At 40.1% G+C, this 72089-nt stretch overlaps 2 long non-coding RNA genes across 3 annotated transcripts; one reads left to right on the top strand and one right to left on the bottom strand.

Annotated features, from left to right (window-relative positions):
• Positions 1 to 42114: 42114 nt before the first annotated feature.
• Positions 42115 to 50881, bottom strand: LOC134669443 (uncharacterized). Of its 2 annotated transcripts, XR_010098898.1 has the most exons (3): positions 50429 to 50881; positions 49978 to 50034; positions 42115 to 42895 (listed from the first exon to the last, which is right to left on the bottom strand). It is a non-coding gene; the product is annotated as an uncharacterized LOC134669443 (long non-coding RNA). The 2 variants fall into 2 exon arrangements; XR_010098899.1 differs by lacking the exons at positions 49978 to 50034; positions 50429 to 50881 and adding an exon at positions 43235 to 43440.
• LOC134669442 (uncharacterized) lies at positions 42788 to 43533 on the top strand. Its single transcript, XR_010098897.1, has 2 exons — positions 42788 to 42907; positions 43440 to 43533. It is a non-coding gene; the product is annotated as an uncharacterized LOC134669442 (long non-coding RNA).
• Positions 50882 to 72089: the final 21208 nt, after the last annotated feature.

Below are 72089 nucleotides of genomic sequence, written 5' to 3'. Positions count from 1 at the left end.
GCTGGGCGATTACGCCTCTGGGCCACGTTCCTCGTCACTACGTCACCTTCATGCAGTTTCTTTACGTTCAGTACTTTTAATGCGGTTTTTACGCTGCCCACGAGCCGTTCCCAGGCACCGCCAGCGGAGGGGTTGCCGGGTGGAATTTTCTTCGATTGTATGGCTCGCTCGGTCAAAATGGGCTTGAGACTGTCGGGCAGCGTCTCTTTGGCCTCTGCTAGTTCTCGTTCCGCGCCGTGGTAGTTAGTGGCGTTGTCGGAATAGAGAACTGTAGGCGTGCCGCGTCGCGCTATCGTTCGGCGTAGCGACAAAAACGTGTAGGATGCCGAAAGTAAGGCGGCAAACTCGTTGATGGCGGTTGGGTGGTTGCCGTGATCGAAGAGTGCATGAAAATGGTGTACTAATAACTTGACGAAATCTTCGTTCTCATGCCAGGCAGGTATGTGCATGTCTTTTTCAAGTTGTACAGCCATTTTTTGTAGCGGAGATTTCTTCAGGAGTGGCCGCCCAGTTTCCAGAAGCTTTATTTCCTCCGGAAATGCAGCATGTTGACTCCGTCGGATTAGCAACATCTCGGCTAAATCTACATGCCCCTTGTTAATCTCTGTGTCTGTTTTCTTAGCGAACAATGCGGCTTTGAAAACCTCGGCGGCAACTAGAATACTAGCGGTGGCGCGAACTAATCGTACGTTATTAATGAACGATCGCCACGCGGGTGCGAGTGAGACGGATATAGGCCTGTCCCAATCGATCCCTGTCCGCCAAACGAAACGTAACGTATCGCGATCTTGCTCTATTATTTCGATCTGTAAAAACATCCGTTTGACGTCGGCTAACACCGCGATTTTACTTTCGCGGAAGCGCATTAATACGCCAAAAAGTGACTTTAACAGGTCGGGGCCAGCCAACAGCGCGCTGTTAAGCGAACGTTCGCAAGCTGTGGCGGCCGTGTCCCAAACTAATCGCATTTTGCCGCGTTGCGGGTGAAAAGTTGGGAAATGCGCTAGAGGCCACGTCCGGGGTGCCTCGGGGGGCGGTGACGAGTCTATTTTCTCCGCGTAACCTTTGTCAAGCAACATACACTTTGCATATTCGGCTTTAAGTTTCGCATCGTGGTCTAGCTTTCGTTCTAGATTGTACGGCCGTTGCAATGCTTGCGCTTGGTTATTGGGGAGTTTCTCGTCATTTGACCGCCAAAGTAAGCCCGAGCGATACCTTTGCTCCCCCGGTATCTTTTCGCAGGTGGCTTCTAGTAAATCTAGCGCACGTTGGTGGGGGTCGGCCCTAGGTAACTTCTGCGAAACGCCTAATGATTCTACCTCAGAATGCCGTTTCACAAGTTGTAAGGCCTCGTCGTCCGCGGTATTAGGCTTTGCGTGCCCAACCAATTATACCGCGGGCGCGATTCTGTCCGCAGTTTCGTGTAGCGTCAAAGTCATTGTCGCGCCTTCGTCAAGTGGCGCGAGGGTTTGGACGGTACCTAACGGTTCCGACACCTCTACAGGCATGACTTTGTGACACGTCTGCGGCAGTCTAACATTGAGTACTGCAGGTGCTGCCGGGACTCTATTACCGCTCGCGGACGCGGCCGCGTTTCGACCGTGTAATAGTTTATTATGTCCGGCTTCGCACTGATTCATGCCACACGCGACATATTGGCACCCATAAGGCTTAGGGTGACTCGCGCCTAAACATCTACAGCACAATTTAGCACCCTTTGCCAAGTCCCATCGCTTAGATATAGTCGCGGCTAGAAATTTCAAACACTCACTAACTTTGTGTTCTTTGCCGTTCTTACATATGGCGCACGCATCGCGCGAGACAGAGACAGACGATGTCTGCTGCCTAGGCTGAGCTCTGGGTGACGCTGGCTTTTTCTTTAAATTACCATCGCGGTGCTTTACTTGAGCTATAGTCGATTTATTAGAACGCGATCTATTTCTCGTATCACGTGTGTATGATTCGCGGGAATCTGACTCCGAATCCGAACTATAGTCGCGAAAGGACGCGGGGGCGCGGGACCCAGTGAGAGCGCTGCTCGATCGACTGGGCCCGCGCACAGAGGAAACCGCGCTTCGTTCACTTCGCGATCCACTAGACGTATCACGGTAGAATGCGGGGGCGCGAGACCCAGAGAGAGCTTGGCTCGATCTTCTAGGTTCGCGCACAGAGGAAACCGCACTCCCTGAATTCCGTGATTCATCAGACGTGTCACGGTAGAACGCGGGGGCGCGAGACCCAGAGAGAGCTTGGCTCGATCTTCTCGGTTCGCGCACAGAGGAAACCGCGTTCACTGCATTCCGTGACCTGTTAGACGGCTTATGTCGGTTTATGCGCTTGGCCGCAGTGCTAATTTCGTTAAGAAACTCGGAAATCGCAACTAACCCGGGTGATTCTAATACGTTAGACTGCCTGTATTTGGCCCATCCATAGCGCACTATCAGATTCAATTTATCCACGATTTTATTCACGAGCTCAGGCGCGTGCAAGTATTTCTCTTGACGCAAGGATCTAATGGTGGCGACGGCATTCGCTACATGCGCGGCGAATGAGGTTATATTAGAATTTTCTTCGGATAAACGCGGCATGCGTTCAACGTTATGAATTTCCGTAAGAACAATCTCCTCAGGGTCGCCGAACTGCCGTTCCAGCGCTTCCATTATCTCGTACGGATCCTGAACCGTGTACATTATAGATTTTACGGCCGTCCGAGCTTCGCCCTTAAGTGCGCGCCTAATCCGACTGACGTTATTGACGGCACTAAACATGGGCGACGTATCTTCGAACTCTGCCCTAAATGATATCCACTCGGTGATATCTCCGCCGAATGTAGGCAATTCCGGCGGTTTATGGTACATTGGCGCGTAGGTACCGTGCGGTACCTCTACAATGCGCGGGGGTGGTCTGCTAGCCCGATCGACGGCTGCACGCGGCGGCGGTTGCGTTTGCGCGGTCTCTTTCGGCGGCGGGATTTTAACGTTTTCCTTTGCGATCTCGTGCTGTAACCTAGCTTGTCGTTCTACCCAACTTCTAGTCCGTTCTTCGACGGTCGCGTCACTGCTGCCGACAGACTGCGCCTTCAGTTGCGCAACCTGCAGCCGTAAATTTGCAGTGTCGGACTTTGTCTTAGTAGCTTCGACGGTCGCGTCACTGCTGCCGACAGACTGCGCCTTCAATTGCGCAATCTGCAGCCGTACATTTGCAGTGTCGGACTCTGTCTTAGCAATGGCTAGACGGGCTTTACGAACCTCGAGCTCGGCCATTAGCACGGCCAATTTATTATCGCGTTCCCTAACCGATTTGCAACTCCTATGTGAATCGCGATTAGACGGCGCCCGCGACGGCGACGGCGGCGCATCGGCGTCTTTATTCACTAGCGTACCTGACCTACTACGATTTACTACCGTGGCATTTAACGTTTCCGAGTGTACCGACTCGTTTCCACCGGTAGTATTCGGGTTGCCACTGGTGCCCTTGCTCCACGTATTTGTCTCGCCGGACGTAGTCTTACCGGACGAGGGGGTAGGGGTGTCCATGTTGGCTGCGGGCGCAGGCGGGCCCTTGGTGCGTGGTCGTAGGCTCCTTGCTTCCTTTTCGGACATCTTTCTGGCTGGAACCACTTCACTTCACTTAACACACGCGGGGGTCCCTAACTTGACCTGCCTATATCTATGACTGACCGTTACTGAGCGCAACGTCAGTGCCCTAAGCGTAGCGTGGATCCCTCGTGGCACTGAATCTCCCGCAATGGCAAAGTGCTATGCCTAGAACGTTCGAAAGCAGTGTGTGGGTATCAACCATGTGACACATGCAACGAAAGTTGCCAGGACACGTGAGCGGAGGACGACCTACGACGCTGCACGGTCCGACCGGCAAGCCGGTAAATGGGTTACGGAAAGGTATTGGGGTTGGGTCTAAGCCGAAGCGAACCTCTAGGCCCAGCGCGTTCTTTATTCTGTCTTGCCGTCTGAGTCAAGCAACGTTCGCTTAAAACTCAGCGCGTACTTGTTTCTTTCTTGCCGTCTGAGTTAAGCAATGTCGCTTCAAACTCAGCGCGTACGTGTTTCTTTCTTGATGTCTGAGTTAAGCTATGTCGCTTGAAACTCAGCGCGTACGTTTTTCTATCTTCATTCGGCTTCAGAAGGACCAAACTGTGGAGTGCAGACTGTAACTTTTAGTGATGAGGGGTTCGTTGGGTGAAGCGTAGAAACTCGCCGCTGGAACGCGCTGGCCGCTGTGCTGTCTCAAAGTCCGCTATACCTCCATTTACCGGTATATGTGTTGTGTGAAATAAAAACACATATGTCTGAGTTTATTTACTGGAGAGTGTTCAGGCAAGTGATAGAGTTAAGCTCTCTGAGTTCTCTGAATATGCTACAAATGGCTCGGGTTTATATAGGAATGGCCGGGCGATATGTATCTCTGAACTAGTGGATATTATATGCAGAGTGAGTTTTATTTATTTCTGCCAATCTCGTTAATTATAAGCACGTATGAAAGGAGCACGAATCCTAGACTTATAAATAGATACAATATTAAGCACGTATGAAAGGAGCATGAATCCTAGACTTATAACTAGATATAAAACATTCCACGCAATTCATTTAACATAATATATGAGCACAAAGTAAAACATGATATACAAAAGTAAAAATAGCAACCTAAACGTAAAGACTAATTTAACACATGCATGAACCCTAATAGCTATTTACGACACTATTTAAAGATGTATTTTAACTGCCTATGATCCCCCCATCGACCAACATAGACAGATGGCTAAAAGTGGTTAAGGAAGATCTCTACGGGTAGCAAGATATCAGTCGTACCTTAATCACGCTCACACGCTCGAGTAACTCCAAAAACCGCACCAGCTCTGTTTGATGTACCTGGAAGATGGGACGGCGCAAGGGTGTCCACGCATGTGGCATCCCAAACTAAAGGCCGTCCAATCTTCCAGAGGACGAGGGTCATGCCGTCCGGTCTTTTCCCATATATCGCGGGCTAAAACAGACTTTTTCTTATAGTTAGGGAGGCGAGGTAGCTAAATGGCGTAATTCAACGGCGCCGTCGAGACCTATCAAAATCGAAAGATAAAATCATTTCGAAAAGAAAAGCTCGTATGGCAAAAACCATTTTAGCGGTGGGTTTGGCGTGTACGGTTTTTAAAAAATGTTAAAAAAAACAGTTACTTGGGCATTCTCGAGCGCGTCAGATATTCATACTACGTATGCCCCGAGTGCCTCTGATAACAGCGGTATACTAATCTGCCGGTTTGCGTGGTGGGGGTAGGCATATAAAGTAGTCAAAAATGCAAAAAAAATAAATTTACTCGAGCGCGTCAGATTTTCGGAAGGGGTGTTAAGTAGGCCCCAAGGAAGCTTCCTTTAAAAAAACTGACGATTTCGGCGTGACGATAAGTTACGATGAATTTTTGAAAATGCAAAAAAATAAAGTTTTTTTGAAATACTCGAGCGCGTCAGATTTTCATAGGGGAGGTTTATCTCGGTATCCTGAAAGCATATTTTTTTAATCTGACAAAAATGTTGGTGGGTTCTCTTAATCTGACCGAAAAAGGTTTTTTGGTTTCTTTTTTTCCTTTCTTTCTCCTCGATAAAATGGGGAATTTAAGAATGACAATAAAGCGATAGATACAACCAACGTAAATGTAGATGAAATGTAGTACACACATTCAGCCCATTCGAGAAATATAATGTCGGGTCTTTTCTCTCTCTTCAATCGGCGTCATACTGAGGGCACATAGGTCTACGTTAGGGGACCATAAACATATATATATATATATATATATATATATTAGGGTGTACCGAAAATTAATTCCCTTCTACCGCTTCTTTCCCCACCATCAATGTTGCGAAATAAAGGAAAAATACTGGTAGGACGGCATATTTCCGCGAAGCGCTCAGTCTGTATTACATGTTTATGGCAAATTCCTCTTTTTTGCTTCAATTCTTCACTTCGTTTTGCTTACGGTACGTCCAAAAAACAATTTGAGGATCAACAGGCTATTGAATAATATACATACATGAAACTGTACATGTTAATAATACTTTTGTATACAGATACGCGTAACTTTTTCCGAGTCCACGAAAATTGTCGAGAAGCTTTAGAAAAAAAAAATTTTTGAGATATAATAAAAGTCACATAATTTAATCATCGTTATTTCATATCAATTTTTTTAACACCCTCAGTTTTCGAGATATACTCAAAAAACCGGGAGTTTGAGTTTTTATGATGCTTCAAGTCAAAAAGTTTTAACTTTGGACAAAAATGTAAAGAGACCTTTTTTGTGTAAAATAAAATTACCTTTTTTGTTTATTTAAACTTTTTTTTGTAAAATGTATCGTTCGCGACTTATATGCCGCAACGCGTTCTTAGGAAGACGAAATGGCTCCTCCACACTTCCGGTCATGCGGAAACCGGCAGATTTTGTATTTTTAGTAAGTTTTAGATTATATTCTTCAAAATAAAAAAAATAAAAATCGCGCTCGAGAATGCCGGATTAACGTTTTTTTTTACAAGTTCGCGACCCTATAACTCGGCGGCGTCAAGGACTTATCGTCAGATTAGTTAAATTTAGTCTTTAAACACTAAAATCAACCCCCAATATCTTAATCTGACGCGCTCGAGTATTTCAGACTATCCATTTTTTTTTACTAATCTGATCGTCTATCCTAGGCGCGCGTCACTACATATAGAGCTAAATACTTTACAAGGTTGTTCTATTAGGTCTAAGGTATCTCTCATATCTTAAACTGCCACGCTCGAGTATTGCAGAAAATTCCCCTATTCGCCTCCCTAACCATTATTCTTATACTGTCCGCAAACCAGACTGATGACCGTCGACCGCGCTCTCGTTCACGCTTTGCGGCAAGAGTGTGAGAGATAGTGTTATGACCTCGGTCCTCTATTAAGTGAGCTTTCTATATATGTATAAGAAACTACTTACGATTTTTTTTACAATACCTATATATAACTAATTAGCTTATCTTTATGGCTCTTTAAGGATGACTCACGTTATACCGGGCCGGAGCTTCCGGCGCATACTTTTTTATGACATGACAGTCCATCACGTGATGCTTTTCAAAGAAATCGATGCGCCGGAAGCTCCAGCCCGGACACGGCCCAGTCTAACGTGAGTCATCCTTTACTATTAAGCCCCGATGCATTATGTTTTCATCTAGTCAGACCATTTTTTGAGGTTCTCGTGTTTGTATTAAAAATAATGTTTTACTTTAAAAATCACTAATATTTAATGCTTCTACTAATGTAGTTTGAGCCCTATGTTCAGCAGTGGACGTCTTATGGCTGAGATGATGATGAATGTAGTTTAATTTAACAGATATGGTAATTTCTACAATAACTAAATCCAAATACAAGAAATTTTGTACTTCAAGAAAAAAAAATAAAGATTTTGTTTTTATTTGACGGGTAGTGTCCGTACTTCTGTATGTGTTTTTAACCGACTTCCAAATCTCAAAGAAGGAGGTTATCAATTCGGTTGTATGTTTTTTTATGTTTGTTTATCCATATCTCCGTCATTCATTACTGGACAGATTTAGAAAATTCTTTTTTTGATTGTATGTATATGCATACAGATTGGTCCCGTTTTTGTCAAAACCCAGTTCTGATGATGGGATCCATGAGGAATCGAGGAAACTCCTCAAATCTTAAAGGCATACATAAAGTGATTTTTGTGTTTTTATTTATTTTATTTGCTGTAAATGTAGTACAAAGTAGTCTTTTAAATTGTAGTAACACTTTTGGGTCAGGTAGGCGTACAATTTGTTTTTAAATCTATTAAGGGGTAGTTCTTTAATGTCCTCAGGCAGCTTATTGAATATTTTAATGCACATCGCGTAACAGCAACTATTTTTGATTTTTGTGTTTGTTTTTGGTAGGACTAATCTGTTGGGGTATCTTGTATTGAAGTGGGTTATTTCCCCCTTTTTTACAAAGACACAGACTTCATATATATACAGTAAATGTATTCTTAACAACTTTAATTCGACAAATAAGTTTTTGCAAGATGTCCGCTGCGAGGTGTTACACATTGCCCTGATACACTTTTTTGGGCTATAAAGGTACGATCTATATGCGGAGAATTGCCATAAAGCAATATTCCGTATCTTAAATTGGATACCACGAATCCATGATATGCTTTAAGGACAGTGTTTTTATCACATATTCTTGATAAGCGCAATGAAACGTATGAAAATTTATTAATGCTGGTACAGACTTTATCAACATGCATGCTCCATGTGCAACGGTCGTCTAGAACAATACCTAGAAACTTGGTGCTATCACATTCTGTTAAAGTTTGATCATTATAAGTCTGTGTAGAACTGTGATCCTCGCAAAAACGAACTGATGCCACAAAAGTGGGTTAGGTTAGGTTAGAACTGCGACCATTGTAAAAACGAAACTAAATAGGGAAATCAAAATTAGGGCATATAGACCGGGAGATAGTGACACATTTTACTGGGTCATTTGTACCAGTATGGCGGTTCGTCAGGGGTCTAAGCGTAATGAAGGAAAGAAAAATGATGGTCATAGCGCTGGTACCGGCGGCCCAATCGCGTGGGCGTTAGTCGAACGTGTCGGATAAAATACGAGTGTCGAACGATTTGTTCTACAAAAATCCTCGTATTTTCCGATAGTCCATAAAAAAGAAGTAGGCGGTAACGTAATGCCATACTTCTCCGGTGTGACTTACAGCCCGCCATACTGAGGCAAACACATTAATTTAAAAAAAAACAATTCAACCATTTTGTGCCAAGCTAATTTTTGCACAGGTGATCATCGTCGAGCAGCCATTCATGGACATCACCATGCCATACTTTTCGGATGGTTCCAAATGGCCGCCATACCGCCGCAAGGGAGTTAATTTTTAGTGTTCCGTACAAAACTTTGTTTACGGAACACTTATGGGATCACTTCGGTCTTGCAAATCAGTTAAATACGTTTTTCTCAGAGACCGTTTGACATAGATACCTAAAATTTGGAACAGTTATAGCAATTACCACCACTCATATTGTAAATAAGTCAAAACTGCTTATTTCTTATTAAAGGGGGAAATTTAGGGGGTTGAGAGGGGTAGGCTGAAATTTTTTTCATTTGTAAGAATCGTGTGGGGTACCATTAGAAAGCTTGCAAAAAATTGAGTCGATGGACTGATTTTGACTTCATTTTAGACTGCAATAGTTTCGTCAAAAAATGCATTTAAAGTTGCAAGTTTTCATACAAAAATTTTCACCTCTGTCCTGGCGATTTTCGCGAAAACTATAGCTAACAGGCATCTGACCAGTCAATACCCAACTTAAAGAAGCATGGAGACGGCGGGAAAATTATCAGCTTAACTTTATCTTTATTAGTATTTCAACTGCAGCTTGACCTTTGGTTGCTTAGGGCTAGCTAACTGATGCTTACACTGGTCATTTCATATTAGGCAGTAATTTTACCGAAAAACATCCTTAGTTAAAACTTTGGCATTGAAATTTATGACTTATGTCTTTGACACAAAGTTTAATTCTGCTTGCTTATTTTTGTGGGATATTTAATTTTATCTCAATAGCCTACTATAAGTATGAGAGAGATCTACAAAATACGACCTTATTATATTGCAAATAAGTTTAAATTTCGAACGGGCTTTCCAACCAATGGACTAGGCATCTCAAATATCTGAAAAATTCAAATTAAGAATTCCGTTCTTGACTGTCGTTGTGTTTTTTTTTCCACAATAGGACACATAGAGTTAGAAAGGCGTATAGAGATAATAAAGTCATTTAATATTTATGAACAGCTTTGGCCTCATGTATAGATTTTATTGAGAGTATCTGATTCGTCGAAACAATATACACAATATTCCTTTTCATTAAGTACCATTACATTTCTGTATTAATTGTATAATTATAATATCTATTAATTATATTCAGTACTTATGTATATTTTTGAACGGATCGGTGAGCAACAAGATTCAGGGCTATAACCGCGAAAATAGACGTTCGCAAATTGCGAGCATTTTTCTCTGTCACTCTAATTACGCCTTCATTGGAGTAAAAGAGAAAGATCCCCGCAAATTGCGAATTTCGGTTTTCGCGGTAGTTCCTCAGTCCTGTTACGAGAAAATAATTTTGGAAGACATTAATAGTATATGACAGTTAAATATCACATTTTTTAGAAACAAAGGTAAAATTGACGAAATATTTAAAATAAGCCGATCTTGTTTTTTAGCAGTTCTAAATAATATTAAAGTCTATATATATGGCATAGAACTAGAAACAAAATCAAATAAAAAATAATAATGAGTTCTAAATTTAAATTGAAGGAGTATACATTTAAGGTATTATAGGCCAAGCGCGCACCACGATTTTAATTTTTGTGACACGATTTTAGAATCGCGCTGTAATATATCGCAGAAAATTCACTGCGCGCACTGCGATGAAAAAGTCGACGATTTGTTCATTCTCAACATGGATTTCGTACCACTCGCTTGTCATGAAACGTGTCTTTAATATGCGATTGCTGTATGACTTTGAGCATTTATAACACAAAGGTGATCCCCGTCTATTTCCATAATTAAATGGTCAACATCTAGCGTCTCATTTTGAGACTCCATTGGAGATGCTGGTGCCGAGATGTTGGGGTTTGGAGAGCGAAATGTCGACTGAGGTCCGGCCGGGGTGCGATTTTATTATCATAGTGCTCGCGGGGCCATACAACTCCGCATGCTGCAATTCACTTTGCGACAATCGCGTCGCGAACAATCGCGGAAAAATGTGACAAGTCACAATTTTAAAATCGCTGCGATTTTTTTGTCGCATATGCGCGCACTAACATATATACGTTGCATTTCTGCGACAAAATTATCGCAGGACAAAAAATCGTGGTGCGCGCTTGGCCTTACTCTAAATTATTATAATACATCAAGCATTCGCGAGATGCTCGACTTCGGTATTCAAACACAAAGCAATAGTACAAGAATCTAACTAAATGCAAAGGCCGAAGGAGCGATTCGAAGATCCGAAGCGTCCGACAGACGCGCGCCTCCCGTAACTTTTCCAAGTTCATATTTTTAAGTACAAGTGTCTAAGTCGCAAGATCCAAAGGCTGAAGTCGCATTGGGCCGAAAGCCCGAAGCATCCAGGAGGTCAGTTCTAAACACAGGTAATTAATACAAGTGTCTAAATGCGAAGGCTGGAGGCCGAGCTCCGCGTAGGGCCGAAGGCCCGAAGCCTGCAAGATGTCAGTGGTTAAACACAGAACTGACAGCCTGGACGCTTCGGGCCTTCGGCCCTACGCGGAGCTCGGGCTTCGGCCTTCGCATTTAGATACTTATACTATTGTTCTGTGTTTAAGTACTAACATCCTGGACGCTTCCGGCCTTCGGCCCTACGTGGAGCTCGGCCTTCGGCTTTCGCATTTAGACACTTGTACTATTGCTCTGTGCTAAAGCGATGACATTTTGCTAAAGCTCGGCCTTCGGCCTTCGCACTTAGACACTTTGTACTATTGTTCTGTGTGTGTAGTTGAATACGGTATCCTAAAAACAGGCAAACAACCTCTGTAAAATGTAACGATGCGAGCGGTACGGCTACCATCAGTTTGGCCTTGACATAAACGCTACCGTGGGCGTGAACGTAATTTACTTTCTATGCTTCTCGCTCGTACTGACATATTAGTGCGAAAGAGATATACCTATAGGAAGTAAATTACGTTCACGATATCGTTTATGTCAATGCCAAACTGATGGTAGCCGTACGGAACACTAAATGCCTCGAGCTATCTCGGGCTTGGCCAAATTATTTTTTAAACAAGTTATACTTTTCGGTCTTCTGTATAACTTGCCGCAGCGTATGGATGTGGTCTATGATCCTATAGCCTTTTCGGAAACCGGCTTGTTCGGTAGGCTGGAAGTCATCAAGTCTGTGTTCGAGACGGTTCGTGATGACCCTTGAAAACAGCTTATAGACATGGCTCAGAAGCGTGATGGGTCTATAGTTCTTCAATAGGTTGTTATCACCTGTTTTGAAGAACAACACCACCTCGCCTCTATTCCATGTTTCAGGCGTTATGCCCTCGGACAAGACGGAATTAAAGAGCTTCTGGACAGTGAACGCATATATTTAGTATGGAAACCGCCTTTAGGAACATTACCGTTCAAATTCTCGGGCCAAATTACCACACATACAAAATTACGCCTACATTTAAATAAGACGACGAGTTTACAGAGCCTGTAATCAAAGCTGGTAAACAAAATAATAGTCATCTTTATTACACTAATGGTACATAGCTAAGTGTAGATGAAATGCATATAATGTCAATAACTACCAATCAGCGACATTAATCCGCTAATAACCTTCTTGCTGTACGTACTGGCCGCTGAGAGTTTGCGGTTCATATTTGATTAGAATATGACTTGGACAGGGATAGGTTTATGCCATACATTGAAGAACCAGTCAAATAATTCACGTATAATAATTTAATGCAGATTAAAAGATAACTAGTTAAAATGTTGTTATGAAATGACAGACTAACTCAATATAAGTAAATATATCATTGTTGTATAAATGTATTCCGCTATAATAAGTATTTTGTATATTTTATTATCAATTTGTATGGCAGTGCGAAGTCACGTTCAGGTATAGTCTGTCCGTTTTTCTAAGATCAAGTACGCCATTGTAAATGTATGGTAAACTTGATCTTAGAATTCGGACTGGCTATACACGAATCGGGTCAAAATATTTGAATAGGCGGAGTCACAATAAATCCCCACTTTCAGTTCCAATGGAATTATGTTATATGTATATAGCCGGTTAAGCAAGTTTGTCAGTAAAAAAAGGTGCAAAATTAAAATTTTGTATGGGACCACACCCGTTCGCGCGCTTACATTTTCTAAATTTGCTGCTCTTTTCTACTGACGGAAATGGCTTGAGAGAACCTACATATATGTGACGGTAGAGGGTGGATTCGAATGATCAACATTTTCAGATAATGTCTGTATTTGTTAAATTAATTCAGTGGAAGTAAGTGTATCTACATATAGGAGACCGGGTATATGATTATCTCACGAGTTATATCTCATGAATAGAACATATTCTAGATATCTTTCCAGGCATCCACTTCATTTCTTGTCTCTCTAATTGGACAGCTTTTTTCCATAGTTCTCTGCGAATAGCATCTTGTAGGAATCTGAATGGAAAGTAATGTAAAATGATAATATCAAATTTGATTATTAATTTGAAATAATTAGGTAGTTTTTTTACAGCTCCATCTCATGAAATAAAAAGGAAAATAGAAATCTGTAAGAACGAATTCATTACTACATTTATAATTATATAGAAAATACCTAAACCAAGCACAAGTTAATAAAATAGTCTACTTCATTTGGCATAACACCATCCCTATTATCCTCGCAATTTAAAAAGTCGTATGTTGTTATGAAAGTCGTATGCAGTTGTTACGTTTTAGCTTAGCATGGTAGTATTGAAAACAAATCGTCATGTTTATTCCAAATTTTACTGAAGTTATCTGTTTACTACAAGTGAAAAGTGATTCCACTATCCTTGGTATGAACTAAAATAACTTCTGCACCACTTCACGACACATGAAGACATTATTAATTACAAAAAAACGTTGTTTTTATAAATCAATTTAGCCATCCGTCACTGACTGTCATCTCGGACGAACTGAAGTTGCGAATCGAATAGTTTGTAAGCACCGCCTACAATCGAATAGTTTACGTTGGGTCATAACTGAGCGGACAGAATACTTCCATGTATAACAGTTCGCTGCTTCTGGAGGACTTTAAGTACCGGTGTTCCACCCGCTCTCAGAAGCTCTGAAGTGATTCCGTCTTTGCCCGGCGCCTTGTCTTTCTTAAGCTGCTTCAGGGCCATCCTAATCTCGTACTGACTGATGTCCGGGATATCTTCGGTATAATGTCGGGACAGCTTGGCTCTTGGATCTCCTACCAAGCTGTCAACGGACTTTGCGATCGAAGTGTATAACTGTCCATAGAACCTCTTGATCTAGCCTAAAACCTCCGCATTGCTTAACGCTATGCTGCCATCTTCCCATTTCAGCTTTGTCAGCTGGCTTTGCCCAATAGACTTGTCCTTTGCGAACACTTTGGAGCCTTGGTTTCGCTCAATAGTCTCTTTAATACGGTTAGTATTAAAGAGACGCAGATCATGTTGCAAGGACTTAGATATACGTCTATTGAGCTGCCAATATGACTTCACGTCATCGGGAGACTGCAACTGTAGCGAGCGACGTTCATCCATGAGGTTTAAGGTTAGCTCGGTCAATTTCTGAGGTCTATCTTTACGGCGGAGTCTAAAAAACTTAGACCCTACTGTGTGGACAGTTTCCACTAGCCCGTCGTTGATTTCGTCCACTGAAGCCAAGTTCTCTAGGCAAGCAAAGCGGTCAGAGAGCTCGAGTTGAAAGCTTTCGGGGTTTTGAACATGGGCTCGAGTAGGTCGGAGCGTAGACTTCATCAGGCTGGACCTTTCAAGTTTAACATTGATATTTAGTGAGCCTCTTACGATTCGGTGATCACTAACCGGTCTTTACCCTGTTGATCACAGATACATCACTGAATATCCGTTTCTTGTCGGTCATGATGAAGTCTATCTCGTTTCTCGAGTAAAGTGTCTTAAAGGGCCTCTGCGCTGTTGGCTTCGGCTCCACGTACACCTCCCTAAGGTCCGGGACCTTATGGTTCCGAGATATGGAAAAGACAAAGAAATTATAATAATAATAATTTAGCCTATATACGTCCCACTGCTGGGCACAGGCCTTCTCTCAAGCACGAGAGGGTTTGGGCTATAGTCCCCACGCTAGCCCAATGCGGATTGGGGACGTGCATACACCTTTGAATTTCTTCGCAGATGTATGCAGGTTTCCATCACCGAAAAGCTAGTGGTAAATATCAAATGATATTTCGTACATAAGTTCCGAAAAACTCATTGGTACGAGCCAGGCGCGATATAAAATTAAATTTAAGTCAAAAAATAAGTTGTGTCCCCATACAAAAAACTTGTAATACGCGCTAAACAACCGGCTAACACGCAAGAAAAAACATTAAATCTCAATACCTGCCTAGTTTTCTTTACAAAAAGTAATGATATCCCACCAAAAACATAAATGTAAAAAACCGGGCAAGTGCGAGTCGGACTCGCGCACGAAGGGTTCCGCACCACAATGCAAAAAAAAACAAAAAAAAGCAAAAAAAAAACGGTCACCCATCCAAGTACTGACCCCGCCCGACGTTGCTTAACTTTAGTCAAAAATCACGTTTGTTGCATGGGAGCCCCATTTAAATCTTTATTTTATTCTGTTTTTAGTATTCGTTGTTATAGCGGCAACAGAAATACATAATCTGTGAAAATATCAACTGTCTAGCTATCACAGTTCGTGAGATACAGCCTGGTGACAGACGGACGGACGGACGGACGGACGGACGGACGGACGGACAGCGAAGTCTTAGTAATAGGGTCCCGTTTTACCCTTTGGGTACGGAACCCTAAAAAGCTTACTACTACTTGCTTAGGTGATTCTGTCAGCGAAAATAAAAGCTTCAAATTTCTTGGTATAGATTTGGATGAACATTTAACCTTTAATGAGCATGTTGATGGTGTTTGTAGTAAAATAAATAAATTTATATTCCCTTTGAGGAAAGTCAGACAAACAGTATCTCGAGAATCAGCATTACTGGCATATCACAGCTACATTATGTCTACACTCAGATATGGTATAATAGTATGGGGTAACTCATTTGATGTGCAAAGGGCGTTCATAATGCAAAAAAGATGTATAAGAGCCATCTTCAAAATGAAACAAATGGAATCCTGTAAGCCAGTAATGCAAAAGAATAAATTGTTATCACTACCATCCTTGTACATATATGAAATGGCTCTTTTTGTTCGCCTCAATGAAACTCATATTAAAAATAACTGTGATATGATAAGTTACAATGACCGTATATCTAGACAGCGCAATCTACTATTTTTGCCAAAAACCTGCCTCAAACAAACAGCTAGAAGTTCATTTTATATGTGTATAAAAATATTTAATAGGTTGCCAGCTGACATAAAAGACCTTCCAATCAACAAGTTTAAAAAGAAATTATTTTTATGGCTTAATGACATGTGTTTTTATTCCATACATGAATACTTTGATTATGAAATGGAATAGAAATAGGAATTTGAAATTGTAAATAATGAATTGCATGACTTTTCTAATGTTAATAATTAATCTGACATGTTATTTCTAATATTTTTTATGTTATAATTTTATGTTAGTGCGACTATACTTTAAATTTTGCATGCTACACCAAGCAGGGTATGGTTGAACTAATTAATATGTTATTGTACACCTTTGTAAACCCATATTCAGCAAATAAATAAATACAAATACAAGGAGAGCCAAGTTCAATACAAAAATTATGCTTGGCTGTGGGTGGGTGTGTGCTTCGCCGCAAAAAGAATGGAGATGTAAATGAGTGCCAAGTTCTATGCAAAATCTAATGTGGTATCATACGTATTTTTAGGAGTAGTATCTTTATTTTTTACCGTTTTCAGGATCTCAAACAGACTACAGGTTTGAACTGCGATCCTCACAGAACCGAACAAAAGTGGGTTAGGTTAGGTTAGAACTGCGAGCCTTACAGAAACAAAATGCTACTATAAAAGTGGGTGGTTTCATCTCCTTTTCTACATAGCGCACCATCTACAATAATCTTTCACCAGGCCCCAGAGAAGTCGGGATTTTTTTTTCTTAAAAATTATTTAGGATTATTTTGCAAGAAGATAATTTTGTTTCCAAATTACCCGCTAGATGTCGTTGTACCATGTGTTAAATTACCTAGTTCACATTATTAAGATTTTTCTGCGCAACGTGACGTCTGGCTGTGCCCTACAGGGTGTCATGTTGTACACAATTCTATGTAATAGGTTAAGATACAATGTGATATGCAATAAAGATTATGAGTATGAGTATGAGTATGAATATTTACATTGTCAAGCTTTTAGAACAGTTATACCTCTAACGAATTTAATAAATTATTGTACAGTCATTAGAGTGTTATTCTTTTGGGCCCTTTTTACAAGTAGGAATATAACAGATGTGAAAATGGCTGTTACTAGGGAAAGCGTGGGGAAAGCAACACGGCTCTGCCAATGTACTGACAATTTTGTTTCGAGCCCGCATGCAATGCATGGGCTCGAAGCAGTGCTGTAGGAGAGGACTATATTATTTTGGATTACGTTTTTGAAAAGTACCTACATTTTTATCAGCAATAAAAGTCGCATGCATTTTTATTATACGATCAAACTAAACGAGATTATACATTGCTACTACATATTATGGTATTTATGGTTCCCAATACTGGCCCAATTTATAGAATTTAATATACCTAATAAACAACATTCTTGTGTGGAACTAAAGGAACTAATTTGCATCGGGGCTTGTAAACCGCCGGACAAGCTAGATACATCCGTGATAAAAAGTACCGTCAAAACTTACAAATCTGGATCTCTCAAAAACGCACAGCTCTGGACAAGTCTGTCTCCCGCAATCATCCAACATCGCGATATAATGTTTTTTTAAAAATTCACTATCCTGAAAATAACCGAGAAATAATTAGCAAAAGGGAATTAAGGATGACTCACGTAAGACCGGGTCGTGTCCGGGCCGGAGCTTCCGGAGCTTACTTTTCTATGACATGACAGGTGATCACGTGATGCTTTCTATAGAAAACAATGAGCCCGGACACGGCCCGGTCTAACGTGAGTCATCCTGTAGGCGGGGAAAGAAAACAAATTCCTTGCATCAATTCCTACGGTTCCGTAAGGTTTTTCTAATAAATATTTAGGGTTTGCAGATGCCTACGATACGATAAACCCCAGGGTCAATATTTTTATTTGCTTTGCTAGGGTTGCCATTCCTATGATTTTGAAATTCTTGACCGGCCGGTTTATATGCGTTTACATAACGGACATGTTTTTAAAAGCTGCATCCCCTAAATATTTGTAAATAAGTATCATCACGACTTGTATGAAAATCTTGGATTCCAAAACGGACACCATTTTTGAAATTTCACCCCCAAAAAATCGCATGAGTACCATGATGACTTTTACGAATAAGTGCACGCCTGCCATCTTAGTTCTAAAACGAATATTGTTTCTTAATTCTGCATTCCCAAAAAAATTGGAATCGCATATCATCACGACTTATAAGAAAAATTGCATGACCGCCATCTTAGATTCCAAAACGGACATCATTTTTGAAATCTTCGTCCCCAACAATATCGGAAACGAATATCATGACATTTTTTACGAAAAAGTGCGTATCCGCAACCCTGGATCCCAAAACGGACATTATTTTTGAAATCTGCATCCCCATCAATTTCGGAAACAAGTTTGGAAATCCGCACCCGTAAACTTTTATAAAAGTAGTTCTCGTTTTAAAAATCTGCACCCAAGAACTGGACCACTGTGCGTGTAAAATTACGCAAGGTATTGGGTAAAAGTAATACACATGTGGGGTACCTAATTGTTCTAATCAAGGAAATTTCAATGGAATTGTCAATAAAATAAAGTTTAACGAATATTTATGAAATTGTCTAATGTCTGATTAATATCCATGTACTAATTTAACAATGTTAAATACAGTGAAACCTGGTTAATTGGCACCTGGATAAATGGGAATCTTCAATAATTGCAATCAAAGGTCCGGTCCCGGTCCCTTGAGACCAAAAGGCCTCTATAATTGAAATCTTGGAACCTATAATTGCAATCTAGATTTTAGTGCTTTCGTAATTTTGCCTCTGTAATTGACCACATCGCAACTAAGACCTCTATAACTGACACTGTGCTAAAAAATACCGTTATTTTAGTTCTTCTTTTTACCTCCATTATTGGATCGAGTCTTACTTATTTCCTCTGTAATTGAAATAGTGTACGTAGTTGTAGCGGTGGTGGCCGAGTGGATATGACGCCCGACTTTCAATCCGGAGGTCGCGGGTTCAAATCCTGGCTCGTACCAATGAGTGTGTCGGACTCGGAACTTATGTAGGAAATATCATCACTAGCTCATCAGTAAGAAGAATAAGAATAAGAATAGGAATAATTTATTTCTAAAAATTGTTACAAACATAGTTACCAGGGGCCCCCGCACTAGGTTACACCTGTATCGCGGGGAACCAATTACAATTTGTATAACAGAGTTTCGTTATCGTGTGCAGGTCATACTATTAATATAATATCACATAATAACATTAAAACTTACATTTAATACTTAAAACTAAACATTAATAATTAACATATTCTAAGGTAAAAATTACAGTGAAGTGACACTTTGCAAAATAGCTTCTGTCTCTGTGTAAGTCAGTGATTGAAGTAGCTTAGAGGTAGTATTTATGGCCTGATTTGCAGTGCTATCTTTTAAATCACAGTGATTGAGAATGGCGTTGTAAGTTGCTGCCTTTATGTAGTCCCCGAAACGTTTAGCAAATGCAGATGATACTTTAGGTACCGGTTAATTAAATAAGCGCTTTTTAAGGAGCGAATTGTAACAAGTCAAGTGTTTAGATGATATATGGGTGATCACAACTATTTTATGCAGAAACAGTTGACGAACGGTAAGAACCTTCGCTTCAGCATAGAGATCCAATGTTGGAAAGCGAAAGGGTTTCTTAAACATTACTTTTAACACGGAGCGTTGGGCTCTTTCGAGTTCCAGCATCGTGGTCTTGGGTGCTCCACCCCACACTGTGATGCAGTAACGATCACTGGTTGGCATAACGCAGTGTAGACCATTTTTATCAAAGGCTTGCAAGCCGAACTGCGAAGCTTTTTGAAAATGAAAATGGATTTCCTAATTTTATCGGCGAGATTATGAATATGATGTTTAAAATCTAGTTTTTCATCTATTAATAAGCCCAGGTACTTAATAACGTGTGTACGCTGGATATGATCGCAGTCACAGTGGTTAGTGGAAGAGTCATTACATAAATCTTTATCTTGGGGTCAAAAGATGGTTTCGATAATGCAGTTTTATGGAAACATATGAATTTGGTTCTGTCACTGTTTAGAGTTAGGAGATTAGTACGAAACCAATGCGCTGCCATTTTCATACCTTACTCTGCTGTAGCGATAACTCTTTCCCAGCTTTTGTCATTGAAAAGTATTACGGTGTCGTCAGCATAACAGATTACTTCAGAATTTGGAATATGGAGTTTTAAAATATCGTTGATATAAATTGTGAAAAGGGTGGGGCCGAGAATGCTGCCTTGAGGAACGCCGAATTTAATAGGCTCTTCTGGACTTTTGTGTGAGTCTATTTTAACTTGCTGACTTCTTCCAGAGAGATAGCTTTCAAACCATGACAGCGGGACGCCACGTAAGTATACCAACACTTTGCAGTTTCCGGAGGAGAATCGGAATTGATACCGAATCAAATGCCTTAGCAAGATCCAGGAAGACGCCAATGCATTTTAAATTGTTATCTAAGTAAGAAGAAACAAGGTTGACTAGAAGGGAGGTGGCGTCTTCTGTGGATCGGTTCTGTCGGAAGCCGAATTGTCTATCAGATAGGAGACCAAAGTTTTCCAGGTATTTAATGAGTTTTGAATTTACGAGCTTTTCTAGAATTTTGGTAAATGCACTGAGGAGGGATATGGGCCTGTAGTTTCCGGGAATGTCTCTAGCTCCGGCTTTGTGAATTGGGGTAACGGAAGCTGTCTTCCATTGATCAGGGAAGTAGCCTGAGCTAAGGCTAAGATTATAATAATAATAGAATAATAACCAACTTATGCGCGTACCGTGTCCGAATGCTTCCGTTGTTTCAGGCCCTCGAACCAACCATCGACGTGACTGCGCAACGGCTATCGGATCAGGTGCGAGTCATCCAGCGGCTAAAGCGGTTGGATGACTCGACACTTGATCGGCTTCGCTTGGAGGCTCTCTCTGCTCGCGCAGCCTCCACCTCGGTGCGAGACCCGCCCGCCATATCGCCGGATCCGGTGCCGACACCCGACCAGGCACCGGAGGCGCCGCGGGTAGATCTCTGTGCCGACGAGGAGGAGTTCGCGCAGAGTGTGAGTAGTACAGCCAATGAGCAACTGAGGAGGACTTTGGATGAGGCGATTACGCAGTATCGCTCCACACCCAATACTAGGCCACGATTACCACGTTTGCCTATGAATAGACACAATCTAGCGCTAATGGGAGCCCTAAACGCTTTACTAGAGCCATATTTGCGGTCTAGTAAAGATTTAGATGATACGCACGCGATCATGTATTGCGGAGCCATCGCGGCGTGCCGTGTTGCACGAGTCAAGTTTCCGGACTCTGAACGTGCACCTAGGACCGCCGGAGGTGCCTCCGCATGGCAAATACGGATCGAGCGACGTATCAGCTCTTTTAGGACTCTTATCGCAAAGCTGATCTGCTTCAGGGGGGGCAACAATCGCCCCCGAGTAATGCGCTTTGTAAACCAGGCATTCGCGGGGACGGATATCAGGCCCCGCGACTACATGGCCAACATTACGGAGCGCATCGACTTTCTAAAGCAGAAAGTCTATGCATGGGCAAACCGTATTCGCCGCTACAGAGAGCGTGTGGACCGATTCCAGCAGAACCGTCTTTTCCAGAGTGATCAAAGGAAGATGTACCGAAAGTGGGAGGAAACCAACCTTCGTACGTCCGACTCGCAGCCACCGGATGCTACTGTCATGAATGACTTCTGGCGTAGCATCTGGTCAGTGCCTGTCGGACACACCGAGGGGAGTTGGATGAGTGTTGTCGAGCGTGAGTGCGAGTCCATCGAACCTATGGGGGCAGTCACCATCAGTCCCAATGACGTAAGTTGTGCCATCCGCACGGCCCAGAACTGGAAAAATCCTGGACCGGATGGATTGCACAACTTCTGGCTAAAATGGTTCCGATGCTCACACTCCTGCTTGGCAGCACAATTTCAACAAGCCCTCGAGCTTGGTTCTCTCCCACCTTCCTTGACAACTGGTGTCACCTTCCTGCTCTATAAGTCCGGTAGTACCACGGAAGCGAAGAACTACAGACCCATCACATGCTTGCCTAGACTTTACAAGCTCCTTACATCCATTTTGAGAGCAAAAATCAACGCGCACATTGTCGCAAACAATATTTTGGCCTCTGCTCAAAATGGATGCAGGGTTGGGTCCCGTGGTACTAAAGAGCTCCTCCTCATAGACATGACCATCTGCCAACGAATCCGGCGGAACAGGGGGGCCCTCTCAGCAGCCTGGATTGACTACAAGAAGGCCTATGATTCGGTGCCTCACTCATGGCTGGAGAGGGTCCTAGAGCTGTATAAAATTGATACAGCTTTAAGAGCCTTTCTAAGCGCATGTATGAGGCAATGGACCACAGTCCTTCGTCAACCAGGAGGCGGGGATGAACGCCCTGACCCGCAGGATTCTATAAGGATTGAGCGAGGAATATTTCAGGGTGATAGTCTGAGTCCTCTGTGGTTCTGCCTAGCTCTGAATCCTCTCAGTACCTTGCTGAAGGATTTAGAACTAGGTTGCCGGCTTCGGAGAGGGGGTGAAGTCATTTCTCACCTTCTGTACATGGATGATCTCAAATTATTTGCACCAAATAGCCAAGACTTGGTGGAGCTACTGAAAACTACCGAAGTCTTCAGTAATGCCATCAACATGGAGTTTGGTGTCGATAAATGTGCGGTTATGCATGTACAGCGGGGGAAAGTTGTAAATTCAACAAATTTACAACTTTCTGAGACAATGTCTTTCAGATCCATCTCTGAATCAGAAACCTATAAATACCTTGGTATGTCACAGTCGTTGGGTATTGAGGAAGAAAGTATTAGACGGTCGGTGAAGGAGCGCTTTTTCAGTCGGCTCACAAAAGTACTTAACAGTCTTTTGTCAGGAGGCAACAAAGTGCGCGCCTTCAACGCCTGGGTAATGCCTCTACTCACATACTCCTTTGGCATACTAAGGTGGACTCAGACCGAGCTGGATGCCCTGGATCGGAGGGTCCGACAGCTGCTCACCACACACCGTATGCTGCACCCACGCTCGTCTGTTATGAGATTGTACATCCCACGGAAATGTGGAGGTCGCGGCTTTCTAAACGCCAAAAATCTTCACAACCGTGAGGTGTACAATCTCAGGAATTATTTCCTCAACAACGAGTGTGGGATGCATCGTGATGTGGTGGCAGCTGACAGGGGCCTCACGCCGCTCTCCTTGGCGAACGAGAACTGGCGCAAACCTGTAGTACTAAGCACCGAGGACCGCAAGGCGGTATGGAAGGATAAGCAGCTACACGGGCGGTTCTACAAGGCCCTCATGGGACCTGATGTAGACCTACCCGCGTCGGTGAACTGGCTACGATTCGGGGATCTCTTCGGAGAAACCGAAGGTTTTGCCTGTGCAATTGCGGACGAAGTTATCATGACGAACAACTACCGGAGATAATATATCCTGAAGGACGGTACGGTCGACATTTGTCGGGCATGCCGCCGTCCCGGAGAGTCACTCAGGCATATTATCTCCGGTTGTTCTCATCTTGCTAACGGCGAGTACTTGCACAGACATAGTCTCGTAGCCAGAATTATTCACCAGCAGCTTGCCCTCCTATACGGCCTTGTGGACCGCGAAGTACCGTACTACAAGTACTCACCTGCGCCAGTTCTCGAAAATGGTCGTGCCACGCTCTATTGGGATCGATCTATCATCACTGACAGGACTATTGTAGCCAATAAACCTGACATCGTACTGATAGATCGATCGCAGCGCCGGACCGTGCTCGTCGACGTCACCATCCCCCATGATGAGAATCTCGTGAAGGCCGAGAAGGACAAGTCCAGCAAGTACCTAGACTTAGCTCATGAGATTACCGCCATGTGGGATGTTGACTCGACGATCATTGTTCCGATAGTCGTGTCAGCGAACGGTCTCATAGCGAAGAGTCTCGACCAACACCTAGAGAGACTCTCGCTGGGTGGTTGGATCAAGGGTCAGATACAGAAGGCGGTAATTTTGGACACGGCGCGTATAGTACGTCGGTTCCTCACTCTGCAGCCCTGACCACCGGCAGCTTGGGCCCTGCCCCGCTGCCGGCGGCACCCTAGGTTAGGTTTTTTATAATGTGTTTATATGTATTTTTTATTGTTTTGTAAGTGTTTTTATATTTTACTTTTATATGCATATTATAATTAACCTAACTTAAGAAGAAAAATGAATAAAGAGATAAATAGAATAATATCTCTCTTAGAATAATATCTGGTAAGACCTACGATCATCCAGCTCAAGCATTATTTAAGGAGCAAAAAATCCTCACTCTGCCTTGTATCTTCATCTTAATGGCCTGCCAGCATGTGAGGTCTAATTTGGACCAATACACAACGCGCGGTCAGTGTCATGGTATAAATACCCGGGCCGGGGTGCACACCTGCTACTTGTCCCGCACCGCAGACTCGCTAAAGCCCGAAAGTCACTCGCTGTCCTAGGTGTTAAGATCTATAATACCCTACCTACTGAAATAATTACCTCAGCGAGCGATATTATATTCCATAATAAACTTAAAAAAATGTTGGTTGACCTGTGTTGCTACAGTGTGAATGAATTTATTTTAAGGAAGTGTGAATGAGCCTGAAAGAATAATATTATATAAAAAAACGGAGATTTTAAATGAGTAAATATAAATAATAATTGTAGTTCATGATAATAAAAACTGTATTTATTTAATAAACTACAGAGACAAATCTCACATTGTAATTTATTAACGGACGTGTAAAATTTGTACAATTTTATCAATAAATGTATCTTATCTTATCTTATCTTATCTTATCTTATCTTATAGATATGAGTAAGTGGCTCACTGATGGTATACTTAATATATTTTAGGAGTCTGTCCCGTCTAAGCCAGGTGCACTGTGGTCCTTTAGGTGCATAATAATAGTTTCAATTTCTCTGAAGTCGGTAGGCTGCATAAAGAAGGATATATTAGAGGCATTGACTGGTTTAACTTTATTGGCAAGACTTTCCTCACTTTCCCCTATTTGAGTGATTATTTGTTCAGCTAAATTTTGACCCACAGATGAAAAGAATCTGTTACAATTGCTTGAAGATTCCTCAGGGTTTGGCGTGGAGATGAGTGCGTGGGGTTGAGTGTTTGACTTGTTCATGTTGCATATGTTTTTAACGGTTTGCCAGAGCTTTCTTGTATTGGTCTCCACCAATTATCGAGAGTTCGTGTTTTTCGTGTTGTTCCTTAAGTTTTTTCAATAGATCGTTGCAGAAATTTTTGTACCTGCTGTAAGAAAGTTGAAGGACTGCATCATTCGGAAATCGTTTTGCTTTTGCATGCAATTTGTCGCGGTGCCGAACACAACGGAACAGACCAGGAGTCATCCACGGCTTCAAGGTGAATTTAGATCTAGGAATCCTGACTTGTTTTGAGTGATTATCGATGGCGTTCCGAATTATGGTCACAAAGGAATTAGTTGCTACGTTAACATCAGCTTCATTCAAAACATTTTGCCAATTTATTGCTGAGAGCTCCCGAGCGACACTTTCATATTCGATTACGGTTTTTAATCTGCTCGGCTTAAAAGAACTAAAAGAACGCATTGATATTTCGATGGCTGCAGCTTTATGATCAGTCACGTTGAAGTCACAGATTAAACCAGTAACTAATGCGTTGGTCTTAACAAATATGTGATCCAAACAGGCTTCTTGGCGCGTAGGTAAGGTAATTGCGGGTGACAGACCATGTTCATTGAGTAAGCAAAGATAGTCTGTTGCATAGGTTCGTTGGGCTAGAATATCAATGTTTATATCGCCAGCCAGGACTACCTGATTGACATGGCTAAGGGAGTTAAGGACACAATCTAGGTCTCGGAAGAAGCTGGTGGGACAATTAAAGGAAGGGGATCTGTAGATACCTAGAATAGTAAATTTATTCTGAATTTCCACCAACAAACAGCACGCTTCGTCAAAACGGGGTTCTGATACGTTTACCATCCAGCGATCTCTAATGAAAATTACGACACCGCCGTTTTGATTAATGTTATGGGTTGAGAAATAAGAGGAATATCCTGGGATCTGGTCTATCAAAGCCGTGTCTTGTAACCTGCACTCTGTTAGGACCAACACATCGAACTCGACTTGAGTACGGTGCAAGTTTAGTAGGAACATATTCAAGTTTTTGTTTATGCTGCGAGTATTATAAGTTAAAATTTTAAAATTAACTTTTTGGTTATAAACGGTACTAAAACACTCGGGGGAAAGTACTTCACAACAAGTGAAGTTGCAAACTGAGTCAAGATCGTCTGCCATATGTACACTATTCATTAAGCGAGTAAAAAACCTTTATTATCAGCAGTAAAAACGATAGTGTCGGCCGAGCATGCATTGCATATGACACGATATAAGTTCATTGGGGAGCATTTGCATGTAGTAATACTATTGCAATAACGATAATAAACTGAAAGCCATGAATTGACCTATTTTTTATTATATTTATTGTATATATAGCCGAATTAATTATTATTAAGCTTGACTGATAGCTAAGGCAGAGGCTAGACTTAGTGTGTTGTAAGCAAGACTTATTTTAAATATGGATACAATTATAGTGAATAATCAGACTTAACACTATATGGTATCCATTTGTCGAGGCTTCATGAAATAAGTAAAGTGTATTGTTCAACAGACGTTTGCGAGTTACATATAGAGACAAGAAGTTAGTTTTTCTATAGTAAAATAAAACAGAAAAATCAATATTACCAATACCTAAAAATGTTATAAGTATAGACACAAAATGCGTTCTTAGAAACAGTATAAGATTGTAACCGACTTTAATTAGTGACGATCTGAAACCTTGACCTTGCGAAGTTTCTCCAGCATCGATTCCGATGAGATCCGTACAATAGAACTTGTCTCAGTCCGGCGCATATAGATGGAGCCGTTTGAAGTCCAGACAAATTTGAATTTCAGTTCAGCTCCTTTAGCTCGAGCTTTACTAAAAAGAATTCGATTATTTTTTGTCAGGTGTTCGTTTATATAAACACGTCGTGAATTTCCAGGAATCTCCAATGCATCGGCGGTTAGACCGCGACGAACTTTCGCTGCACGCAGGATTTGATCGCGCGGCGCGCGCCGCGTCAGCGTCAACACAACAGGGCGCGGTCGCTCGAGGCCGCCCGCCCCGCCGCCGCGCTGGCCTACACGACGCACGTCTTCTACATCTCGAGGGTCGAGTTCGACGCCAAGCTTTACGCAGATGGTGCTGACTAGTTGCTGAAGATTTTCTCCGTTACTTTCAGTCACTCCTGTAATTTCGATATTTTTGAGTAGGCGCTGTTCTTTAAGTTCTAGTTCGTGGCGGAGCTCGACGACCTCCGCGCGCAGGTTCTTCACCTCAGTTTTCTGCGTCTCTAGCTTTTTTAGCTGGTTTTTGATTTCTAGAATTTCATTCCGAAACTTGGTGACGTCTGCCGTTGTGTGGTTGAGCGATTTGGTGAATTCACTTATCTCCTTCTTCATGGACTCAAAGACGCGCTGCAGCTGCTGAAGTGTATTGGTAAACGGGGAGAGCACCTCGCTGGGGACTGACATCGATGCCAGGTTCTGCGCAGATTTTAGGAACTCTGTTTCTGCGGCGTCGCCGTCGGGCACGTCCTCTGCGAGAACCGGCTCAGTATGTCTAGAGAATGCGCAGGAGCGAACCGGCGTATCGTCGTTTCTTACCACTGTTTTAATCGCCTTGCAGCTCGGGCACACATAAATATATGTGTATTAATAAATATTAATTCTAACAGCCTTTTGTTCTTCACGATTATGTTTTAAACATTACGGGTGGTATTTTTTAGGGCATTTGGAGTAGGAGATCGCGTCCCCCTCAGCGCTCGTTTTCCCTTTCAAGTGCAGATCACAGCAGTCGCAAAGCATTTTGGTTGATAGAACGTTGTCCTACGAGTTACATATATGTGTTTACAAGCACCTAGCGCCCTCCTTCCGCAAACTGTTGCGTTACTTTACTTGATAGTTACTGAGTCAAAGACAGAGAGTATTATTGATTTGTGGTCAATAGGCGATGTGAGTAGTTATCGGGGTCGGCAATAGATGGCGCTGATATGACAACACGATAAGTAAACAACGGTAAAACGGGCGTGATTTCCTTATTTTAGGTTATTTTAGTTTCACTGGGTCCTTCACGAATGTTTACATTTACTTTTCTATAATATCGCCCGAGCAGTTGGGGTGAAAAGTAAGCACTTAAATGTCAAAAACACTTCGTTTCAGGAATCACAAGTTTATGCAAGTTTAAACCACAAATATCACGAGATTCACTATAATAACACTTGTGCATAAAGTTTGTTTGATAATAATTCACTGACGTTGATATTTCTTGATCGAAACATTGTAGGATTTTTTATATATCAAAGTATAAATGCGAGACGTAACTTTAGATGATGGCGGTAGCAGAGCCACCTAGCGAAAAAAAAGTGAAGAAAAACATCGTGAGGAAACCTGCATACATCTGCGAAGAAATTCAAAGGTGTATGTGAAGTCCTCAATCCGCATTGGGCTAGCGTAGGGACTATAGCCAAAACCAAAAAACAGATAGGTACAGAAGTCAATCACATGTCACATGACATTCCGGTCGCGGTGGAAACTGTGGGACCGTGGTGTTCGGAGGCCAAGAGGTTGATTAGAGACTTGGGGCGGCGTCTACGTGACAGAGGAGGCGATCCCCGTTCAGGCTCCTATCTAGTCCAACAGATATCGCTTGCCATCCAGCGCGGTAATGCCGCTAGCATTTTTGGCACTTTTGGGCTGGGTGGGGGTCGGAATGGGGCTGATTGTGTAAGTAGGATAGTATATTAGTAATATGTTTAGATTTTAAGTTAGGACATTGTATGTAAATTATTTAAGTACATTTTAAGATTGACTTTGATCTGTACGAGTATTAAATAAACAATAATTAATCACATGTATGTACTATCGGCCAAAGCTAGAGTCGACCACCTTAAAGGCGCATTTTGTTTGAAGCGGGAACATCTGCCCGAGGCTCGTCAGCGTTCGTCCACCAATGAAATTTGGGGGCGGACCACTAGAATTTCTCTTGAAGTTTTTTGTAAAAAAAATGTGTATGGGTATCGGTCATCTGTTTGAAATGCAACGTCTGGTCATGTCCTTTAGGACCCCAGCAGGTAAACGCAGTTATTCGATGCTTGACTGTCCAACGAAAAACCCCCACGCTATAGTGAACGTCTCTAATATTTTGGAGCCCTGGACTAGTACCAACTGTTGGAACAGGAAGCTCAAAATATGTTAGTCCCCGTATGGTGTTGATAGCTTTGTAGACTAGGAAATAAGTATAACTTATAACGCCACTCCAAAGATGCGCAAAAGGACACTTGTAAACTACTTTTAATATTACCGACCATATTCCAATACAATCGAGCATCAGTTTAGGCGACAATAGTTGAACGCTCTTACTGATTTAACTATAAAGTCGAGTTCATTTAGGGTCCATATTGGGTAGCATAATAATTGATTGTCCTAATGTAATGTTACGCATAAAACTCATTTCGCATAATTGTTATTGTGCTGGAAATATTAACATTTCTGAAAAATTATAACACAAACCTAACCTAACCTACCCTATTCTATACAACATTATGCAAAATATTTTGGAAAATACTTCCTGTTTCAGCTGGAGAAAAAATATGCGAAAAGAGATTTATGCGTGGCATTGCATTATGACAATCAATTATTATGCGATGAGATAGGATCCCGTTCATTTACATTTAACCAGTTTGTCCGCGTAGATATTTTTCGACCGCATTCAATTACTACTCGAACGTAAATTTTTACTGATATTGTTTTACATTCTCAAAGCTAAATAGCCGACAAGTCAATAAAACATTTGTTGTGCATCGGGTGCAGCGACGGTTGAGCATGCTACATCGTTTTCAAATGCAGTCCAAGATATTTGACCAGTAACTCTAAATTTTTAATATAAACGTAACATGCCTAACAATACGGTACAATTTACAATGGATAGGAAATCGAAAGGAGTAGCTTTTTTATACTATAAGTAAACCACCAAGAAACATCTGGCTACACTCACTTAAAATTGAATGCATTCTAATGACCCAACTTAAATTCCGAACCTCGCAATTTCGGTTCTAAAATTAAATCTTTTGACGACTGGCCTTTTTTCTGATTGTGAACATTGACAGTTACTTAACAAAAAAAGGATCTTTGTTTCTCATTGGTCAACAAATTAGGGGCGGGTCAACTCCTAAATCAACGTTTGCAAGCGACACTGTTTTGAAACTGGTCGACTCTGGCTTTGGCTGATAGTACTTCACTTTTCATATCTACGCACGGCGGTCGCTCTAGGGTTGTTGTGGGGTAGGGTTGCTGGTTGTTGTTGTTGTTGTAGGTACAAAAAACTACCGTGGTAGTGGCACTCGTATCTAGTTGTTTGATTTATTGTTGAGGATGGAACGGGAAGAATGGAAATATAAATTAAAAATAAGTAACTAAAATATTTTAATTTTAATGTCATAGTTTAAAAAACGATAATTCACCGTTTAATGTTGAATTTAAACAACCATCTACTGAACAGTTATAATAACTTTTTTTGTTTCTCCATTATTGCACAAAAAAGTTCACAGCCGCGTGTCTCAAGCGGATGGCACTCGCGCTCGCACTGGTCCCAACAGGTCCGAGATATCATGTCCGTGAGCAGTGTCTATGTGTGCGTTGCTCGAGCGCGCTTTGTATGTAGATTGATTTCTGTACCTACCTGTTTTGTGCCAAAACCCTCTCGTGCTTGAGAGTAGGCCTGTGCTGCCCAGCCGTGGGATGTCTATAGGCTAAATTATTATAATATTTATTATAGTTCTAGACAGCAGAAACAATATTTTAATAGCAATGATCATTTTATTTATATCTTCATCCAGAATTAAATTTATTTATTGGGTATCTATCACAGCCTGTAGTAGGTGAAACAGTTCCAATAAAACTTCTTCTACAATTCAAGGGATTTTTTAAAACCCAAGTGATAAATAAGAAAATGAAATAGTAATTAATTTAGTGTAAAAGTGCAAGTTATAATATACAGATATACCTAGACCAGAAACCGAGAACGTAAGGAATGTAAGGAATTTCTTTATTTCTTTATTTTAAATCACATACATAAACTTACAGCTAAGGATGCCCAAAACGCTTATGCGGTAGGGACAATACATACAATCAGATTAAAAACAGTCTAGAGATTAAAACATTAAAACAAAACATAAACAATCAAATACGGTCAGGATAAATCACAAACATTACATTAGGTACACATAAATTAAATGAAATTAAATGCAACAGAGGACAGGATGTCAAACTTAAACTTACACACATATATGTCGGAGAATGACTGAAATGTGCCATCTATCGCCTTCAAGAGGCGTTTTATCATGCAAACCTTGACAAATAGAGCAAACTGGGGTGTTACGTACACCTAAGTGGCGTTCGACACAGTTCCACCAAGACGTCATAGAGTGCGCTGTTAAAAACAATTGAAGTCCAGAAGAATTGAAGTTATGCTGTCAATCAATCTTGAGAGGGAGCACGATGAGAACGATTGGGAGAAGATGACGTCTGTGGTGGTCCCAGGGTCTAATCCACTGGACAGGTTTGCTTAAGATAACGCGTATCGCGTGCTGTGATTTGTAATGAGTTTTGTGCAGTAAAGATTGTGAGTCGAACATCGTATTTCATTGAAGGCCCTCGTCATCCACTATTGAAGGTTCTGATGTGCTGCCGATAGTATGATACGCCCACAATTCCCGACATATACATAATATACAAAAATGCCATTATTCATTCGTGAAATACACATTTATATAATTTAAGACAGACATTCTATGGACAGTTATACACTTCGATCGCAAAGCCCGTTGACAGCTTGGTAGGAAATCCAAGAGCCAAGCTGTCCCGACATTATACCGAAGATATCCCGGACGTCAGTCTGTACGAGATTAGGATAGCCTTGAAGCAGCTTAAGAACAACAAGGCGCCGGGCAAAGACGGAATCACTTCAGAGCTTCTGAGAGCGGGTGGAACACCGGTACTTAAAGTCCTCCAGAAGCTCTTTAACTCCGTCTTGTCAGAGGGCATAACGCCTGAAACATGGAATAGAGGCGAGGTGGTGCTGTTTTTTACACGACTGCCCAAACAAAAAGAGTGTATTGTGTTTGTAGAGTGTTTGTAGGTATGTACGTACATATTTATATATTTATTTATGTGAGTTTCTTTATTCCATCATAACTTCTGAATGCCTTAACCAATTTAGATGTATGATATGTCATTAGAATCCTTACGTCATCCCGGGTGACATAAGCTATATGACGTCATTATAAAACCAATATGGCGGACGTAATACACAATATTGCGTGACATTTAGAAAAAAAAATCTTGCAAACCTATCGAGTGGGGCCTCAAAATGAAGAGCTTTGAAAGGCGATTTAAAATATATATGCAACATACGCGCTTAAATCTTATTTTGGTTAAATAAGGATTTACAAAATGTGCTAAGAAAAATAAATTCTTCTATCTTATTTAGTGAGCTATCAAATAAAAGGGTATTTACCGCTGATCATAAAAATATATACAAATCATCCATATGACTTGTATAGGTATATTTTTAGAAAGTAATTTTAGGAACTAAATCGCCCTATTGAAATCTAAACGTGTGAACTTCGATTTAAGCGATAGGGTTTGAATAATACTAAAAGAGTCGGGCATAGCACGACATACGTGGCGCGCTGCACGTGGTCCAAAACCAGGCGCCTTCGACTTCCTCATACTAAAAGAGTCGGGCGTAGCCCGACGTTGTGACACGTTTTATGCTTACCAAAGCCGGGCGCCGTCGGCGCCCTCATACTCAAAGCGTCGGGCGTAGCCCGACGTACGTGGTGCGCTGTACGCTTACCAAACCCGGGCGCCGTCGGCGTCCTCATACCCGTAGCCCGACGTACGTGGCGCGCTGTATGCGTTCCAAAACCGGACGCCTTCGGCGCCCTCATACTGAAAGAGTCGGGCGTAGCCTGACGTAGGTCACACGCTGTAGGTACGCTTACCAAAGCCGGGCGCCTTCGGCGCCCTCATACTCAAAGCGTCGGGCTTAGCCCGACGTATATGGCGCGCTGTACGCGTTCCAAAGTCGAGGCGCCCTCATACTAAGAGAGTTGGGCGTAGCCCGACGTACGTGTACGTGACACGCTGTATCCTTACCATATTGCGTAGAAACTCGCTTCTCTTGGACGCTTTGGGTGTTCGGCCCTACGCAGAGCTCGGCATTCAGCTATCGTCTATTAGGGCTACCTACTTTTATTTGGAAGTTCATCATTTGAATGTAGGTAGGTAGGTAGGTAACTAACACTTAAAGATATTAGCGTCGAATAGGCCCTTTTACATGCAGTCTGTCATTATTGATCTTTGAATTGGTGCTATTTTGCCAAAGGCCATGTGTGCGTCGTCGTGCTGAAGTTGCGACGAAGATAATTGGGTCAAAAACTTTTTTAGTGACAGTTAAAATTATGAGTCTTTATTGTGGACCTTCAAACCCTCATGGCCATTATAATTCAAAATTCCACTTCTTTTTAAGAAGTTAAGAAGCTATATTTAATATCAAATATCAAATGTCCCAAATTGTGAACACATTCACATATTATTCACAGAAAAGACGCCGGGCGTAATTAGTGTGTCCCTGCCTTTAGAAGGTCCCAGTCCTAGGAGCTAATACCTATCCACATAAAAAGAACTTTGTGGACAAACTAAATGGCCGGGGGAAATCTTTATAAATGGTAGTTTTACTTAGTTTTTTCACTAAAATGTTTAAAATAAAATAAATTAATTAAAAAATTAAAAACACGACTGCTGCATTTTAAATCGAACTGAAAAGCTAAAAATAATGTTAATATGTTAGTCACATAATTTTATGAATCTAAATTGGAATGTAAATATACACTCACGGTCATTCACAGTAAATACAAAGAGCTATGCACATTTATGTCCGTGACTGTAGGTACGTGTACATTTAATTTCAATTACAGTCGGGGGACCTTGATGTCTTTTCAGTTCGATTTAAAATGCAGCAGTCATGTTTTTAATTTTTTAATTAGTTTATTTTATTAAAAAAGGTGATAACAGCCTATTGGAGAACTACAGACCCATCTCGCTTCTGAGCCATGTCTATAAGCTGTTTTCAAGGGTCATCACGAACCGTCTCGAACACAGACTTGATGACTTCCAGCCTCCCGAACAAGCCGGTTTCCGAAAAGGCTATAGTACCATAGACCACATCCATACGCTGCGGCAAGTTATACAGAAGACCGAGGAGTATAACTTGCCATTATGCTTAGCATTTGTGGACTATGAGAAAGCCTTCGATTCGGTGGAAACATGGGCGGTGTTTGAGTCTCTTCAGCGATGCCATATTGACTATCGGTACATCGAAGTGTTGAAGTGTTTGTATAGTAACGCCACCATGTCGGTCCGAGTACAGGAGCAGAGCACGAAGGCGATTCCATTGCAAAGAGGCGTAAGGCAGGGAGACGTTATCTCTCCGAAACTGTTTACTGCCGTAATGGAAGACGCCTTCAAGCTCCTGGAATGGCAAGGACTTGGTATGAACATCAACGGCATGTGCTAATTGAGCTCTTTCCAATGATGTATAACAGATCATCATTACTTAATTTAGTTTTTTGGTTCGTGACTTTATGACCTCTAGAGGGCGCAATGTTCATTTTTTTGTGATGCCATATAGCCTATAGCCAGCGGACGATTAAGACGATTCGAATGACACATCGTTTGTTAAATTATAATTAGTACTTTAGAAGTTATGAGGGAACAGATGAACATACATACATACATACATACATACATACATACATACATACATACATACATACCCACATACATACCGGACAAAATCATAACCCTCCTTTTGCGTTGCCGTAGTCGAGTAAAAAGGGAAATCAAGGTTTGAAGGTAACATAACAAAAAATCAACTGTCAAAAGTTAATGATATCATCAATAGGTTTAATAATTTTATTGCACAATTTTCCCAATTAAATGACGTAAAATCAGGAGTTATTGAGGAGAAGTGCCAAACCTCGTACTAGTCGTACTCTGACCGCCCAATCCGAGAAGGTTTCATTAGCGGACTGCGTGGCACTGTAGAAGCTATTCCGCTCCGCAAATCCACATATTTTAGGTTTGAAGTGGCCACCTAACAAAAGCATAACATCTGCGTAGTTTAGGTTCCCCAGTTCTTTTGGCAATGCAAGATCTCTTAACAACTTATAGGTGCATTCCACTAAGCTGAGGAGTATGGCATGCCGTTTTGCGCTTGCTGACTTATCATCCGCGGTTTCTCCTCCAATGTCATTTGCGACGAACCACTGCTCCAACCGATCTTTATAGATTATCCAATCGTGCGTTTTATGGTTAAATGTGCTTAACACGCCCACCGAGATTTTAGCCATCGTCATCACTGTTAGGTTTGTGGTTAGGACTCAGAGAATGATACACGCACACGGTCGGTTGCTAACTCACGTTTATTGTTCCGCGTGATGCGGTATAGAATAGAATAGAATAGAATAGAATAGAATAGATTTATTCGTAAGCACAAACAATCGGAACAGTACATAGTATAAAAGAAAACACAAAATAAGATTAAAGTGCCACGAAATGGCCCCATCTCAGCATGTTGCTGGTGGCTTCCAGCGCTGATCTTCCGATGAGACCATCAAGTGAGAAGAATCACGGAAGGTAACAAACAAGAAGAAAAAAGACAGAAATAACATACAGTCAACAGTTAATTAAATAAGAAAAAAAAAGTTACACAGCAAGAAGATACAACACAAAGAATATAATACTCACTAGGAGAAGAACGGTAACTCCATACAAAAAAATGTCCCCAACCGTTTATACGTTTATACTACTGGCGCCCTCAATGTGTACCAATGGATCTAAAGTTGACAACCGGTTTAGCCTGGCGGGTATTGGTATTATAGGTATATAGTAATTATGTTGATAAACATATTTGTTATCTTCATATCACGAAATATATGAAAGATGCAAATATTACCCCTTGTTTGTGGTATTATCTATTGATTTAAATAAAAGGCATATTTATGTTTATAACATTGTATTATGTTTTACATATAGAAATATACACTGAAAATTAAACCCTGACAACTTAATAAAAATAGACATTAATAAAGCGCATTCACAAAGTTTTCAGTATTATACAAATAACATTAGGCATGCCTACCTATTACACTTTACACACAGATACACTACACTTTACACACGGCATTTTACACAGATTTCTAACTTGTATTCAATCATACATTTCTTCACGGTTAATTAATACGCTTTTCAGATGCGTTATGACTCGGTTCCTTCTGAACCCACTAAAGCTGTATAAATTTCACTCTGGCTGCTTCAACAGCCGTTGCTCCGCATTTAGCACATTTTCTATGTGCATTGCTGTAATCTATGTAGGTACAGACTTACAGTCTTAAGTGGTTGTACCGCTACGTTGTATTTATTATTTAAAGATTTAATAAATAAAATTTTCGTTATGAACTTTAACCACAGCAGTTGGACAGAGTCATTGACAAATATATTTTTTTATTATGGTGGGTAGACGTACCTACCCTCCATATATTTTATGAATATTAATAAAGACAGTTGGAAGCAAATATTCATTATAAAACTTAATCGCGTGTAATTAAGTTTTAAGCGTTTTAAGTCCCGTTTATGATTAATTATGTATAAAATTCGTGATAATTTAAATCAGAGTTGGGAGCAATGTTGCTGTAGAAAAATGTTTTTATTTTTATTACTCGCAATTTTTTCTCGGAGGCCAACGCACACATAGAAGCTTCAGGCGCACACATGCGCAATTATTTGGGGACATAACTTTCTTAGGAAGTGAACAGGCCTTGATACAACATAATGACTATTTACAATTAAGATTAATTAATACATAAAACAAGCATCGTGCTCTAAATCGCTGTATCGATCCGGTCCGACCATATCTTGGCTGAGCATTACAGCTGTATATACTACTAGCGCCAACGGTGGCTACACTAACTAAAAAGCAATGTCAGACCAAACCAATATCGAGCGTTCATTAAATCTACGTTAAAAAATCTTGTAAGATTAGCTTATTAGCAAAACAGCATTGTAGAATGACGAATTTACGAAAATGTACGAAATACTAAGATAACAGCACTCTACTAATTATGGCGTATAAGGAATGACGAACCCTTGTCAGGCCAAAGGAACAAAACACTTGAGGTAAGCATAAGTAAAATAACAAACTACAGGCAGCTGGTATCAAGTCTGTAGGTTTCTTGGCTAAGTTGGTGATTAAGTAAACAAAGTAAGTATACATGCACACGTATATAGGTAGGTACTTAAAGATATAGACCCTGCATAAGAGGCCATACGCTACAACTATTTATCGCTAGATACAAATATTAATCCTAACACTTAGCTTACCTTTATTACTCCTTCCCTGAAGCAGGTTCCCACTTCTTTACCTCGCTGGCAGCTCTTAGCAATAGTGACATGCTCGTTCACTGTAAATAAGCACATTATTGTCCTTCGGTTACCACGATAGTTACTCAAGAAATAAAACTCTCTACCTAAAAGTAGTATATCGCGTTAATCGCGTATAATGAATTTTTCACTACACCAGCTCGGAAAGACTTACTTTGCGCTTCAAAAACGGATAGCAATGTTGCACTTTGCCATCAGTAATTCACATGTGAGGCAAAGTAATCAAATGCAAATTTTAAGCTATTTCCTTGTGTTTGCTGGTAGGATTGACTTTTAGATGATGAATTGATAAATATTTAATAACTTTTGATTTTGATTTGGTTTGATTTTGTTTCATATTTATTTAATATTTGCTTCGGGTTGGTGTGGTGAAAAATTTTGTGTATCACTCGGGGGCAAATTTTGTTTAACATTGAAACCCTCGCAACGCTCAATAATAGTTATCTGTTTTACAAGGGGGCAAAGTTGTTGTTTAACCGCTCGTGCTAATATTGATACCCGAGCAAGCGAAATATTCCAAAATTGAACCACGAGCGTAGCGAGTGGTTCGAAAAATTGAATCTTGAGCGTTGCGAGGGTTTCAATGTTAAACAAAATTTGCCCCCGAGTGAAACACAAAATTTTTCACCACACCAGCCCGAAGCAAATATTAAATGTAAAATATCAAACAAAATCAAACCAAATCAAATCCAAATGAATGTTGTTAAATATCTATCATTCAAAATCATCATTTAAAAGTCAATTCTACCAGCAAACATAAGAAAAGAATTCAAAGTTTGCATTTGATTACTTTGCCTCACATGTGGATAAAATGCAACTTTGCTAGTCGTTTTTGAAGTGCAAAGTAATTCTTTCCAAGCTGGTGTGGTGAAAATAATTATTTCAACACACTTGCTCGTAACGTGGAAGTTATTGAACCGCTTTTAGGCTAATAATCCTAGATTTTAAACACACCTGCTTTTTCATTATATTATAGCACTTGTATGTAATGAATGATAATCCGACTGAGTTAAGAAGGTAACTGATTGCTATAATAAGCATGGGAATGGAGCCTTCTCAATTTGGTCGAGTAATACTTTTTCTTTGTACACGACTGCCCAAAAAAAAGAGTGTATTGTTTTCAGCGTTCATGTTTGTAAATATATATTTATTTATTTATGTGAGTTTCTTTATTCCCCCTTAACTTCTGATAGCCTTAACCGATTTAGACGTATACGTATTATACATCATTAGAATCCTTTCGTCATCTCGGGTGACATAGGCTATGTGACGTGATTATAAAAACAATATGGCGGACTTAATACGCCATATTACGTAACCTTTAGAAAAAAATATCGTGCAAACCTATCGAGTATATAGGGTATCAAAATGAAGGGCTGTAAAAGCCGATTAATTGACCGAAGCGAAACGAAGGTCTACGTTTTGGCTCGGGCATTTTGCTCTGGTATGTCCAGATGTTCTCTTCTATAGGTCGCAATTCTTAACCGATACTCGTGAAATTTTGTAACCGAATTTTATGAATCCATAAAAAAATGTTATCAAGCTGGTTTTTGAAATTTTTTCAAAATGGAAAAATTGTGATAGCTCGCGCTTAAACAAATAGTCGTATCGGTATCATAAGAGTGTATTATTTTTGAGACATGTTTATAGATTAAATGGCCAGAAATTCAGAAAATGTAAATTTTCGACACCCGGACATACAGACTAAAATATCTTAATACCTCCAAAGGTATTAAGATATTTTAGTTTGTATGTCCGGGTGTTCTCCTCTACAGGTCGCAATTCTTAACCAATTCTAGTGAAATTTGGTAATCGAATTCTAGGATTCAATATTATTTTTACCATTATTTTCTCTATTAAATATGACTAAAACTATCTTTTAACATGTATTCTAATATTCTAAAGCATTAATTAACATTTATATTAAATATTTTCCTTAGCTTTTCCTGTTTGACTTTGTAGTATACAATTATCATCTAGCAAATTATTTACATGCTTTTCTTTGAATTTTCCGATATTTCCACTGTTAATTAGGGCTAAAACTATTTCTTAGGTATATAATCTTATTTCTTACAACAATATTTATTATTTCTTTGTTCAATTTATTTTTAATATGGTAAATACTCGCTACTTAAAATAAATATCTGTCTTTGCATGCTATATTACATATAAATCATTTGTGCTTTCAATTCATTAGTTAATGAAGATTTAACCCAATCAAAAGCTTCCTTATATGTAATTAATTGCCCATAATTTTAACAAACGATGACAGAGGACATTCGTATCGTTTCAGTCGTCCTCTTGGACTTGTTTGCCGAGCATTAAACATATGTTTAAAAACAGAAAACAATCCACACCCTAAAATGATAAAGTTATAGATATTTCACCCACCAAGTGTAATTTTCACCCTACCTGAACTACCATCAATCACAAAGTTGACAGCAACTTCAGACAGAGGAAAACAATTTTAAAAAATAACTGGGAAAAATATTATATATTTTCCATTAACCATTTAAATTACCACCCCTTAATATGAAAATCCTACAAAACCCCACCAGTTCAATTATTAAAATTCTGTTTCGTTTAACATGTAACACAATACTCGCGTCCAAAAACATTAATTGATATTGATTGATATTGATTCAAATATTAATTGATAATAAACAAGAATTCAACCACACAAGTTTCCAAACTCGAAGTAGAAAAAAGCGCGGGAAACGTGAAACGTGGCGGTCAAGTTTTAGGTTTCTCGTAAATTTAATTTCAATTTTAATATTGTAGATTAGGGAATCAGTAATTTGTATATAATTTTTCGCATAGTTTGTATATATTATAGTATTTGTATATATAATTAGTGTGATTTCGTCGTAGTTGGTAAGTTTTTACTTGTATATATGTAATGGGGGACAACGAACCCCCCGACCCTGGAGGTGAAAACCTCCAGGTCGGAAGTAATATAACAATAGAATCGGCTATGGACACGGACACTTCTGTGGAAAGCAGGAGTGAACGTAAAAGAAATAAAAGTCAAAAACGATGCAAAGCATGTAATAAAAAAAGAAGGAAGAATATTGGCGGGGACTATTCGTGCGATTGTCAGGAGAACATACAAGATACCCAAGCTCCTTTAAAGACTAATATTCAGCCTAACATAAATTCTTCGGATAAATTAAATACAAACAATGACACTACTAGCGCCAAGGTTGGCAGGAATTTATTTTCATCATCAGATGTTGCTCCCTTTACGGTGCACGTTCAAATTAAACAAACCGATGCAAAATCTTCTTTACATCCGGTCTCCTTTGGGAAATTTTTGGTCAAAAAAGGTTTCAAAAACATTATAAATGGAAGTGTTAAGCGCATTGGTAGGACACGTATTGGAATGTCGTTTTCAAATTACGTAGATGCGAACTTATTTGTTACTGATACGTGTCTTGAGTCAGAAAATCTTACGGCATACATTCCGTCATTTTCGGTGACCCGTATGGGCTTGGTTCGCGGTATTCCTGCACAGTGGTCGGAGGAAGAAATAATTTCCAACATTTCCGTGCCCATTGGGTGTGGAAAGGTACTAAAAGTACGTCGTTTAAATCACAGAGTTGTGGTTAACGGTTCTACTACCTGGCAACCTTCAGAGACAGTCGTATTGACATTTGATGGTCAAGTATTACCTAAACGAGTCTTTTCATGTTACAACTCTCTTGCTGTCGAATTGTACATTTTTCCCACCATTCAATGTTTTTTATGCTGTAAATTCGGTCATACAAAAAACAATTGCCGTTCAAAACCCAAATGCTTTAAATGCGGAGAAATGCATGCGGGAAATACCTGTCTTGTGGAGGAGGAGGAAGCCATTTGCTGTCTGTGCAATGGGTTTCACTTTGCCACGAACAGATCTTGCCCAGAATACGTAAGACAAAAAGAGATAAAAGTCAGTATGGCTAATAACTGCATCTCCTATGGAGAAGCAGTTAAACTGCACCCAGCCATATCGAAATCGTTTGCAGACATGGTCAAATCACAAGTGTCACCACCACATACTCAGTCAGATTTACCTCGTAACAATGTCCAAACTTCAGTTCCAGGCCCAAGTTCGAATATGCGCCTTCCTAGCCATAGCAGTAGAAAAACTATTTTTTTGAAACCTCGTCCTTCTGTTAAAAAGGCTACACATGGCTATGATGTGGCTGCACATCGGGCCATTATAAGTGAATACCCCATCCCTTCTCCTCAAAATGGCTGTGCTCTACGTCAGGAAACAGAAAAAGAAGACAGACGAGTAATCGCCGAGTCTATTGAGGCCCTAAGAACTCTATTGTCTAAGCCAAACCTTACTTTACCGTCCCACGTTGCCCCTATGATTGACTCACTTACATTCGCAATTAAAAATAATGGACAATATAATACAGTGGAATTGCAGAAGCATAATCAATAAAAAACATGATTTAATTCATTTATTACATAAATTTAATCCATGTTTTTTTGCCCTATCTGAGACATGGCTCAAGCCTGGAGCTCTTCTCAGAGCTACTGGTTATTCATGCCTCAGAGAGGACCGTCCTGACGGGTGGGGTGGAGTAGCTTTACTCGTCAGGAATTCTGAATCATTTTCATCTCTACAGCTTCCATCTCACAGTGATGATTTCTCAATTGTTGCTGCCATTGTAAATAACATCTGAATTCTCTCTGTATATATTCCTCATCAATCATCTTTTATTTTTAATGAATTAGAACACATAATTTCCTCTCTGCCTAGGCCCTTGTTGATTCTAGGAGATTTCAACTCACACCATCAGTTTTGGGGCAGTTCAGTATCCAATTATAATGGACTTCGTGTTTTAAAAATCTTAGATGATCACAATCTTTGTGTACTTAATACAGGTTCTCCAACTCGCCGTACAGCGCCTACAGAATCACCCAGCGCTGTTGATCTATCCATTTGCTCTGCTGAACTTGCATCTTCTTTCACCTGGCAAACTCTTGATTCTACATTTGGTAGTGATCATTTTCCAATTATAGTCTCATTTCCTTCATCTACACGTCCATCTCCGAAACCTAGCCCTAGGCTTAAATACAATTTATGTAATGCTGACTGGAAAAATTTCAAAAGCTGTGTAGAGAAGAAATTGTTGTTTTTGCCTAGTTTAGATGATACTGACATAGTTGGCTGCTCGGTTGCTTTGGCCAGGGTGATCACAGAAGTAGCTGATGATGTATTTCCTGTAAAGAATAGTGTAATTAATAAAATTCCCTCTCCACCTTGGTGGGATCAGGATTGTTCCCAAGCAATTAAAAACAGAAAGGAGGCTGAGAAACTTTATCGCCATTCTATGACAACTGAAAACTTTGAGTCGTACATGCAGGTTGCACGTGAGACCAAGAAATTGTTACGTAGGAAGAAATATGAAGGTTGGAGACGATTTTGTGCGTCTCTCAATCCCAATGTAAAACCTTCCATAGTATGGAACAACATCAAAAGGTTCAGACATGCATTCAATGAACCCTCAAGGCGTACACTGCCTCCTAATCTTGCACAACAATTTATAGACGGACTAGCACCTTCATCTGTTCCTGAAGAGTTTGTGTTCCGACCTGCAACATTTTTATATGATCCTTCCTTAGATTCCACCTTTAATTGCCCTTTTAAAATGGAGGAATTAAAAGGTGTGTTAAGCAATTTAAAAGATAGTGCTCCTGGTGAAGCCGGAGTGCCTTACTCATTTTTAGTAAATGCCAGTGATGGCATACTTTCTTATTATCTAAGCATAGTAAATTCAGTTATTCAGTCGGGTATAGTCCCAGATTCATGGAGATCCCAAATAGTTATTCCTATTTTAAAACCCAATAAACCAGCATCAGATGTTTCTTCCTATCGTCCTATTGCCCTTTCTTCAGTATTTGCAAAAATAGCTGAACACTTAATTAAGAACAGACTAGAATTTTTTGTTGAAAAGAACCAATTAATATCTCATAGTCAGTTTGGATTCCGAAAAGGTAGATCTACCTATGATAGTTTGTCAATATTAATTGCAGATATACGCTTGGCTTTTTCTAAAAATGAGTCGGTAGTAGCTGCTTTTCTGGATATAAGTGCTGCTTATGATAATGTTCTGGTTTCTGTGTTACAAGAAAAGCTTCTTAGCGGAGTCAGTTATGAAGTTGACCCAAAATTTTTTTATTAAGCTATGAGCTTCATCACATATGATCTTTGAGTAATTCTAAGCATTTCAAGCCTGGGAGGCAATAAGGGGTGGGGGGGTACAAAGATGGCCGCCACCCGTCATCATTCAAAAAAATCTGTTCTGGTCTTGATGGCTACTAGGGCAAGTTTGGTATCATTTTCGTATAAACCGAAGACGTAGAATTCATTGCTGACATTTGTTTTTTTCAGTTTCATAGTAATTTTGCAAGAAAAACGTAAAAAGATAAAAATTTGGGATGGATGTTTTTGCTTTGAGAGCTAATAACTTTTGTATAGTGGCCAAAAGTATCATACAAAAAATACTATAATAAAGCGCAATTCATGCAGCTTCTAAACATATACATGTTTAGTAGTATCCTACTGCAAAAAGATGGTGAAAAAAATATTAAATGACCGCAGCGCGGGTAGTTGGACTCTCGCTAGGCGGCGTTTATCTTACAAAATGGTCGAGTACGAGTATCTACGTAGGTAACTATGCTTACTTTGCTAGATTTTATGATGACGAATAAAATGCTTTCTGTATATTTAATGTCCGCAGTTTCCAGTACACAGACATATTTCTGGTATAGGTTAAAAAAATAGACACTGGTATCCCCATGTCTAAAGAGGAGGGCGGCTCGCTTAACAAATAAGATCATGTACAACCGCAATTTCAGGTTGGGTTAGGTTAGGTTCGTTAGTTACCTTTTATCCCTCAGAGCAGAAAATAGAAGCCCCGCGAGGCGGGGCTTCATTGGTTTGTCACCAAGTCATACTCGCATAACCTATAATACTTTCATCCAGACATAATTCATTATACAGACATAATTTTAAGCACTTTAATTTTGATGCACTTGCAACGATTTGAGTGGGGCCTAGTGTTATTTGACCGGTGTTTTCTGTAAGGTGGAGGTAAGTACGTACTTCCCCAGTACGCTCGCCCCTCTGGTCGGATAGATCTGAAATGACATCCGCTGTGCTGTGCCCTACCACATACAGCGAGATGACATTTACAGTGCCCGTACCTCTCTTTTGAACGTAGTTTAAGGATATACCCGGGTCCAAAATTGGGTCCGAGAAATAACTATTATAAATGAAATTATTTTAATAAAATAGCGCTCTTATTTTTGCTGATAATATTAAAACACTATTTATGAGAGAAATTGTACTACTTAGGAAGAGGCAAAATATTTATTATCACGATAATTTTCATGCTATAACTCACTTTAAGTAATTTTATAGGTACTTACTTGTTGTTTTTAATAAATAACTTCAACCTGCACATAACATTCATTTGGATTTGATTTGGTTTGATTTTGTTTGATATTTTACATTTAATATTTGCTTCAGGTTGGTGTGGTGAAAAATTCTGTGTTTCACTCGGCGGCAAATTTTGTTTAACCCTCGTTCTTTGAAACCCTTACAACGCTCAAGATTCCATTTTTCGAACCACTCACTATACTCGTGGTTCAATTTTGAAATCTTTCGCTTGATCGGGTATCAATATTAGCACGAGCGGTTAAACAACAACTTTGCCCCCTTGTAAAACAAATAACTATTATGCGGAGAGCTTACATTTAGAAATCATAACAGCTATGTATATTTGTCATACTAATATAGGTTATGCAAGTATGACTTGGTGACAAACCAACGAAGCCCCGCCTCGCGGGGCTTCTATTTTCTGCTCTGAGGGATAAAAGGTAACTAACGAACCTAACCTAACCCAACCTGAAATTGCGGTTGTACATGATCTTATTTGTGAAGCGAGCCGCCCTCCTCTTTAGACATGGGGATACCAGTGTCTATTTTTTTAACCTATACCAGAAATATGTCTGTGTACTGGAAACTGCGGACATTAAATATACAGAAAGCATTTTATTCGTCATCATAAAATCTAGCAAAGTAAGCATAGTTACCTACGTAGATACTCGTACTCGACCATTTTGTAAGATAAACGCCGCCTAGCGAGAGTCCAACTACCCGCGCTGCGGTCATTTAATAATTTTTTCACCATTTTTTTGCAGTAGGATACTACTAAACATGTATATGTTTAGAAGCTGCATGAATTGCGCTTTATTATAGTATTTTTTGTATGATACTTTTGGCCACTATACAAAAGTTATTAGCTCTCAAAGCAAAAACCTCCATCCCAAATTTTTATCTTTTTACGTTTTTCTTGCAAAATTACTATGAAACTGAAAAAAACAAATATCAGCAATGAATTCTACGTCTTCGGTTTATACGAAAATGATACCAAACTTACCCTAGTAGCCACCAAGACCAGAACAGATTTTTTTGAATGATGACGGGTTTCGGCCATCTTTGTACCCCGCCCTCCTCGACTAGACGCACGCTTCTTATCGCCTCCGAGGCTAGAAATGCTTAGAATTACTCAGAGATCATATGTGATGAAGCTCATAGCTTAATAAAAATTTTTTGGGTCATATATGGCAGCGATCCGTAACTGACTCCAGTATCTCAAGTTAGGCATTCCAGAAATGTTAAGTAATTTTGTAATAAACCTTTTATCTGAACGGTCCATTAGTCTTCTTATAGACGACAACAATAGAATTTCTCGTTTAGTGTGGAGAGGACTACCACAAGGATCTGTATTAAGGGTTTACTAATATGTGGCCGAAAATTGTATGGCAAATTATCACTTCCCAAACTATTTTTCCCATAGTATCATTTGGCAAAACTATCAGATGGCAAACCAATGTTTCGCATATATAACATGTCGCAAATGATTATTTACAATATTATTGTATGGCAAAATATTTAGTTGGTCATGTTTCAAAATGTCTTTTATTGTTATGTCGAATGTTTTGATAGGCATAAATTATTTTTCGCCTAATATTGTGATGCATACTACTAAATACCCTAATAATATAGTACTCAACTACTCATGGTACAAATTACAGTAGCATTTTATTTCGTTACGTAGGTAGTTTTTTCGAGATGTGCAGTTCAATGATGGAGGTAGTAATTTTGTTTACTACATTTCTGGCAACAGTTTGTTTTCGTGGGGTCGCAATTCTTACCTAACCTAACCCACTTTTCTGGCAACAGTTCGTTTTCTTGGGGGTCGCAGTTCTAACCTAACCTAACCCACCTTTCAGGCAACAGTTTGTTTTCGTGGGGTCGCAGTTCTGACCTAACCTAACCCACTTTTCTGGCAACAGCTCGTTTTCTTGGGGATTGCTGTTCTAACCTAACCTAACCCACTTTTCTGGCAACAGTTCGTTTTCTTGGGGGTTGCAGTTCTAATCTAACCTAACCCACTTTTCTGGCAACAGTTCGTTTTCTTGGGGGTGGTAGTTCTAACCTAACCTAACCCACATTTCAGGCAACAGTTTGTTTTCGTAGGGTCGCAGTTCTAACCTAACCTAACCCACTTCTCTGCCAACAGTTCGTTTTCTTGGGGGTCGCAGTTCTAATCTAACCTAACCCACCTTTCAGGCAACAGTTTGTTTTCGTGGGGACGCAGTTCTAACCTAACCTAAGCCACTTTTCTGGCAACAGTTCGTTTTCTTCGGGGTTGCAGTTCTAACCTAACCTAACCCACTTTTCTGGCAACAGTTCGTTTTCTTGGGGGTCGCAGTTCTAACCTAACCCACCTTTCAGGCAACAGTTTGTTTTCGTGGGGTCGCAGTTCTAACCTAACCTAACCCACTTTTCTGGCAACAGTTCGTTTTCTCGGGGGTCGCAGTTCTAACCTAACCTAACCCACCTTTCAGGTAACAATTTGTTTTCGTGGGGTCGCAGTTCTAACCTAACCTAACCCACTTTTCTGGCAACAGTTTGTTTTCGTGGGATCGCAGTTCTACCGTAACCTAACCCACTTTTCTGGCAACAGTTCGTTTTCTCGGGGGTCGCAGTTCTAACTTAACCCACCTTTGAGGCAACAGTTTGTTTTCGTGGGGTCGCAGTTCTAACCTAACCTAACCCACTTTTCTGGCAACAGTTCGTTTTCTTGGGGATTGCAGTCATCTAACCTAAAACATGTTGGTACAGTCATCAAATCTATTAGCGTAGTGGCACCCGTCCATGGAAATATGTAGATACGTTTGTTAAAAAAAAAGCCACCAACAGGTCAAATAGCCATCAAAATATATTATGATTGTATTGTATTGTATTGTATTGTCATTTATTCACAAGAACATATGGTACATGAGATGTTACAATAATGATATTGAACCTTAATACATTCGGCCGTTAGGCATGTGAAAATTAAAGTATGTTTAACCTAGTTAACTACTTAATCTAGTGAAAAGTAAGTATAAATAAAGCAAACGTTTTTTGACAATTAAGAGTTAGCTAAGTTGAAACATTTGCTCAGTGACTATTTGTCTTAATGAATTTTGGTAAAATGAACATCTACTAAATAAAATTGTGATCAAATAAAAAGTATGCGAAGTTTCAATTTTGGCAAACGTTATGTAACAATAAATAGTTAGGTATAATAAAACATTTGCTTAGTGACTATTTTTCTAAATAAATCGTGGTAAAATGAACATCTGCTAAATAAAATTGTGGTCAAATAAAAATTATGCTAAATAATAATATGCTAAGCATTGGTTTGCCAACTAAAAGTTCTGCAATAAGTTGGTTGGGAAGTGAAATTAGGCGAAAAATATTTCGGCGAGATGGCAGTACACCGTATTAAGTCCATTGTTATACAATATTTATACATCTGATTTAGAGTCATCTCCAGGGGTCGTACAAAAAGTGCGGATGACGTCAAACCACTTATGGGATGATTTCAAATAGTATTTTTGATTTTCATAAACAATTATCACTTATCATTTATCAACCTCTTTATTAAACGATATCGCCACTTGAAATGAGTAAGTACGTTTTTGACTGACACATTGTCAATCAGATGAACAATAAATTGACTTCGTTATTGTTTAGCTATTGTATCTTCACGATTATATTTAGCTAAAATGTATATTTACTAATGTATAAGAAAACGCTCTAAAATGTCATCTTTTACTCGAATATTGTGGCAATTTTCCGTTTTTGGAGGTACGTGACACGGAAGTTTAAATACAAACTCAAACATCATCCTGTGTGCAAGATTACGTCATTTTTACGTCATCCGCACTTTTTGTCCGATCCCTGGGTCATCTCTAAATGGTACAGTTAGGGTCTTACAGTATGCTGATGATTTGTTACTTTACTCACCAAATCTTTCTCCTGAACAGGCCAGTAGATCCATCACTTGTTCCTTAGGTTTCTTGAAGTCATGGTTAGATTTTAATGGTTTAGAACTTTCTGTTCCTAAAAGTGTTGTGGTTTTATTTACCAGAAAGCTATTTCCTCCTCCAATCAAGGTGCAATTTGATAACTACTCTATTTCAGTAAAAGACAAAACTAAATTCCTTGGTCTCATTTTAGACAGTAAATTAACAGGCCTCCCACATTGTGAGTACATAGTTTCTAAATGTGAAAAAATATTAATATCCTTAGGTGTGTTTCTGGTGTTTGGTGGGGTTCACATCCTTTTTGTATGAAACTAATGTACAATGCTTTAATAAGAAGTATTTTAGATTATGGGACATTTTTGTTAGAGCCTGGATATGTAGCTGGATTCCAAAAACTAGACCGTATTCAATCTAAAGCCCTGAGAATAATTTGTGGCGCCATGAATTCAAGCCCTATCAATGCTATGCAAGTTGAGTGTGTTGAGCCTCCACTCCATTTACGATGCCAATATCTTTGTGATAGATTTCTTTTCCGTTGCTCCCAATTTTCTAATCACCAACTCTTGTTTATCTTGTCTAGCCTCCTTCTTTAAATAACTACATCCAATTATTGGAAACACAAGAGTCCTCCTTGTTTAATCAAAAGTTTTCAAAAACTTAAATCTATTTCAGCCCCCTCTGTTAGCTCTTCTACGCTTCCCATTTTTCAGCATGAATATGAGTCTCTTACATTAGTCCCACCGGTTCTCCTGAATATAGGTATTTCAAAGAATGATATAGATCAAAACCAACAATTTCTGGGTTTTATTGGTACTGATTGTCAGGGTGCTAACCATATGTATACAGATGCTTCTAAGATGTCCACCAATGGCTGTGTTGGTATTGGTGTTCTTCACATTAAATCCAATATTTACCAAAAGATAAAACTGCCTCCAGAATCCTCTGTGTACAGTGGCGAGTGCTTTGGAATCCTGAAAGCATTAGAATTTATCATCATAATGCATCTTAAGAAAACAATTATTTTTTCAGACTCTTTAAGTTCTCTTCAGTCAATATCTAAATTTCCTTTTAAATCTAAATCTCATAATCCAATTATCTATCAAATCCGTAGCCTATTGTTAAAATGTCATCTACAAGGGTATTCTGTCTCTATTACTTGGATTCCTGGTCACAGAGGGATTAAAGGCAATGAAAAAGTAGATGAATTAGCTGTGGAGACATGTTTCCATTTAAAAATGTTGTTGAAGACCTTAGCTTTGCCCAAATTATACCTACGAAAGGAGTGGACGAAACAGTGGACATCGGGTGCAGGTACTGCTCCTGGGTTACACTATCGGAGCATTCAAACATCAATTCCAGCCAAACCATGGTTTGCTAAAATCTCTTTGTCAAAACCGGCTACTAGTATGTTAATCCGAATGAGGTTGGGTCACGTATGTACTCCGCAACACCTGAAACTGCAAAATCGCGTGGCCAGTTCTGCATGTATTTGCGGAGCTGATCCCGCTGATCTTAAACATATATTTTTTGCTTGTAACCTACATGATTGTTCCTTATTATTAAGACAGCTGTCAGATATAAAAGTTCCGTTTCCTACATCCATTACATCACTCCTGCATATTAATGACTCCTCTCCATATGTATTTAAAATATTATATTCATCCCTTTCACGTCATAATATAAAACTATAATTTATTATACTTTACCTTTCCCTGATCCTTGTCCAAAATTCCGAATTATCCGTTATATTGTAATCCTTCAATTCCGTTTCCCCGTTTTACTCGTTTGGCTGAATGCGCCAGGAGCGCGATGCCATAAAAAAAAGCTCGAAGTATTCCCTATTACATAAATAACAACTTAAAATACAAAATTTAATAAATAACACTCCTAATGTGGATATAAGTCATAAAATTATATAATTTTTTTTTTAACAAAACAACTATTCTACACCCTAACATTCTTCTTATAAAATTTTATTGTGAGTTACATCAGAATCATAATGTTTCTGTTAAAAAAAATAGAACCAAATTTCGCGAACAATGACCCTATTGTGTTCTAACCTAAATGTTTAAATATTCTAATCACGCAAAAATTAAGCAACGGTAACTTAATTTAAAAACCAAGCATTTATACCACGGCCTGCTTTCACGTAAAATCATTCTATATTAAAACACCGAATTGTCCACTGTAACACGGCTGTTTTGAAAGGGGGTAAAATAAATGAATGGAAAGCTCCGGCTTGACTAAAATGGAAACAGCCATGTTAACAAAATAAAATTAAATCAAACTTTAATAAAATAAACTAAGTGGAAACCTTGCTGTAGGAAAGCTAAGAGGAGAAACAATTAAACAAATTTATATCCAAAACCAATTATTTCAAAAGCTCAGTGGCAAAGCTGGGGTCGCTTCACAGGTTCAAGTAATAAAGGTCAACACCAATTAATTAAATATTAAAAAAACTAAATTTCGAAATACCTAAGTTTTATGCACCAGAACTTTCAAAACTTTAAACTGAAATAACTATTGCTCTAAATTACATTTTAAATTTGTAGCCGAGCGCAGACGCAATTTAAAAATTAAAGATGCATCGGACCGACCTCAAAAACTGCTACCGGACCTGGAGCAGCGGGGAGCGACCTCGCCTATCCCCGGGAAGCTGACTGCTAACCTGGTTGGAGCCGGACAGTGCAGATGGCGTGGGACAGATCCCACAGCATTTTAAAAGTTCAAAACATCTTCAAAAGAAATCTAAAGCTCATGAAACATCTTGAAACATCGAAAGCTTCTAGAAACATCGAAAGCTTCTAGAAACATCCCGGCTTCTGCAAAGCGAGAAAAGGATATATTAGCCGATGCCCGTTATGGCCGCTAGAGAAGAAATGAAACAATTGGAAATTTAGCTCACCGCACTGGAAGCTGTTAGGACTTCTGGCAGAGCGCTCCCTTCCCTCGAGCAGGAGTCACCTCTGTAAAGAACCAAAACCTGGTTAAGAACAAACCCACAACGTTTCGCGCCATTGTGGAATTGATCACAACTAAATTCCATTTATACTTACTCAGTGGAACACACCGAAGGACTCGAACTGCTTCCACCTTTTTGACCACCATGTCGAATGTGTGGTCTTACCACAAATTAGAGCTCATGCGAGCGTGCGTCCCCGGAGGGATCCACACATCAAATGTGCATGTCATCTCAGAATGACCTCCTCATATGTTGAGTACAAAGGGCCAAAACAAAAGTAGGGTGCCAATCCCTGAAGACACAAATTCTTCGAAAATTCTGAACTGATTAACTTAACAACTCACTCTTGAGCCTAAGAAATATATTTTATCATTGAATCTTATAATGTTTCATTTCAGAGCCACCTTGTAAGTCTGTAATTTCTATGTTTTGTTTTACATTAAAATTATTTTTTATCTAAAAAAAATCATATCTAAATCATACAAAGTTTTCCTGGAGTGACAACATAAATATCTCAAGTTTTAATTATTTTTACTCATATGACAACCCCGACAACAGATAAGCATCAAAAGGTGCATCTGAATGCAACAGATTATGCAAAGAAGTGCAATCAATCGAGTTAGTTTGGGATATTGTTAAAAACGTTGAAATAAGAAAAGGAATTCAACCCAAAAATATTAGCGGTGGCAGCGGATTCAGCGGTGGCAGAGCACGCGTACGATACAGGCGCGTCCCATTTCATTCGATTCGATGGAGCGAGATTACTAGTACGGGAGAAATGTTTTGTGCCGCGTAAGATTCGCGAGGCGATTGAAATTGGACGCCGACATAATTTCAATCGAGACGGAGGCTGGATGTTGCCACCTGCATGGAAGCCTATAATACCTGGTATTAGGCGGGATGTGCGTTGTGACGATCGCGTGGACATAGTGAGTGCAGTGTGCTTGATGCCAGTCGATGCAGCCGCCCTACCAGACCTTGACCTGACAACTCCGGCTGCGGAGTGCACCGCGCCCCCCGCCCCCGCTCTGTCAGCGCGCGCGCAACGAGCGACGAGGCGAGCGGCGCGATCAGTGCACGAGTTGCAGCCGCCGCGAGCACTCGAGCCTGAGGAAGGACCCCCGACGGGCCCGAAACATGTCGCCAATAGCGACTAAAAATTCAAGTGAGTGAAACCGTTGTCGTATAAACAATTTAAAATATGTCTCACGAAAGTTTAATATCGACCAAAAATATTAATTAAAAATCTAAGAAAATGTTTACGTTACACCACATTACTGTGTTCTACTAAAGTTTAACCCAATACTGTTAGATTACCTATGAAAATCAAGGACATAGTCAAATCATCAATTAGTCTCCGCGTTCTCATCCTCTCCAAAACAAAACATGTTTGCTCCGGCAACAGAAAACACACAGACCTCTCGCCCATGCGTCGAAGGCTAGTACAGTGCCAGCCACTTGAATAGCCTCACTCACCAAAATTAATATTTCTCATAGTAATATAAAAAGGAGATATACATTAAACATTAAATATGAAATAAAACAAGAAGCTTTGTAATAGTAAATAAAATATTTATTGTTATCTAATCAAAGTTTTAAGAAATAATGTCAAACAAATAATTGGCCCCTCCACTTGAATAGCCTCACATGCTAAAAGATACTGTTTAGTTATTAAAACTCTTTCGTTTAATATTTTGTATACCTTCCATTAGACCTTATTAATTCGAAAATACGATTAGGTAATGATTAATATAAAGAATGTGTGTAATTAACGACCAGAGAATCCCAAACAGTGTAAATAGCTTGAATCAGTTCTTCTTTATTACGAGCCCCGATGCATATGTTTTCGTCTAGTTCCGCGCAACAATTTTATTTATTTTAATAAATTTTACACATGAACATATAATGACCCAGTAATGGGAACCATAATAGCAATGTTTAATGTAGTTTATTTTGATCGTATAATAAAATTGCATAAGACTTTTATTGCTGAAAAAAAGGACTTTTCAAAAACGTTGTCCAAATCATATTGTCCTCTCTTACAGCACTGCTGCATGCATGAGCTCGAAACAAAATTGTCAGTACATTGGCAGAGCCCTATTGTTTTCCCTGGTAATAGCCCTTTTCACATATGTTGTAATCCTACCCGTCAAAAAAATATATATAAAATCATTATTTTTTTTCTTTCAGTACAAACGGTATTTCTTGTATTTGGATTTAGTTATTGCAGAGTATTACCGTATAAAATTAAATTACATTAGTATAAGCATTAAATATTAGTAATTTTTAAACAAAAACATTATTTTTGAACAAACGCGAGAACCTCAAAAAATGGGGTCACCTGACGAAAACATATGCATCGGGGCTCGTACTAAACTGTCTTCCGTTGTAATAAACTTGCCGAGACAGCCAACCCCAGGCATTTTCCGTGACGTTCAGATCAGGGGACAAGGATGGCCAATTTAGAATTTCAATCTGGTTTTCTTCAAACCACTTTGTAACTATGGCTGACGTGTGTATGATTAGATTAGATTAGATTAATTTATTTCTTATTGAAAATTACATGATATTTAACAATGTCATAAATGTCATAATGTTTCCAAATAACATGAATTCACAAAAAGGTCGTCAGATTGTAAACAATAATAATAATGCATTAAGTCCAGCAAGTACCTAGACTTAGCTCACGAGATAACCCCCATGTGGGATGTTGACTCGACGATCATTGTTCCTATAGTGTCAGCGAACGGTCTCATAGCGAAGAGTCTCGACCAACACCTAGAGAGATTCTCGCTAGGTGGTTGGATCAAGGGTCAGATGCAGAAGGCGGTAATTTTGGACACGGCGCGTATAGTACGTCGATTCCTCACTCTGCGGCTCTGACCACCGGCACAGTGGCGTGACTTCCATACAAGCCCAAAAGCCGGGCTTGCCCTAAGGCAACTAATTGCCTCCAGTCTCGTCACGACATTCGTGTTGAGTGCACGCGGCGATCTAATATTGTTATTGCATTTATTGTTTACGACGTGCGGTATCTGTTGTCATGCAAGCTGTAGGCTGGTAATTCCGTAAACAACATGTCTACGGAACTACCGGAGTCGGACTTAGGCTCAGACATGGATGTGACAGAAACAGAAGTATTATCACAAAAATCAACATCAGCAGAAGAGAATGAAGTCGTAGAAAAAGTAACAGAAGTTCAGGAGCAGAAGGAAGATAACTTGAATGAGAGGGTTCAAAAACGGGAAAGACAGGATGATGAGCAAGAATCATGGCAAAAAGTTGAAAACCTTAAAAAACCTAAGAAGGAGGCAATAGAAGTATTCATTTCGAGTAGCGAAAAACTACCTAAACAATTTGCCATTGCAAAATTACTTACAATTGCAGGTTTATTCAAGATTAAAAAAATTTAATATATAAATCAGTACAAACTAAAACTCGAGGTGCCCGACGAGACCTATGCAAAAAAGGTAATTGACTGTGAGGAGTTTAAAAAGAAAGAATGGAAAGTACAACGAGTTACCGAAGTGGAAATGTCTTACGGTATTATAAGGGGGGTTGACCTGGAGCTAACCGACAGCGATATACTTAGGGATATCTCCAGCCCTAGTAATGTCAAGATTGTATCTGCAAAACGGTTACAGAAGAGAGAAGAAGGTAATAAATGGGTACCCAGCGAGGTGGCTAAAGTAATATTTTCCGGATCGCAACTGCCAGCATACGTAAATATAGATAACTTACGCGTCAAGGTCGAACCTTTCATCTTTCCTGCTACGCAATGCTCGAAATGCTGGAAATTCGGACATACTAAAGTCAGATGTTCATCTCGAAATGTTATATGTCCCAAATGCAGCGGTCAACATGAAAACTGCGAGATTGAGATATTCCAATGCGTTAACTGCAAGGGGAATCACATGGCTCTAAATAGATCGTGCCCAGTCTACTTAAAAGAGAAAAAGATAGGGAATTAATGGCGGAGTTCAACTGCACATATCGGGTTGCTTGCAAAATTTATGTTGAACCAGAACAACATGCTCATAAAGAGATCCGTAGCGATAATACAATTCAAGAGCACACATTTCGATTAAATACGCACAACAGCTTTATTGATTTAGATCTGGAAGAAACAAGTCCCCATAAATACGTACCTTTTCTATCTTCGTTTGCCCAAACGCTTAAACGTCCTAAGTCACCGCCCGGCAACCGGGCGGTCCCTAGAGACGCAAGTAGCAGCATCAGCAAAAATGAGCGGCAACAGTACGAGCGCCCGGCGGACCGCATTCCAGAGAAATCAGCTGATAACACGGAAAACGATCAAGTACACAACTCGCGCAAAGTACATTTTAGTGAGTTATTAAGTCGTTTAAAAGAAATATTATTTTTAAAAGACATTAGTATGCATGAAAAAATTAAAAATATAATTAAGTCTTGTATTGAATGGTTAGTTCTCGTAGTAGAAGATTTTATGTCTGAGTGGCCTATTTTGAAAAGTATTGTGGAAATGTTAACCCGTTATGGAATTTAGTAGTAAAAATAAAAATATGAAGTTGAACATTCTGCAGTGGAATGCGCAAAGTTTAAGACCAAAAATGTTAGCCCTTGAAAATTTATTACTACGAGAAAAAATCCATATACTTATGTATCATATCGGAAACTTGGCTCGAACCAAATAGCAACTTAAAAATTGGATCTTATAATATCTACAGACAAGACCGCGATGACTCATACGGAGGAATAGCTATAATAACTCATCGATCGATTCGAGCGCAAGTTAATAACTTTAGTTTTCGTAATGGTTGCATACAAATTATGTGTGTTAAGATATTTAATTGTTCGTATTTGCAAAACATTATCGCCGTGTATTGCCCGCCTAGAGTTTCCACTACAACAGATGATTGGAAAATGATATTTTCGAAGTGGAATAGTAAAACATTAATATGTGGTGATTTTAATGGCCACCATCCTAACTGGTCGTGCAAGATTAATGGTAGGGGCTTACAAATATACGATGCCGCGTCTGATTATATTTACGTGTCGCTTAATACTGGTGTAGCTACTTGGGGTAAAATGGTTTTGGACAGATGGTTGTCAAGCTCACCTGACATTACATTTGCATCATCAGACATTGCACTCCGATTTTCTTGGACGGTTTTCAACGAGAGTTTAGGTAGTGATCACTTAATGATTTTCATGTCTACCAAAATCGAACTTAATAACATTAACACACAAAAAAGAAATTTTAAAAAGGCTGATTGGACTAAATATAGGGAAACATTGATTGAGCTCTTTAAAAATAAAAATCTTAATGGGGATCCTCAGCTAGTGTATGACACGTTTTTGCAGTACATTAATTCGGCAGCTAATGAATCAATTCCTCTGATTAAACTTTGTGCTGACCCTACTCGCACGTTTAACATTAAGCCATACTGGACTCCAGATTTGTCTAGGTCAGTTGCGGTGCGTAGGCAGGCGTTATCTCAACTTAGAAGAAATCCCACTCCGATTAATTTAAGTACTTATAAACAAAAAACTGCTGAGGCACAGCGCCTAATTAGGAAAGCGGCAGCAGAATCGTTTAATTTTTTTTTGTAATAGTATTGACAGCACAGTATCTAGTAGTCATTTATGGAATAAAATGAAATGGTTGAAAGGATACAAAACAGTAAGAAATGCCTTAGATTTCGAAAAATCAGAGCAATTTCTTACCCGTTTAACGCCTGACTATGTGTTACCACAGGACCCAGTCTTTACATCAATAAACCCACAACTTGAAGCGCCTATTTCGATTCAAGAACTTAATAATACCATTAAAAAGAAAGACACGGCACCTGGAATCGACGATGTAGCTGAGATAAATGGAGAGCAACTTACATAAATCCAGTAGCACCTTAGCAGACCGCGTGGTGGTCTATGTATGATGATTTGGAAAGTCTCTGCTTTATCGACAGCTGCATATATCCATAGGGGGCACTGGGTCACTAATAAGTCTCTGGTTGATTTTCATTTAGATTGCAGCGACGGGAATCGAAATATGAATTATTTTAATCGGAGCGCGGCGCACTCGCGGCCATTGGTTTTTAACGGCAGGAGAAAGTATTTTTTTATCCTCGCTAGGTGGCGCGGTAGTAGGTCGCGCCGGAAGGAAGGGCTTTGAGATAAATGCAGTTGCCAGTTCAAAATATCTAGCTACAAAGTACACGAAAATATATTCTTTACTAATTGTGTTGCTTTGTATGTATAAGAAAAATACCTATTTAAATATGCATAGAAATTGATTAATACTAATCTGTTCCTCTACGGAACATGCCGCTCACCTTAAAAGCACGTAGTGTCTTTTAAAAGAACACGCGAAAGTTCAACAAGATAAGAAACTTATACCTAACTTAAATGCTAATATTAAGAGTCGTAACGATTGTAGGAATTATTCTAAGGGTAAGGGACAGACCTTAACTACGGGTCTTTTGAACAAGGTGTTCCCACTTTTTAAAGTTACGACGCGAATAACTTGATCAGTGCCCGGATGGACAGCATGAACGCGCGCGAGTTTCCACTGTAGCGGCGGCAAGTGGTCATCGCATACCACAACAACAGTGCCTTCACGGATGGCGGGACCGCGATCTTGAAGCCACTTTGTACTCTGTTGCCAGCTTGTTGTACCCAGCGCCAGCGTGTAAGACGACTAGGGTTTTCGTCGATCAAAGAAACGTCCGGTAGGGCCGTTAGGGGCTCGCCGATTAAGAAATGAGCCGGCGTAAGAGGCAACGGATCGGAAGAGTCTGAACTTAACACGCAGAGAGGACGACTGTTAAGTACCGCTTCGATTTGACAGGTCAGCGTGTGCATAGAATCATATGTTTGCGTCTGTGTACCTATTACGCGATATAAATGGGTTTTGAAACTCTTAACAGCCGCTTCGAATAGTCCACCGAAATGGCTAGCATACGGTGGCTGAAAATGCCAAGTTAATCCTTGTTTTAAGGTTTGTTGGTTGAGAGCGCTCATGACCGAATCGTTACGTAAGAACGTGTATAATTCTTTAAGATAATTGTTACAACCAACAAAGTTACGTCCGCAATCGGTATATATATCTGTACAATATCCTCGGCGGGACGTGAAACGACGCAACGCAGCTAAAAAACCTTCTGTGGAAAGTTCGGAAACTAACTCAAGATGTACAGCCTTAACGCTCATACATACGAAAACTGCAACATAACATTTTATTACTTTTGCATTACGAACTTTATTAGCGCGAACGTAGAATGGCCCGCAAAAATCGCACGAAGTTTTACTAAATACGCGCGCGGGGCGCAAGCGAACCGAGGGAAGCATGCCCATGCGAGGTTGCACGCGAGTGGAGCGTGCGCGAAAACATGGAATACAACGATGCACGCGTAGACGTACAATGTCGCGACCCGAAATAATCCAATATCGCTGTAAGAGCGAGTTTTGCACGCACTGCGGACCGGCATGCAATTCGTGTATGTGAGCATCGTCAATAATAAGATTTGTAAGAGGATGTCGTTTAGGTAAAATTAATTGATGTTTTGACTCATAAGGTAAAATCGATTTATGAATACGTCCGCCGACGCGTAATAATCCCTCACTATCTAGAATAGGCGCGAGACGCCGCAAACGTAACGAAGGGGATTTATTTGACGAAATATTTTTAATGTCGTCTTCGAACACCTGTTGTTGCGTAATCATTATAAGTCGCTTTAATGCAAAGTGGTACTCTGGTACGGTGATGTACTCAGGGAGCGTTTGGTTATGTTTTCTACATTTGTTGTAAAAACGAAATATTAATGCCGTGACGCGAACTAATTTACCTAGCGACGAAAATCGCGTAATAAGAGTATCATCGTCCGGGGAAGTAGGCAATGTGGACACACATGCGCAATTAATATTTGTTGATTCAATTTTATTACGTTTTTCCTCCGCTGTGTTTACTACCGGTTTTTGTATAGGCCAGGAGTCGTGACTTTGTTGGAGCCATGTGGGACCATGGAACCACAAGTCATTTTGTACGAGCGCGGCGGGCAACAGACCGCGCGACGCCGGGTCAGCGCTGTTGTCAGCTGACGGGACGTGACGCCAGCAGCTCGCCGGGACACGGGACAAAATCTCACTGGTGCGATTAGAGACAAACGTTTTCCATTCGTGCGGGGGTGACTTAAGCCACGCGAGCGCGACGGAACTATCTGACCACGCGTACACTTGATCGGGGCGAATGCGATCACCGTAAATGCGCATTACTCTTTCTATCAACTTTGACAGGATCACGCATCCCATTAATTCCATTTTCGGAATAGTAAGGCGAATCCGAAGTGGAGCTACGCGGGTTCGAGCTATGACTAAATAAGTTTGAACCTTACCGGTATTGTCCGTAAGACGTATATAAACACATGCGGCATACGCAATTTGACTTGCGTCTGCAAATCCGTGAATTTCGATTGAATCGAAGTCGTCAGTATTAAAAATATGACGAGGAAATGAAACTTGAGATAAGAGCGGGAGCTCGCTAACAAAACTCGTCCACGAGTTAACTATATCGATAGGGGCTTCTGAGTCCCAAGGAACTTTTGCTAACCATAGCAATTGAATTAAATGTTTGGCAAACAATGTCACCGGAGATAATAACCCGAGTGGGTCGTAAATTTTTGCAATTTCCGAGAGAATAGCCCGCTTCGTACAGGCCCGAGCAGTACTTTGTACTTTGAAACTAAATGAGTCTGATCCCGGATTCCATTGAAGTCCAAGGACCTTGACCCCTTTGTCATTTTCCATTTCGGCAAAATGAACATTTTCGCGCCGCTCACCATGAGAATCTGGGGATCGCGTAACAGCGAGAATAGCTGGCGAGTTACTTTGCCATTTACGTAATTCGAACCCGGCCGTGGCACAAATACCTATCAGCTCCTGCTGCAGAGCGAGGGCCTCGACTGTGGTATCTGCACGGGTTACCACATCGTCGACAAAGACGTCAGTTAGTAACACTGGTGAGGCGCGCGGGAAACGCTCAGCTTCGTCGTGAGCTAGCTGTTTGATTGTGCGTAAGGCGAGATAAGGGGAACTACTTATACCGAATGTAACGGTACGAAGCCTATAGTCGCGCAGAGGCTCCTCGGGCGATTGGCGCCAAAGGATGCGCTGAAAATCCCTATCACTTTCACGCACGAGAATATTGCGATACATCTGTTTGATGTCGGAACAAAATGCAATGTTATGCACTCGGAATTTTAGAAGAACGTCAACAATGTCTAAGTGTAACTTAGGACCTGTTAACACGTTCGCGGACACGGATTGCATAGCATCCGTTTTTGCACTACTCCTGGTGACGCGTATGCTATAGCATCCGTTATTCGTTTTAAATTTCTGCGTTGAAATGCTTATCAATCCGCTTTACCACAGTATAATATTATTCACCAACTTTTCCTCTACCAGTCACCAGAATCAAAGTTTGCATACTGCCATATTACATAGTTTTATCGAAGTTAAAAATTATCCTGTGACGTCTCCAATTGGGCCCCCCTTTCTGTGACGCACCTGCTTATGCATTCGTCTTTGTATGGGAGCTCCCTTAGTAGCCCGGCAGGTGCGTCTGGGAGTGGACACATGAAATTTGGGTGATTTTCGTGCGCGATAGCGATTCTGACGGATTTTTATAAAATCGTAATTAATGTTTTTCTTACAATTTCTTTAAGTTTTTCAATGTGTTTTAATAAACGAACATGTTTACTAGTGGTTTATTGTGCTACAATCAAATTTTGATAACGGTGAATGTGAAAAAGTGAGGCATGAATGTGTATACCTATCATTCAAGTAATTACGTTACTAGTCATAGTTTTGATGGTATAATTGTGAATTATAAGCCTGCTGGTGCTCGATCATCACCTCTTACAAGGTAAGAACCCTTATGACAAGTATTGTGGCATAATTCTTATATATTTCACGCCTTATGTTTGGTGCAGATGCATTCGAAAAATAATATAAAGTTGGGTGAATCATCGCCTGACAGGAAAAGTGGTGGACGCTTTACGTCCAGAACTTAACGCGGCGGTGCCTTACAGGGAACTCTAAAAGTGTAATGCGGACGAGATTGACGCTTTTGAGAAGTGGTGTTGGCGTAAAATGCTGCTTATACCTTGAACAGCTAGAAAAACAAACCACTCTATTTTAGAGAGCTCAACATTGCCCTTTCGGCTCTCTGCAATATGCTATGAGTGGGCCTTTAGATTCTTCAGACATATGATGCGGTCTCCAACGCAGGATGTGTAGTATCACATAATTTTAGGTCGAATGAATGGCGAACGTGCTTGGGATGGGGCATGTATGAGATGGACACAATATGACAATGATAAGCAATGAGGGAACAAAACAGAAGTAGAAAAATGTTTGAAGACGCCAACAATGAGTCTTTAGAGCAAAGATCTTGACTCTTGGCAGTCAGAATTCTCAGCCATCAAGTTCATCGACCACGATGAATGAATGCTATAACATGCGATATCATATAAGATCACATTTTGACTACGTCATGTGACAGACATGCTTATGCATCCGAATTGTAGAGCATTTGTTGTCATATAGCGTATAAAAAATATACTTCATATTGACGCGGATTGCATAGCATTCGCCTTGCATAGCATTACGCGTCATATACAAACCTAAAATATATATTTGCAGTGACAGGAATGCTATAACAGTCCCAAAATCTCCATACAAAATTTAGGTGTCCAAACGGTGTGACTGAGCGTCCGCGAACGTGTTAACAAAACGTCATTTAACGAGTGTCCACTTGTCGTGCGACACCCAGCGTCGTAAACTACGCGCGTGCGTGTAGTTTCGGAAATTTTTGACACACAATGGTGAGGTAGGTAATAACTCGCGCCAGCGGGGGGGTTATCGTCCGCGAGCTCCATGTGGTTGAGATCCACGTACTCCTGGAGGCAAGCGTGGTAATCCGCCTTCAACTGGGGGTTACGTTCTAGACGGTATTCCAATTTATGGAATCGTGCTAGGGCAATTTGCCGAGACTCGCCGAGCGGCGGTGCATCGGGCTTGAATGGCAGAGCGACCATGTATCGCCCTGTTTCATCACGAGTATGCGTCTTTTGAAAAAAGGATTCGCATAGCTTTTCTTGGGGAGTGTAACTCCGCATCTCTGGTACTGACTCCAGCTCCCAAAACTTCTGAAGATTGTCGTTGTCAAACGACGTAAAGCAAGTATGGCGTGGAGTCGAAACATCGGAAGTAAAGTTCACTTTACCTCCTAGCAAATAACCAAATACACTGTTAATTGCGGTGGGCGTGCCAGGTTTGCCTCTGACAATGCCATCGCGAACAATATCCATGAAAATGTCCTCGCCGAGTATCATGTCGACCAGCTGAGGTTTATGAAATTCAGGGTCGGCTAAAGCGAGTCCCTGCAAGTGAGGCCAATCAGCGAGAGGTGCTAGTGGTACACTAGGCATTTGACGGGTTAACTTCGCCAGAATAGACGCCTCTAACGGAATGATTGGATTTTGTTTGCCCTTAGGCGAAATTGAGCACACGAAGGTACCCCTAGGTTCCAGCGGCAAGTCACCGACACCGACCAGCGGCTCGCTAACATGATGCCGCGGTAAATTAAGTCGTTGCATACACGATTCTGTAATCAGAGCTGCTTGTGAGCCGCCATCTAACATACAGCGAATCGTAGCAACTTTGTTGCCTTCGTAATAAAGGTCAAACATCGCTGTTGATAATAAAACCGTGCTAGGTTGTTTCCCTAAACTACCTAAACTCTGTTCATTCACGCCGTGAACTGCTGACGGGCTGCTAGGGCCGCGCTGCTCCGTAAGAGCGAGCGAGACGGCACCTGAGTCCGTAGCTTCATTGATAATCGGTAGCGGAATGTTTGATTCTAAATGAATTAAAGTATGGTGTCGTTTATTACACTTACGACACTTGAAACTGGATTTACAATTCCTTAAGTCGTGCCCGGGGCATAAACAATTGTAACATACGTACATTATTTGTTTTAACAAATGCAAATCTATCTTTCACCGATAAGTCTAAAAATTCTAAACATTTATTAAGGGAGTGCATTCCTTTACACTTCAAGCAAAACCGAACCTTATTTGTATCGTCGTAAGGTCGACTTTGGGCTGACGCCGCAGTTGTTGCAAAAACACGCTTGGGTGTTATTTGATTCGAATTTATATTTGTGTTATTTTTACTACTTAAGGAATTGTTTCGAGTGGACTGTGTATTGGAAACTGAAATCATCTGTTCCGCTGAAAGTTCGCGTTCGAGGAAAGCAATAAGGCCTTGAACTTTAGGTATTTCGCCCGGGTTGGTTAAGGAACGTTCATATTCTTTTCGCGTATTCACGGGAATCTTACGTAATAATAAATTTAACAGAACGAAGTCCCATTCCTTAACCGGAAAATCCATTACTTCTAGCGCCTTTATGTTTTCGTGATAAACATTAAGTAAATTTCGCATAGCAACAGCTGATCGCGCGGAACAAATATCTATATCGAACAACTTATCCAGATGTTGTGATGCGATAATGCGTTTATTGTCATAACGGGACTTTAGAATATCGAGCGCAATTGCATAATTACTTTCCGTTATGGGAATTGATTTAATTAAATTATGTGGCTCGTTTTTGACTGAAAGGAGCAAATACCTAAACTTCTCCGCATCCGTGTAGGCATTGTTATTGTGTACCAGCGATTGAAATAAATCGAAAAAGGCAGGCCAACCAGTCGGTTCGCCGTGATATTCGGGAAGCGATAATTTAGGTAAATTTCGACGATCGGTACTAAGCGTTTCGTTGGGGGTAAGCGCGCGGCTCGCGCGACGCCTTTCTACGTCTACCTCCTTTAGGTTATTTAAATGTGTAACTATCGCGTAATACAAATCGTTAAAATCGTTACGAATCTTAATATTGGCTTCTTTGTTGAAGCTTTGCAATTTAATTAACGCTTTTTCGATTTTAGTTTGAATCTTAGTAAATTTTCGCTGATGCACTGTTAAATCTGTAGTTCTTGAACGAAATTGATCTGTATTTGTCGCTGCGAACTGTAATGTTCTCTTTAATTCGTCGAGAATTAGATCTCGTTCGAATATGTCTTGTGTAATACACGATGTGTCGGCTTCAGTATTGCCGTCTGTAGGGTTAGGAACCATTTTGCGAGACAAAGATGGCGACAATGACAATACTAAATTGAACTACAAACGTGTCTAAATGAAAAACTGGGTACGAAATACCGCAAAAATCGCAAAATACAAGAGCAACACAACCAGAGAAAGAAAAATCCGGATCGAACGGATCAAAAAATTATGTAGCTGTGATAAATCGAGAGCAACTTACATAAATCCAGTAGCACCTTAGCAGACCGCGTGGTGGTCTATGTATGATGATTTGGAAAGTCTCTGCTTTATCGACAGCTGCATATATCCATAGGGGGCACTGGGTCACTAATAAGTCTCTGGTTGATTTTCATTTAGATTGCAGCGACGGGAATCGAAATATGAATTATTTTAATCGGAGCGCGGCGCACTCGCGGCCATTGGTTTTTAACGGCAGGAGAAAGTATTTTTTTATCCTCGCTAGGTGGCGCGGTAGTAGGTCGCGCCGGAAGGAAGGGCTTTGAGATAAATGCAGTTGCCAGTTCAAAATATCTAGCTACAAAGTACACGAAAATATATTCTTTACTAATTGTGTTGCTTTGTATGTATAAGAAAAATACCTATTTAAATATGCATAGAAATTGATTAATACTAATCTGTTCCTCTACGGAACAGACGACATTTCTTATTCGGTGTTATATAACCTGCCAGATAAACAAATTTTAGTTGATATGTTCAATATGTTTTTGAGTGAAGGAAAAGTACCTACGCAGTGGCGTGACATTAAAGTAATCGCAATACCGAAACCAGGGCGAGATCTCAATGACATCGCATCATTAAGACCCATATCTCTAATTTCTTGCATTTGAAAATCTTTACATAGGTACCATTATAACTAGGCGACTAGAATGGTATTTCGAGAGTAAGAATTTGTTTTCTAGAAATACAGTAGGCTTTCGCAGAACCCAGTCGTGTCTTGATAATTTGGTTCGTCTTGTTACACATATTCAGATAGGGTATACTAATAAACAACAAACCATAGGTTGCTTTGTGGATATAGATAACGCATATAATAATGTTAACATTAGAGCAGTGGTAGAAAAACTAGATGCAGAGGGCGTGGGGTCCTCTATATGTAAATACTTATGGGAATTTCTGAAGGAAAGACATGTATCTGTCACTGAATCTACCGGTAATAGTCTAATCTCAAGGTGGACGATGTTAGGATTAGCACAGGGAGATCCAGTGTCTCCGATTCTATTTAACGTAGTCACTACGGACATTTGTAGGAGGATAAATAATGTATACATATCACAATATGCTGACGACTTTGTGTTATACGTATCAGGACAAAACTTAAGATTTATGACAATAACACTTCAAAGGGCTATAGATCAAATGTCACAACTGTTGGAAGAGGTTAGCTTACAGGTATCACCAAGCAAAAGCAAAGTTTGTATTTTCTCAAGAGGCAGGACCCGACGTCAAGTTGATGTAAACATAGGAGATGTTAGGCTAGAAAATGTTTCGACAGTTAAATACTTAGGACTATGGTTAGACCAATCTTTAAGGTGGAATAAACAGGTTAACGACATGTGCCAGAAATTAAGAAAATTCTTAAATGTGTTCCACGTTTTGGCAGGTTCTTCATGGGGGGTTCATCCTATACACTTAAGGAGACTATATATTTCAATTATCCGAAGCCGGTTGGAATTTGCATGCTTTCTTTTTGATAACAGTTCTAAAACCAATTTGGATAAGCTAAATAGGGTCCAAAACCAGGCTATGAGAGTGGTTGGAGGTTTTATAAAAACCAGCCCAATACACGTTATGGAATCAGAATTATGTCTTCCACCGTTGTCAGTAAGAAGAAAGTACCTCGCATCAAAATTTTGGTTAAAGGCAAAATCGATCGAAAATAGTGAGAGTATTTCCATTATAGCTAACCTTGCGTCTATATGTCACCGTAGTCCGTATTGGAATACCAAAAAGAAGCCGCTATTGGTCTTAGTACATAATGAGCTGTCTAATGAAGCAATTCAGTGTTCTCGCATGCTGGAAATCTTTTCACTTTCTACGTGGGTAACAAACATAGATATAAAATCACGAATATGCCTCACAATAGATAATGTCCAGGGACCTAAAAAGGGTTATAGCTCGGTGGACCTACTACGGGAAACTATAAAAACCATTAGGAAAAAGTACAATGAGTTCACTCAGATTTACACTGATGGGTCAAAGATGGGAAACGCGGTCGGAGCGGCATTTTACGATTCTCAAACTAATACCACAGCAGCTTTCAAATTAAACAATAGGATTTCTATAATGGCGGCAGAGCTATACGCAATTACTGAATCGTTGTCATACATACAGTCGTGTAATGGGACAAATTTTGTAGTGCTCAGTGACTCGAAGAGCGCGCTACAACATTTAGCTCGATGTACCTCTGGCGACAGAGGTCTCCCCGTAGCTTACACCATTCTGGATATATATTTAAAGCTTTTAAATAGTAGCAAGAATATACAATTCCAATGGGTTCCATCACATATTAATGTCGTGGGTAACGAAGTTGCGGATATATTTGCTAAAATGGGAGTGGACGAAGGTATTTCTGTAAACTGTATGCCTTTCTTTACCGACTTGCTAAGAGAAGTCAAAATAAAATGTTTTGAAATTTGGAAGGATCACTTCGATAAGAGGTCGAAAGAGAAAGGCGGTATAAAACTCTAGTTAGTGAACCACCGAAGATACCCTGGTTCTATTACGCTCAGCTAAACAGACAACTTGTTGTTACGAGCATGCGATTGCGCTCCGGGCACATACCGCTTAATGAGTTCGGGCACCTTATGAGAGTAGTGGATTCTCCAAACTGTTCAAGCTGTGGGGTAAGAGAATATACCTACCACGCATTGGTGGATTGTGCTCGGATCGGAGCCGACCGCAGGGCATTTGAAACGCTAGCCAAACTTAACCTAACGGACGTTGGCGTATGTAATATATTGCTGTCTAAACCTACATCTAAGCAGACTATTAAATTGTACCACTTAATAAACAAATTGTTAAATTGTAGACATTAATCATAATTATGTAATTCTTATGAGGCCGGCATCATCGCACAGCGACGAAGGCCTTTTTTTCTAAATAAAGATATAAAAAAAAAACTAATTGCCTTACCGAAATTACGTAGTGATAAGATCAATAAAGATTATTTTAAAATTGCGCGCCAAACGAACCCGTATTATTAAATTCAAGCCACAGCGGCCTCGAACAGCGGCACGAGCGTGTTGCAAAATTTTGCCGCGGCGTGGCGCCTCGTCCGCGCGAAAGAAATCAGGCGTAGGATGTTCTATCCTGCTCGTACTCGCACTCGTTGGCTTGCAACCGTGCTTGCTTTTTCGTCCCGCTCTGGGCACTATCAGCATACAAACCGCCAAAGAACGATGTAACTATTTGTTGGTATGTATGTATAGCAATTTTATAAGGCGATTTATGCTTGGCTTTTGTTTGGTGTGAAGTTAGCTGCATAAGTTCGCACGAGCGCGCGTTCGCGTTTACTTCAAGTGTATTTATTATTTAGTCGAGCCGAGTCAGTGGTCGAGTCGAAAGTAACGAAAGTTTAGGTGAATTTGATTAAATAGTGAATGTGGATTTGTTCATTGTTGTGGCGTTTAGTTTAATAAGTGTTAACAATGGATCAAGAAGTGGTTCCTTGTGACGGTTTAAAATGCGTCCACGTTTTAGTCAACCAAAACAAGGTAAAGTCTTTGACCTTTGTCGAATTAATAAATTAACACCCGACTTGTGTATTTCTCAGTCAAGTCAGTCGCGTAAGAGAAATTTCTGTAGGGCCCTCTACAAAACTCATTGGATTGTTGGTTGTTCCCATACAAATAAGATGTATTGCTGGTGTTGCATTTTTTTTTCGAACGATATTAACGTTTGGAATACTTCTGGCTATAACGATTTAAATAATTTATCTGGAGCCATAAAGAGGCACATGAATTCCGGTAAACATATGTGTGCAGTGATTTCTTTTAGCAATTTTGGGAAACAAAGGATCGAGGCCTCTTTGTCGCGCCAATTATCAGAATAAGAAATATCAAAACATAACATGCGTGTTGACAACAATCGTAGTGTTTTTCAGAGGTTAGTCGATATTGTGTGCCATTTAGCACAGAAAGAACTTCCTTTTAGAGGACACGATGAGTCAAACACTTCGTTAAATAGGGGCAATTTTTTGGAACTTGTATCGTTGCTATGCGTATGCCCTCAGTGCGCTATGATTAGCTCGCCTCGACACGCTAGCAGATGCATTTGAATCCGAAGAGTGAAGATTGGACAGTTATTACGAAAACATATCTTTCGGCTTGCCCTACTCCAAATCCCTAGGCACGCCACTGCACCGGCAGCTTGGGCCCTGCCCCGCTGCCGGCGGCACCCTAGGTTAGGTTTTTTATAAGGTGTTAATAATTTTTTTTTATTGGTTTGTAAGTGTTTTTATATTTTACTTTTATATTCATATTATAATTAACCTAACTTAAGAAGAAAAATAAATAAAAAAATAATGCATTAAAATAATTAAAAAATAAGTAAAAGATATAAAACAATCAAATAATCATAATAAAAATTAAAAGTAATAGTCAAATACAGTTAAATAAAATGTCAGAGAGCGTAATAAACATACTAAATACAATGTCAAAAAAGTTACCTATGTATGTCAAAATAAAGCGGTCAAAATGTATATAATGCTAGGGCACCCTAGTTAATATAATGTCAGAATAACTAATAATATTGCAAAGTCAAATTAAAATAAAATTCCAAACAAACAGCTAAAAAACAATAAGAAATAAAAACAATAAAACATAAAATATAACAATGTCAGATTAAATTATAATAGAAAAATATTTACATTTTAATCGCGTTTCATGTCAGTGTATTCTTTAACAGAATACAGCGATTTTGTGATTAACATTTCTTTGAGTCGGCGTCCAAAAATATCATTGGAGGTTCCATTTCTGAGACTAGCGGGTAGGCGTTCATAGAATGCAGGGCCGATAACGCGCGGTGACTTGTCGAGCAGCGCTGGTCGCCGCCGCACAGGCAGCAGGCGCCCGGTCTGGCGGGTTATTCTGCACGCGTTATTGGACTTATTGGACCGTTTGAAACTGTCTATATTACGGCGTGTAAGCATTATGACTTCATACACATATAGCGAGTAGTGCGTCATAATGCTATAATCTTTAAAAAGGTTTTTGCACGAGTGCCTCGAGTGTACACCTGCCAATACGCGTATGGCTCGCTTTTGCAGTTTAAACACTCTGTCCGAATGTGTTGAGCTCCCCCACAGGACGATACCATAGGACATAAGTGAAAAAAATAGGCGTAATAGATTTGGAGCAATGCGTCACTGGAAACAAATGGCTTCAGTTTGCGCAGTACGAATACTGCACTGCCCAGCCTTTCACACAGGTTGTTAACGTGCTCCGTCCACTTCAGTCCGGCGTCGATAGTAAACCCGAGGAACTTGCACGAATCACAGCGCGGTATCGGAATCTGCATTTGCGGAATATTAACCTGGCTACTGGCTGAAAACAACAATACGTTTGATTTATTGACATTAAGGATGAGGCCGTTCGCCGAGAACCACTCGTGGAGTTGGCTGCATGTATTTGCAATCTTTTGTTCCAGCTGTAGGTATGTATTCTCCCTCACTACCACGGTTGTGTCGTCAGCAAACAGTGCCATTATACCTTCGGCAACAGAGGAAGGAAGGTCGTTCATGAACATTAAAAACAAGGTATTTCCGAGAGATGAGCCTTGTGGTATGCCCAGTTCTAACATTCCGGCTTTAGAGTTAATGTTCTTACCTTCTATTTTGACTTGAACTGTCTGTCGTCTGTTTTTTAAGGAACGATGTAAGTAATCTGTGAGCATTATATTTGACTCCGTACTGCCCTATCTTTTCTAAGAGTAGCTCATGATTAATTACATCGAACGCTTTTGACAGATCGCAGAATACCCTTGCCTTGTCTTTTTCATCTAACGCTGTTGTTATGCAGTCATATATTTTATATGCAGCTGTTGTGGTGGACCTATTTGTTCGGTAAGCAAATTGTTTGCCCGTCAGTTTGTTATTTGTCTCAAGATGGTGCATTAAACAGTTGGATATAACAGATTCTATTAATTTGGATACATTTGGTACAATAGTAATAGGTCTATAAGTGTCCACGGCGCTTTTTTCCCCTTTTCCCCTTGTATACTGGACATACTCGAGTGCCTTTCAGTACGTCGGGGTAAACGCCGCATGTAAACATGGTGTGGGGAGCATTATCATGCTGAAAAAAATTTTTTTTCTACCTATTACTTTCCTGATCTTACTTTTTGTTTCTTTTAATGAATTTAAATACTTTTCAGCATTTAGTCTTTCGTCTACCACAATTAAATCAACAGTACCATAGGAAGAAATTGCTCCCCAAACCATCACCGATCCGAGAGTTGAGTGATGACGTGATAGTACTTTCGGTTCTTTCCTTAGGTCATGAAAATAATATTTAAATCCATCTGGACCATCTAGATTAAACTTTTTGTCATCACTAAAAATCACATTTCGCCACTCGGTTTTCTAGCACATGTACTTTTTAGCAAAAGACAATCGGTCACATGTTGTTCGCGCAAAGGAGGTTTACTCATGATTTTTTTCGTTTGAGGTGGGATGATGTTCTAATAATCCGTCGAACTGTAGAGAGAGATGCTCTAGTATTTATTCCACTAGCTATCTGCCTGGCGGTCTTGGTGGGATTTAAAGCAGAGCGTAAAATAAGTCCACGTTCACCTTATTTTTAACATAATTATTAATAACTAGGGCTGCGATCTATTTTTTTAGGTATCTCACCATGGGATAATTTTTGAGTTAAATAAAAATTCACCTTTTCAATTGCTAAACTTGTC

Source organism: Cydia fagiglandana, chromosome 12, assembly GCF_963556715.1.
Source record: "Cydia fagiglandana chromosome 12, ilCydFagi1.1, whole genome shotgun sequence".
Classification (NCBI taxonomy): Eukaryota; Metazoa; Arthropoda; class Insecta; order Lepidoptera; family Tortricidae; genus Cydia; species Cydia fagiglandana.
This window is presented reverse-complemented; position numbering and strand designations above follow the sequence as displayed.